This window comes from Saccostrea echinata, unplaced genomic scaffold (genome assembly GCF_033153115.1).
Source record: "Saccostrea echinata isolate AGI-Se365-2 ecotype Australia unplaced genomic scaffold, CSIRO_AGI_Sech_v1 ptg000047l, whole genome shotgun sequence".
Taxonomy (NCBI): Eukaryota; Metazoa; Mollusca; class Bivalvia; order Ostreida; family Ostreidae; genus Saccostrea; species Saccostrea echinata.
This window is the reverse complement of record NW_026889796.1, coordinates 13011210-13083298: the sequence shown is the minus strand read 5'-3', so window position 1 is coordinate 13083298 and position 72089 is coordinate 13011210. Positions and strand designations below refer to the sequence as shown.

General features: G+C 33.2%; 8 protein-coding genes and 1 long non-coding RNA gene across 10 annotated transcripts in view; all 9 read left to right on the top strand.

The window, feature by feature from the left end:
* LOC133202452 (uncharacterized) overlaps positions 1 to 1446 on the top strand; it is a 2099-nt gene extending 653 nt beyond the window's left edge. The window contains exons 3-4 of the mRNA XM_061338277.1: positions 695 to 796; positions 1281 to 1446. Of these exons, the coding sequence (XP_061194261.1) occupies positions 695 to 796; positions 1281 to 1375 (197 nt within the window). The 3' untranslated portion in view covers positions 1376 to 1446. The remainder of the gene's footprint in view (positions 1 to 694; positions 797 to 1280) is intronic.
* A 3740-nt stretch (positions 1447 to 5186) lies between these two features.
* Positions 5187 to 8085, top strand: LOC133202494 (XK-related protein 6-like). Its single transcript, XM_061338334.1, has 4 exons — positions 5187 to 5523; positions 5565 to 5883; positions 6702 to 6919; positions 7426 to 8085. Exons 1-4 carry the CDS (start codon positions 5187 to 5189, stop codon positions 7998 to 8000), a joined length of 1449 nt encoding a protein of 482 aa, XP_061194318.1. The 3' UTR covers positions 8001 to 8085.
* A 4784-nt stretch (positions 8086 to 12869) lies between these two features.
* LOC133202610 (XK-related protein 6-like) lies at positions 12870 to 15888 on the top strand. 2 transcript variants are annotated; one of them, XM_061338454.1, is made up of 3 exons: positions 12870 to 14033; positions 14788 to 15005; positions 15290 to 15888. In XM_061338454.1, the coding sequence occupies exons 1-3, from the start codon at positions 13105 to 13107 to the stop codon at positions 15862 to 15864; spliced, it is 1722 nt and encodes a 573-aa protein (XP_061194438.1). In that variant the 5' UTR covers positions 12870 to 13104; the 3' UTR covers positions 15865 to 15888. The 2 variants fall into 2 exon arrangements, with proteins under 2 accessions (XP_061194438.1, XP_061194439.1); XM_061338455.1 differs by lacking the exon at positions 14788 to 15005 and having other exon boundaries at positions 15290 to 15349.
* A 4094-nt stretch (positions 15889 to 19982) lies between these two features.
* On the top strand, positions 19983 to 27898 carry LOC133202304 (XK-related protein 6-like). The gene is made up of 3 exons (XM_061338097.1): positions 19983 to 20579; positions 22043 to 22239; positions 26953 to 27898. Exons 1-3 carry the CDS (start codon positions 20026 to 20028, stop codon positions 27576 to 27578), a joined length of 1377 nt encoding a protein of 458 aa, XP_061194081.1. The 5' UTR covers positions 19983 to 20025; the 3' UTR covers positions 27579 to 27898.
* Positions 27899 to 29044: 1146 nt separating this feature from the next.
* Positions 29045 to 45840, top strand: LOC133202309 (XK-related protein 4-like). Its single transcript, XM_061338104.1, is given in 4 exon segments — positions 29045 to 29358; positions 43938 to 43987; positions 43990 to 44133; positions 45063 to 45840. Coding segments are annotated over 4 exon segments (954 nt in total). The 5' UTR covers positions 29045 to 29197; the 3' UTR covers positions 45662 to 45840.
* Positions 30287 to 32494, top strand: LOC133202310 (uncharacterized). Its single transcript, XR_009723241.1, has 2 exons — positions 30287 to 30407; positions 32124 to 32494. It is a non-coding gene; the product is annotated as an uncharacterized LOC133202310 (long non-coding RNA).
* Positions 45841 to 51248: 5408 nt separating the features above from the next.
* Positions 51249 to 55796, top strand: LOC133202843 (uncharacterized). The gene is made up of 3 exons (XM_061338719.1): positions 51249 to 51802; positions 52228 to 52331; positions 55160 to 55796. Exons 1-3 carry the CDS (start codon positions 51249 to 51251, stop codon positions 55783 to 55785), a joined length of 1284 nt encoding a protein of 427 aa, XP_061194703.1. The 3' UTR covers positions 55786 to 55796.
* A 1756-nt stretch (positions 55797 to 57552) lies between these two features.
* Positions 57553 to 61277, top strand: LOC133202842 (XK-related protein 6-like). The gene is made up of 3 exons (XM_061338717.1): positions 57553 to 58139; positions 58388 to 58584; positions 60637 to 61277. Exons 1-3 carry the CDS (start codon positions 57553 to 57555, stop codon positions 61275 to 61277), a joined length of 1425 nt encoding a protein of 474 aa, XP_061194701.1.
* A 2364-nt stretch (positions 61278 to 63641) lies between these two features.
* Positions 63642 to 68028, top strand: LOC133202439 (uncharacterized; the record flags this gene model as incomplete). Its single annotated transcript, XM_061338256.1, has 3 exons — positions 63642 to 63976; positions 66181 to 66365; positions 66814 to 68028. Coding segments are annotated over 3 exons (765 nt in total), but the record flags the coding sequence as incomplete, so codon positions are not given.
* Positions 68029 to 72089: the final 4061 nt, after the last annotated feature.

Sequence of the window (72089 nt, the reverse complement as noted above, 5' to 3'; positions counted from 1 at the left end):
TTTTGCACATATGGATTTTGGCAGTTTGCTATGACAAATCGCCAATGTTCTATATTTGTGTTTTTTGCTAGTGTGCTCTTGGAAAGTTTTTTTTTACATATCTATTTAAAGCGATTAACATTGTACACATACATTTTTTCCAAAATAAAGTAAGTCTTTGTGCAGAATTTCAGAAAAGATGGAGCTTGTTGGAATAAAATTGAAACAATTAAACAAAATTTATTTATTTTACAATTTAAACATAGCTGAAGTTGTTATTTTCCTGTGTTCATTAATTACTTTCCTACGTAATTGACCCCATCCCTGGTAAGGTACACGTTTTCATCCATTCTGCAGGGAGTAAGAAAGGCTAATTTCTGCATATACATGTGCATAATTATCCCCAGTGCCAATATGTACCAATGGATAACAGTATGTGCAGTCAGGGTAGGTACAGGGCTGCAAACATACTGTCACAATCCTTCATAGTCATAGGATACAAACATCAGATATTTATTGTACTGCTCAAAAAGTTTCTTAATACATTTGATTGACATACCACTAGAAACAGTTTGATGCATGAGCACAGTACTTCTTAAGTGCATACACATGTACATGTATGCTAAAAATTCTTTTGAAAAAACATTACAGCTGAGCCTATTTCAGTTTCTTTGATATGAAACTACCTTCTAATGAATTTCTTACATTTTATCAGAGGAACTGCAAGCTTATGAAGAAGTTTTCCAGGAAGACCAGATGAGAATTAAGATGGCCATTAAGAGACTAGACAAAGATATTGGCTGGCTCAAATACTATGGTGAGATGTACTTGAGTAGATATTTCTCAGCTTTTTTAAAAAAACAAGTCTGAAAAAGACATCTCCCCATATCTGTACGTGTAATTAAGGAATCATAAAATTTGTTGGAGTCATAAAAATTTGTTGGAAATGTACAGGACCTTTCATGAAATGTGTAACATACAAGATAAGAAAAGTAATGTGTTTATAGCATAGAAAGATTTGTCAAAATGCTTACAATGGCATCACTTTTTTTTCAACTTATAAACTAGAAAATAATGAAGCATTAATCATTTAACAAAATATGAATGTAACAATACAATTCTAGCTGTTTATGATCTTACTACAATCAGATTTTACTGTATGTGACATATTTTGCTATAAGCAGGTCTAACTGCATGTGTGACAGACAGATTTAGAAAATCTTGATCACAAGCAATAGCATTTCTCTATTGTAAATCGTAGCCCATTTAAGTAATGGTTTATTTTATGCCTTCCTTTTCAGATGAAATGAATGACTTAGCCTATGATTTAGGAGTCCCTAACAGAGTTGTACATGCAGATCGACCTTTAACACCACAGTTTATGCAAGAAGATTAACAGCACATCATAGACTTATAATAATTTTTGTTTCTCTTTACATTTCAAGTAAAATATGTGATTCTTGTAAATTTGGCTGTTGTTTTCATTTATTGGTTTATTTGAAAGGAGTACATGTATTCATTTGAACATGCTTACATTTATTTAGACATGTTTGCAGATTTAGACTTAAAAGAGAGTTTAACAAATAAAAAAAAAAAAATTGTACAAAGTACATGTATTTACAGTATTAAAAATCAGATAGACATTTTTGGACACAAAACCATTCATTTATTTTTCTGTGCAATTTCATGATATTCTTTGAGGTTTCTCTGGTGATGAGAAAGGTCGATGAACAGGAAAGACTCAGTGTAGTTGATCAACTACTAGTACAGCCAAGAAAATAGTCCAGAAAACAGTTTATTTGATGAAAAATTTTTCAAGTCTAAGGGCAATAACTTTTGTGTCAATAGGTCAATCATGATGAAACTGAAAGTTGAGCCAGAGAACAAAGTGGATGTTATAGGGTTATTGAAGTTATATTGGTGAATATTGGCACGAGTTGACATCAAGATAAAGAGGCATACCAAATATCAGCTCATGCTTTAAAAATGACTGGAAATTGAATAATTAATAATTTTCACAGTTTAAGGGCAATATCTTTGAATTTGGTCAAGCAACATTAAACTTGAACTTGACCTCTAAGTCATCAATGAAAAGAAAAACTAGAAGTCTCTGATGAGACTAGCTTTCACAGAATTTTCTATTTTTAGTAACCATGGCAACACCTTTCATTGAAATCAAAAATTGATATACAGAATTACATATCTTAGTGTAGTCTACTTGTGTACCATGTTATATTGAAATCAGACCAAAACTGTAGGAAGAATAGCATTTTGAAACTTTTCCACATATTTTTCTATTTTTTTTGTACCCATGACAACACCGTTCATTGAAATAAAAAACCGATTGAAAGAATTATGTAACTTAGTGCAGTATATTTGTGTGCCATGTTATATTGAAATCAGACTAAAACTGTGAAAGTAATATTTTGGAAGTATTTCACAGAATTTTCTATTTTTAGTAGCCATGGCAACACCATTCATTGAAATCAGAAAATCAGAAAAAGACTAACAGAATTATGTAGCTTAGTGCAGTCTACTTGTGTGCTAAGTTATATTGAATTCATACCAAAACTGTAGGAGGTGAAAATTTTGAAAAAATTGAATGGACGACGGACACCTTACTACCGCATAACATAAGCTCTTCTGGTTAATGACTGGAGTTAAAAATCGACCTAATATTATCTGGGAGACAAAAAAGTCCAGAATTAAACAGCATTATGATAGATAGATATATTTGTATTTATTATTCCAAATCAGGGTCCATTTGAGCATATATACATTGTAAAACACATGATTCATATACATGTACTTCTTCACAGAAGTGATAGTTGTATACAGTATAGTGTATGCAATTGATTTTTTTTTTTAGGTCTAAGAACGATAACTTCTCTATAAACGGGTACATCAACAACTAATCTGCGAGTCATCAATATAGGAAAAATACCAGAAATCAGCTCAATTATCTACAAGCATCGCAAGAAAAATTCTGAAAACTGTAAATAATTAGAAAAATTCAAAGTTTACGAGCAATAACTTTCGAGAAAAAAAAAATCAAACGAAATGAAATTCGATCATCAACATACCAAAATTCTTCTCATTATATAACACCCCAAGCTTTTGTGCCTTTACGCTGACAGATAACGTAACTATTTGTTATGCCTTAGATCGATTCAATCGATGTGTATTATCTATTCCTGATTTTAATACTGGATGCCTGGTAAGATGTTCATTAATCTTGTAATTCATTTACTTGTTAAATATATGTAACGATCTTCTGGCAGTCGTATTAATATCTTAATTACCCTTACTTTTCGTTAACGTTTAAATGTCTTTATGTTTCGTGTTTGTCTTTGTCTATTGTTTTGTATGAGTGTTGTGAGTGTGTTTTTCTATTTTCTAGGGTTTTTTTCTGTATCCATAATTAAATAATTGAAGACCGAACCAGTTTTGTTTTCACTGAATAAAACAAGACCCTGACCCTGTGACATGTCCTATTGCATCAGATTCTATTCTTGTCTGCATGCATGTTTTGTATTAAGTGAATAATACATGTAGGTGGTCAAACTCAATTTTAGCCCACAAAAATGCATGTTTTGTATTATGTGAAACATATATATACATGTAGATGGTCAAACTCAATTTTAACGCACAAAAGCAATTTATTTATTTATTTTTTTGACAAATTGGATCATCTCTAGTCATATTGGTACATTAATGCAAATGGCGTCGACTTTCAGAATTTCTCATCAAAAGAGCAATTTTTTTTTTATATACAAATTTATATTTTTTCTCATAAATATTTTCAAAAAAAATTTCCTTTTCAGACTTTCATATACATATATTTATATATATTTTTCATTACTCGGAAAATATTACAACAATTTATTTTAAATTTATTCAGTTTAATAAAAAATAAAATGAAAGTGGCAGCCTGCACATAAATTAAATAGAACAATAAGGAATTTTAAATGATCAAGAATTAACAAACAAACAAAAACAAAAAATACAAACAACAAACAAAAAAAGGGGGAGGGGGTCCTTTCACAAATAATCTCAAAAGTTTTAAATTGTTCTGGTTTTGGCCTAATTTAGTCAAATATCTGGATTTTAAAATTATTCACGCAAGAATAATGTAAAAAGTGTAACTGCAAGCTTTTTGTTACGATGTTCTCCAATTTTTACGGATTTCACTCAATCCGATCTATCGAAATTAAGTGGCCCTGTGTTCAAGATTTATTGTTTTACGAGAAATTTGCACTTATTTTCCACGAGCTATTATAAATAAATGATTACAGAAAAAAATAAAAATGCCAATGTTTTATTTCTTAAATTCCTATTTATTTTTAATTTTTTTGTTTTGTCTGAACACATACAGGATTCCTCTTGAAATCTTTTAAACTACAATATTTTATAATTTAGCCTTTTTAATTTTTACTGCAGGTTGCAATACTAATAAAAAAAAAAAATTCTCTAGTTTCTCAATGAACACGTAAAACTTTGGACAGGGGGTATTTATTAATCGAAAACAAAAATTAGGTGGATGTGGGTGGTTCTTTTCGATCTCGTGGCCGAAAATTGGGAAACAGTTACTGTATATTAATGTGCATTAATATTTTGGTAAAATTTAGAGGAAAATGCTTCGTAGACTTTTGAATTTTGAAAATGTTTTGTAGAAGTACAATGTAAATTTTTAATGCTTTGAATTTTAAATGAACATTATAAAAATACTTAGCATCATATCTAATATCTCGCACTGAAACTTGAATTCAAACAATTAAATTTTAGGCCACGGGCGATTAAGTTTTCAGATGAATACACATATGTTATAATTCAAGATTACGTGAACATTTATACTTGCACATGTCTGATGGACCCAGCAGTAAATGATATTTACTCAGGTAGTTAGGTCGTCTATGTGTGTTTGGACAAGGCTGACAACGAGTGCGTTGACCAGTGAACTTGAAATATTTCCAGATAGTATACTATTATGTTTACATGCGTTGCGAGATATTTATAGAATCGAGGAATAGTAATGCGTCTCCGATCATGTTGCCTGTTATCGTGTACTATTGAGTATTTACGTTTATACATAGACATGATTGAACTAGAAACAGGACCTGTGTTCAGTTAGATTTTCCCTGGAACTAATGGAATTGTTTCGAGAATGTGAAACATGGGAGAGAATTCTTTAGATCAACCATAACGACATGGAAAACCATGAGAACCGGAAATGTAAAGTGATATTAACCAGACGATTAGCCGATCAACGTAAGGTGGATGTTGAAGGAGTGTGTCTCAGACCGATCAGGAATGGACAACATGTCGAATTTACAAACCAGAGAATCTACGACCGAGAATCCAGGTGCTTCCTATGTACGAGTTCTGCAGACGAAGTCGACCATCTCGTCGGTTTGCGCGTGGATCATTTAGAGACGGGCGACTCTTCAGTCGGTGTCGGTGTTGACGAATCAAAAAAGAAAAATGGACAACACGTCGAATTACAAACCAGAGATTCTACGACCGAGAATCCAGGTGCTTTCGAAAGTAAGAGTTCTGCAGACGAAGTCGACAATCTGGTCGGCCAGCGCGTGGATCAAACAGAGGCGGTGTCCGTGTTGACGAATCAAAAAAGAAAACAAATCAGTTTTATCCATTTTCTTGCATCGATTTTATTGGCATCAGTATTTCTCTGATATTTTTTTGCATTGATGTTTTTACGGACATTTTGTTGGCCAAAAGCTATTACGACGATGGAATGATGTTCGAGTGCGTTTTGACGTCATCCCTGGTAGCTGCTGCATTTTTAGTAACTGGAATCTTAAGTTCGATCTGGCATACTCAGGAACCATCCCGCCGAAATATCTGTTTATTGATTCTGATGTTTCCATTTGCTACTATAGAGAGGTAGACTTGATTATGTCATTTGACATGAGTAGGGATGGGGAGGGGTAATCATTTTATTTTCTCATAACGTTAACCTAGCTCCCCCGGCTTTACATTTCCCTCGGCCCCTTCTATCTTCTTCTATTCCCATCCTTTTACATCACCTCTTGTCGTACTTTCCTGTCTCATTTCTCTGAAAAAATGTTAAAGAATACACGGGTTTTTAAAAATGCAACAAACAGTGATACAATGGATTTCAAGTTATTTCATGGCTAAATCATGTAGACATTAATGCACTTTTCCTGTACGTAAGCATCTTCGCTAGCCAAGGGTTTCTGATATGCTATGAGGAGAGTAGCGTATCAGAAACCCTTGGCTAGCGAAGATATGTAAGGATTAAGACATGGTCAGGTTTGTGATCCCAGATAACCTTTAGCGTGTAAGAGTTCCAAACAACTCATAGATAATATTCTGTCAATGTGTTTCATACTTAAATGAAGTTAATGTGCAACAGTCCTTAGATCTAACATGAAATATTCTTCATAATCACATTTTTGAGTCATATATTAATGAATAGTCCTGTTGATTAGTGCGTAACAAGCAATTGGTTAGGCCTACTATTGATTAAAGAGAAATAACAATACAAAAAAAAAATGAAATGAAGAATGTTCAAGTCACACAAATCATTTTTAAATGTCATCAAAAACGAGCTGAGTTAACATTTTTTCTGGAAAAGTGGGTCACATATTATATACATGTACATAAAAGGATGTTATTACTTATAATATTATAATATAGTTTCTTATATTCTTTAAAAGTAACATTATTGTTTTTTACAGAAATATAACCTACGTATTTCACGGCTGCAAAAGCAAGCAGAAAGGCATTAACAAGCACTATCATTACATAGAGATGATCTACAATGATAGAGATGCCAGTCTACTAAGAATGTTTGACGCCTTTATTGAATCCGCTCCCCAACTGGTGCTACAGATCTACCTCATTCTGAAGGAACAGGAGAATCTCAAAGATTGTGAAGACATATCGATTCACAGTCGTAAGTTTCTTTTTTCCGGATTTTATCAAATTTATGGAAGCGCCACGAGTTGTCTTGAACCGGATATTGATATTTTTGAGTGCAATCTTAAGATAACATAATTATTTCAGAAGTCATTTAGTAAGCATCTAAAAGAAGTTATTTTCTTTCTGATACCATAGTAGTTATATGTATTTTACATCGATAAATCAAGGTAATGGATTACATGCATGAATTTACCACAGCAATCTGAAGCTCTGTTGTGTATTTCCTCAATATTTACGATTAGCTACTCAAAATTCTGCTATACTTTAAAATTGTATATTTCCGTAGACTATACATCTTGAGAAGCTGGTTACTAATTCAAAAAATATCAAGCTGTAAAAATTCAATTTACCCATATAGATTTTTAAGTTTGGCAATTAAATACATAATATACAGCCATTGGACGATTTTTAAATCACATACATATGAGCATTGTGTTATATTTCGCTGCAACACTTTACCATTTTTTGGTTAATTTTCAGATATCCTTAGACTGTTAACAGTTCTCTCCTCTTGGGCATCTGTCACGTGGTCTGTGACTGCTTACTATCGAGCACTCCGTGTGAGCAACGCTATGCACAAAACGAGACAAAAAACGATCTTTGCTGCAACAGGATACTTCCTCTGGAGAGCGTTTGAAATAGGACCAAGAGTATTGGCATTAGTTATGATTATTCTAATGAACGGCATCATTTTTGCAGTAACAGTAGTCTTTCATTGGATTGTTGTTATCACGTGGTCATTTGCGACGAAAATGAGGCCATACAAGAAAACCCACGAAAACATTATATTTATTTTATTCGTTGGATTTGTGCAGATTTTTTCTTTCATGAATGTCAGTCCCGGTAAATCTCGATACCATGCCCTTTTATATTATTTATTCTTTTACACTGAGAATATCACTATACTTATTTTATGGATTTTGGCTAAAAATATTTCCTTTTGTCCTTGGATTTATTACGGGTCAATTGGCATTGTTTCTGGTGGCCTTATGTTCAATTTAGTTTTTATTATATCATTTTATAAGCTGTGTCACCCCAATACAGCCATTTGTTAAATAAATCTTTTGTAGAATTCACAAGTTATTCTATAAGTATGGTTGTTCTTTGATTCATATTTCTGCAGAGGGATCATTTAAGGATTCTTGGTGATTGAGACAGGTTGAAAAATTTTTAATTTACTGGAAGGTGGTAAATGCAAAATTTACAACATGATATAAAATTTGCATTTACATTCACTTCGTAAATGTAAAACTCACAAGATGATATAATTAGCTAAATTCCTTGTTGTTGCTTCGCAAGATTGCCTTAATTTATTGAAGTGAATTAAAACTCTTATACGTAACTTGTTTATTTAATATCATTAAAGTATTAATAATATTAGTCAGCTGAAGTAAAAGGAGACATTTTGGGAGAGATTAAACACATTAAAAATCAGTAACATTTGACTTAGTACTAGGTCATAGTTATCAAAGATATATTCACTCTTAACGGGCTGTAAAAGCAATACTGCGTAAATATTGTCTGACTTAACACCGTGTAATGGTTGTTTGGAATATTTATGTGGTTTCTTTAATATGAAAGACTGGAATGACCTACACAATCGTAGACAAAACCATTGATAAAGTATAAAATTTACTGTGATATAAGACTGTTGAATATCGCATATACACTGTAATCTAGAAATCCATGTAAGTAAAGAAGAAAAAACAAGAGGCCCATGGGTCACATCGCTCTCCTGAGCACATTGGCTAGGAAAAAACACAAATAAGTTTAGTATTGAAAAGTTTAAAGGGGGGGGGGGGCTTGAATTTTAAACTACTTGAGGATGCTTCCATATCAATATAACAAATAGCTTTGTTGTTTTTGAGCAGAGGATTTTTTTTCTGTATATTCCTTTTAATATTCCTTTTTAAAAATTTGATCCCCATTTGTGGCCACTCCCTATCCCCGTGGGTCATGATTTGAACAAAAAAGAATATACACTACATGCGTATGCTTCCATACCAAAAGACTAAACATTGCTTTTCTGTTCTTGAGAATAAGATTTTTCCTGTATATTCCTATGTCTGATCCCCCACTGTGGCCCCACCCTACCCCCGGGGGTCATCATTGAACAAACTTGAATCTAGACTACCTGAGTATGCTTTCCTATCATTATGACTAAAAATGGCTTTTCTGTTCTTGAGAATAAGATTTTTTCCCCCATATATTCCTATGTAAAACTTTGATCTCCCATTGTGGCCCACCCTACCCCCAGGGGTCACAATTTGAACAAACGTGAATCTACCCTACCTGATGATACTTCCATACCAATATGACTGATCACAGCTTTGTTGATCTAAAGGATTTTCCTATGGAAAATTTTGATCCCCTTTTTAGGCCGGTCAACTAATTTTTCAAGTTTGAAAACCGATAAGTAGAAATATGTAAATTAGTGCAATAAACTTGTTTGCCAAGTTAAATTGAAATCAGACTAAAACTGTAGGAGGAGTAGCATTTTGAAAATATTTCACAGAATTTTCTATTTTTAGTAACCATGGCAACCAACAATCGATAAACAGAATTATTTATCGTAGTGTAGTCTACTTGACTTGTGTGCCAAGTTATATTGAAATCAGAGCAAAACTGTAGGAAGAGTAGCATTTTAAAACTATTCTACAGATTTTTCTATTTTTTGTAACCATGACAACACCGTTCATTGAAATAAAAGACTGATAAAAGAATTATGTATCTTAGTGCATTCTACTTGTGTGCCAATTTATATTGAAATCAGACTAAAACTGTAAGAGAAATAGCATTTTGAAAGTATTTCACAGATTTTTTTTTCTATTTTTAGTAACCATGGCAACACCGTTTTCATTGAAATCAAAAATAAACAAAATTATGTAGCTTACTTGTGTGCCAAGTTATATTGAATTCATACCAAAACTGTAGCATTTTGAAAAATTGAATGGACGACGGACACCTTACTACCGCATAAGCTCTTCTAGTCAATGACTGGAGTTAAAAATCAACTTATTATTTGGAAGACAAAATAAAAGTCCAGAATTAAACAGTATTATGATAGATAGATACATTTGTATTTATGATTCCAAATCAGGGCCCTTTTGAGCATATCTACATTGTAACATGCATGATTCATACAAATATAATTAATTACAGATGTGATAGTTGTATGTATTACAGTATTATGCAATTGATTTTTTTTAGGTCTAAGAGTGATAACTTCTCTATAAACGGATAAATCAACAAAAAAAATGAAATGAAATTCTATCATCAACATACCAAAAATCTTCTCATTATTAGACTAAGAAAAAATATGTGTTTACTATTATATGTTAATAAAAAAAAATAGAGCGGGTAGGTAGGATTTTGTTTTCATTTTTATTCTTTATTAATTTTTCACATAAAAACATGACTTTGAAATACGTCTACAATATTTAAAGACATACTTGAAGCTCTCTTAACTTTTTTTCTAGCCATAAAATCTTCTTGGTCACCTTTTAAAAAAATGTTTGCTTGTTTGACCTCTCCAGTTTCAGGATGAAAAAAAAATGGGTCGGTGGGTATAGGCAGTTAATATTTTTCTAGAAAGTTTTAACATCAGTGCACATGAAATTAGGGCAGACGGGAACTGTAAACAAATATGTTTTTTTTTTTTTTGTTTCGTAGTCCTTATCTATACAAGCACATAAAAAATTCAACGGGAAACAGTGAATTATTAAATATTTTGAAATTTAGGACAATAAACTTTCTCGTAAAAATTAGTCAACCTGAAACCCAAACTTGTTCTTTAAGCCGTCCAAAAGAGGGACATACCAAAAGTATCATTATCTTCACTCACACACACCCTCACATACACACTCATACACACAAACACACACACACACAAGTCTGGAAAAACCTGACGGAATGATCGGCGGAATAGTTATATTATTGCGATTGCTCATACTCCAGAGTCCAGACTGTGTCAGTTCTCTGTGACTACTTTCCCCATGAAATGTGAAGGGAATGTTCACACTGTCTTTCACGGTCCAATGGTTCTTAAAAATTAAGTTCTGAATGACGCCACCCTATCAGTTTTAATTTAATATCTTAACTTTCCCCCTTTAAAATGAGCATGGTCCAATTCTGAATTTCCTTCATCTAAAGAGGCTTTGTGCCAAATTTGGTTGAAATTGGCTATGTAGTTCTGGAGATGATGTCGAAAAGTTAACAAGACCACGGACTCCAGACAGACCGCGGACAAACTTTGAACTTAAGAGACAGGCGAACTAAGGTCTGACTCAATATGTTCGAAATAACGTGAACATTTTTTGTAAATCGATGACAGAAGACATTGATCACAGAGGCCGGACGCACTAATAAAGCGATATGTCCTTTTGCATCAGATTCTATTCTTGTCTGCATGTTTTGTATTAAGTGAATAATACATGTAGGTTGTCAAACTCAATTTTAACCCACAAAAATGCATGTTTTGTATTAAGTGAAACATACCTGTGGGTGGTCAAACTCAATTTTAACCCACAAAAATAATTCATTATTTTTGAGAAATTGGATAATCTCTAATCATATTGTTATATAAACGACTTTAATGAAAATGGCGTCTAATTTCAGAATGTCTGCATGATCAAAAGAGCAAATGTTTTACTATATACAAATTTATATTTTTTTTTCACAAATATTTTCAAAAAATACTCTTTTCAGACTTTCATATACATATATCTACATGTATACATTTTTTATCATTGTTCGGAAAATATTACAACAAAACATTTTTAATCTATTCGGTATAATACAATAAGGAATTATAAATGATCAAGAATAAACACCCCCCCCCCCCCCCCAAAAAAAAAAAAAATTAAAAATGCAAAAAAAACAAAAACAAAACAAAAACAAAAACAAAAACAAAAAAAAAAAAACAAACAAACAAACAAAAAATTAAGCAAACAAAGGGGGGGGGGGAGCTTTCACAAAGAATCTCATAAGTTTTAAATTGTTCTGGTTTTGGCCCTATTTAGTCAATTTTTTTGGATTTTAAAATCATTTACACAAGAATGATCTAAAAAGTGTAAGTGCAAGCTTTTTGTTAAGATGTTCTCCAATTTTCATAAATTTCACTCAATCCGATCTATCGAAAGTACTAGTAGCTCCATTGTGTATTCAATATTTATTGTTTTACGATAAATTTGCACTTATTTTCCATGCGCCATTATATATAAATGATTACAGAAAAAAAATAAAATGCCAATGTTTCATTTCTTAAATTCTTTTTTTTTTTATTTATTAATTTATGTTTTTTTTTTAATTTGAACACGTGTAGGATTACTCTTGAAATCTTTTAAAATACAATATTTTAGCCTAAATTTTAATTTTTACTGCAGGTTGCAATACTAATAAAATAAATTTGTTTCCTCCATTTTCTCAATGAACACGTAAAGCTTTGGACAGGGGGTATTTATAAATTGGAAAAAAAAATTAGGTGCATGTGGGTAGTTCTTTTCGATCTTGTACGTGGCCGAAAATTAGGACATGTATTAATGCATTAATTGGTAAAATTTAGAGGAGAATGATTCGTAGACTTTTGAATTTTGTAGAAGTATAATATAAATGCTTTGAATTTTAAATGACTATTATAAAAATACTTAACATCATATCTAATATCTCGCACTGAACCTTGAATTCAAAATTAAATTTTAGGCCACGGGCGACTAAATTTTCAGATAAACACACATGTTGTATATATAATTCTAGATAATGTGAACATTTATTTATACTTGCACATGTCTGATGGACCCAGCAGTAAATTATATTTACGCAGGTCCTCTGTGTGTTTGGACAAGACTGACAACGAGTGCGTTGACCAGTGAACTTGAAATATTTCCAGGTAGTATACTATTATGTTTACATGCGTTGCGAGATATTTATAGAATCGAGGAATAGACCTAGCCTAATGCGTTGCCTTTTATTGGGTACTATTGAGTATTTACGTTTATACATAGACATGATTGAACAAGAAACAGGATTTGTGTTCAGTTAGATTTTTCCTGGAACTAATGGAATTGTTCTGAGAATTTGAAAATGGAGTATAGACACTCAAATTGAGTACACTCCGCAAAGGGAAGTAGAAGAAGAATTCTTTAGATCAACCATAACGACATGGAAAACCATGAGAACCGGAAATATAAAGTGATATTGACCAGACGATTAGCCGATCAACGTAAGGTGGATGTTGAAGGAGTGTGCCTCAACCCGGACAGGAATGGACAAGATGTCGAATCTACAAACCAGAGAATCTACGACCGAGAATCCAGGTGCTTCCTATGTACGAGTTCTGCAGACAAAGTCGACCATCTGGTCGGTCTGGATCATTTAGAGGCGGGCGGCTCTTCAGTCGGTGTCGGTGTTGACGAATCAAAAAAGAAAAATGGACAACATGTCGAATTACAAACCAGAGATTCTACGACCGAGAATCCAGGTGCTTCCGAAGGTACAAGTTCTGCAGACGAAGTCGACAATCTGGTCGGCCAGCGCGTGGATCATACAGAGGCGGTCGAATGTACGAGTTCTGCAGATGAAGTCGACAATCTGGATCGTTTTGAGGCGGGCGACTCTTCAGTCGGTGTCGGTGTTGACGAATCAAAAAAGAAAAATGGACAACATGTCGAATTACAAACCAGAGATTCTACGACCGAGAATCCAGGTGCTTCCGAAGGTACAAGTTCTGCAGATGAAGTCGACAATCTGGTCGACCAGCGCGTGGATCATACAGAGGCGGTCGATTCTTCAGTCGGTGACCTTGTTAAAGAATCAAAGAAAACAAATCAGTTTTATCCATTTTCTTGCATCGATTTTATTGGCATCAGTATTTCTCTGATATTTTTTTGCATTGATGTTTTTACGGACATTTTGTTGGCCAAAAGCTATTACGACGATGGAATGATGTTTGAGTGCGTTTTGACGTCATCCCTGGTTGCTGCTGCATTTTTAGTAACTGGAATCTTAAGTTCGATCTGGCATACTCAGGAACCATCCCGCCGAAATATCTGTTTATTGATTCTGATGTTTCCATTTGCTACTATAGAGAGGTAAGACTTGATTATGTCATTTGACATGAGTAGGGATGGGGAGGGGTAATCATTTTATTTCCTCGTAACGTTAACCTCCCTTTAGACCTTACATATCCCTCCCCTTCTATCTCTTCTTCTATTCCCATCTATTTACACCACCTCTTGTCGTACTTTCCTGTCTCATTTCTCTGAAAAAATGTTAAAGAATACACGGGTTTTTAAAAGTACAACAAACAGTGATACAATGGATTTCAAGTTATTTAAATGTAATATTTGCTCATAAGTAAACTTCAAGGATAAATCATTTAGACACTAATGCACCTTTCTGTACATAAGAATTAAGGAATTTCTATCGACAGTGGTCAGGTTTGTGATCCCTGATAACCTTTAGCGTGTAAGAGTTCCAAACAACTCATAGATAATATTCTGTCAATGTGTTTCATACTTAAAACAAATTTAATGTGCAATAGTCCTTAGATCTAACCGGAAATACGCTTCATAATCACATTTTTGAGTCATAATGAATAGTCCTTTTGATTAGTGCGTAACAAGAACAGATAATGATTAGACTTAATAATTAAAAAGAAATAACAATGCCTGTAGAATGTACAAGTCACACAAAACATTTCAAATATCATCATCAAAATGAGTTGAGTAAAAAAAAACTACTTTTCTTTTTTGGAAAAGTAGGTCACATACATTAAACAATGTTATTACTTATCATAATATAGTTTGGTACATTCTTTAAAATTAACATTATTACTTTCTACAGAAATATAACCTACGTATTTCACGGCTACAAAAGCAAGCAGAAAGGCGTTGATAAGTACTATCATTACATAGAGATGATCTACTCTGATAGAGATGCCAGTCTACTTAGAATGTTTGACGCCTTTATTGAATCCGCTCCCCAGCTGGTAATACAGATCTACTTCATTCTGAAAGAACAGGAGAATCTCAAAGATTGTGAGGACATATCGATTAACAGTCGTAAGTTTCCCTTTTTTCCGGATTTTATCAAATTTATGTATTTCCTCGGTATTTACAATTAGCAAATCAAAATTCTGTTGTACTAAAAAATTGTATATTTCTGTGGACTATACATATAGAGAAGCTGGTTTTTAATTAAAAAAAATATTAAGCTGTAAAAATTCAATTTACTCAATGGCATTTAAATACATATACAGCCATTGGACGATTTTTAAATCACATACATATGAGCATTTTGTTATATTTTGCTGCACCACATTACCATTTATTGGGTTAATTTTCAGATATCCTTAGACTGTTAACAGTTCTCTCCTCTTGGGTATCTGTCACGTGGTCTGTGACTGCTTACTATCGAGCACTCCGTGTGAGCAACGCTATGGACAAAACGAGACAAAAAACGATCTTTGCTGCAACAGGATACTTCCTCTGGAGAGCGTTTGAAATAGGACCAAGAGTATTGGCATTAGTTATGATTATTCTAATGAATAGCATCATTTTTGCAGTAACAGTAGTCTTTCATTGGATTGTTGTTATCACGTGGTCATTTACGACGAAAATGAGGCCATACAAGAAAACCCACGAAAATATTATATTTATTTTTTTCGTTGGATTTGTGCAGATTTTTTCTTTTATGAATGTCAGACCCGGTAAATCTCGATACCATGCCCTTTTATACTATTTGTTCTTTTACACTGAGAATATTATTATACTTATTTTATGGATTTTGGCCAAAAATATTTCCTTTTGTCCTTGGATTTATTACGGGTCAATTGGCATTGTTTCTAGTGGCCTTATGTTCAATTTAGTTTTTATTGTATCGTTTTATAAGCTGTGTCACCCCAATACAGCCATTTGTTAAATAAATCTTTTGTAGAATTCACAAGTTATTCTGTAAGTATGGTTGTTTTTTGATTCATATTTCTACAGAGGGATCATTTAAGGCTTCTTGGTGATTGAAACACGTTGAAAATTTTTAATTTACTAGAAGGTGGTAAATGCAAAATTTACAACATGATATAAAATTTGCATTAACATCCACCTAGATGGATGAACAAGGCGTGCAGAATGCCTATAGCATCAGATATTAAAAATTCATATTCAATTAATTTGTGAATTAGTATTTAAAAGTAAAGTTCTCATTATTGAAATTTATGAAATTATGATCAACACAACTTTTTAGAGAAAAAAGATCTTGGGACAAAATATTCTTTTATTAAAAAATGAAATGGTATTCGTGGGATTCGAACCCTAGCAATAAAAATCCGGGGTATCATATCGATTTGAGACTAACACGCTAGCCACTGCGCTATTGCCATCAACCGTGAGTCTCCAACCCGCAAACCAAAAAAAAAGAAAAGAAAAGAAAAAAGAAGGAAAAAAGAGAAAAGAAAGGGAAAAAAGAAGAAAAAAGAAAAGGGGTACACCCATCGACTAATAAGCAGGATAGACTTACAAGATGACAGTAATTACAATGGTCACTTTAAACTTTAAATGCAGAAAACATAAAGCATCTATAAGGCTTCATTTTTAAAATAAATTGAAAAATTGAAGTTTGATCCAATTCTCTACCAAGTCGCAGCTTTTGCCAAGATTCGAACTTGGACCTCCTTTTGTCAAAAGAAAGTATTCTACCACTGAACTACAAAAGCTTTGTGCAACGTAAGTATTTCTTGATCAAACAATCCAATACGAATATTTTTTCTTAAAAATTTTCTTATTTTTTGGATGAAAAGTGTATTCTAAAAATTTTTCGTCTGCTTTTTCAAGGGCTTGGAACATTCTAATGTGGTCAACACATTAGGCAGCATTAAAAATTTTTAGTTGTTTGAAGTGAATGGCCAAATATGGGCACCCAATTTTATCTTCAACTTTTCACTAGGGTGAAAAGTCACCTATTTCAACATAAATGGGTCTTATTATAAAAATGTTTTTTTTTTTTTTTTTTTTTTTTGTTTGTTTGTTTTTTTTTTTAATAAAACTTACTCATTTATAAGAAAATATAATTGAGATGTATTATGTTAATTATTCCATTTTATCAAATGATGAAACAAGAAAACTTTTCTTTGATACCAATTTCACAATATAAATTTGTAAATAGTTCTTGTCCAAAAAAAATCATATTTGTGGTTCAAAATTTTTGTATTTACAATTGAATTTTAATAAATTCGTCTTCATTTTATCGAATAATAAAGTTGTATATGTTCGTAATTTTTTCCCTTTGAAATGTTCCTTTTGTATTAAAAAAAAAACAAAAACAAAAACGCTGCATTCAATATTTTACAGAGAACGACCGGTTTTTTTCAAACTGAATGGACGGCTACGAGTTACTCAAAAATTGTGTAGTACTACAGAAAGCTAGTTTTACAAAAAACTACAAAAGATTATACTATTTACTGAAGTTTTGAGTTCTGGTATTCGTGGAATTTATGGCGAACTTAAATAAGATGGGCGAACAAGGCGAGCAAAATGTTTATTGTGCAACAAATTTGAAAGTAAAAAATTACATCTCAAATATGACAAAATTTTCTTTATCTCATTTATATTAACATTAACGTATACTCTAATAGATGAAATCCCGCAAGCGCGGGAATTAGTATTCCACTACTAGTATCGACAGAAAAATCTCAATAAAATATATACTGTAGCTTCTACAGGCTTATAGCAGGAAGAAATACTTTGTTCAAATCCTGCATGGAGTAAATGTACGACTCAGCCTGCCTTTTTTTGTAAAAACTTGAAAATAACAATTCAATTAATGGACGTTTATTGTGAAACCTTTTATACTGTGTTATGGATATTGTACTTCAGATGCTCTTATTTCATTTCCGTCAAGGATAAAAGCAGCGAATATGCACATTTTACTGATAAATTGATTGGTGGCGGGGGGGGGGGGTAAAAATTCACAGGTACTTAGGTCTTGGTTTATAAATATGTATGTACCTTATTGATAAATTATGTAAAAAAAATACACTTTACTTTTTTCAAATAATGTATAAGGTACATACATATTTATAAACCAAGACCCAATTGCAAGTACCTGTGTAAAAATTAGCTTTTAACGCCCTATGAATAGGCCGAGTATTTGATACAAAAGTCATTATTCAGGGAAAAAAATCCTGAAATGTATTGATTAATGCACAAAATTTTACAGCGTTAATTGTATTTGAACAATGCCTTATTCGTTATTTTTCTCTTTTTCTGTAAGTAAGTTACGAACTACAAATTGTACTTCGGGATCGTTGCCACAATGCTCTCTGTGGGGAATATATACAAATTTACATGTACCGATAAATTATATGGAAAATCCTACTACGTATATGTAATAGTCTTTCGATATATACATATATTCATAACTTATAGTGTTTTCAATGATTTACCATTATTTCAATGACCATTCACACAAAAGCTTTTTTTGATATCCATGCAGCTATAATCGCCTAGCTCGTTTTTCTTTTTCTTTAACACCGGGCTCGATGCTATATGATGTTCTAGAAGTTTCCGTAAATATTAAGATCGCTGAATGACGAAAATAATTTGCACATTTCCCTTTTTAATCGACTATCACAACATTTCTTTTATATCATGTCAATCAAGTTTTGATTGAATAATTCAGTAATGACGTTTTATGAAATAAATAAACGATTGCATGTTGTCAGTTTCATTGAAAATTGCCAGTAACTTAGATCCGCCAACCGGAACCGCCACCGTACTCACGTTTTTGCTATTTAATGGCTGTTTATAGAAAATGAAAGTAGACTTTTAATTTAATGTACGATACTTACTATGCAAGTGAAATCTAAATATAGTTTACGGACATCATCTTGTATCTAGTGTATTCTTATAGGAGTAAGAACTCTGAAGCACCTGTTTCGGAGTTTATTTGCAAAATCTATTAATTCATAAGTAAAATCTCCACAAATCGCGACAATCTCACAAAGCTTGAAATTATTCGTCTAAGAAATAGCATACATACACCAAAGAGAGCAAAAATGATCAATTCTTTATACAAAAACACTTTTTCACATGAGTGGGCCCTCGCTCCATTTTTAAAGAGATAATATTCACAGAATGCATGAAAATATATACCTTATTCGGTTAACAAAAACATGGAGTAAAGACCCACTATACCTTAAAAATTTCCTTTTAAAGTATAACACAACATTCGTATTTTAAGAGAAATATTTGAAGTTCATCATGCCACAAATATGATTTAAATGCTGATGTTTGTTATGAGCTGTATAGCGTACTGGCCATGGTTAACATCAGGCGCGGATCCAGGTATTGAAGTTAGAGGGGGCGCCAAAAGTAGGCAGGGGGTCTGGGGGCCGCCTGGAAGCTCCTGGATTGTAGAGTTTTTGTAGGGTAAAAACGAGGTCTACCGAGTATACTCGACGAAACTATGATTTACGCTAACTTTGACAGTTTTAGGGGGGGGGGTGCGCCGGGTGCGCCCCTCTTAAGTCCGCCACTGAACATGTTAGTCTCGAAGAAAAATTGATATTCAGGATTTTTATTGCTTGAGTTTGAACTCCAAGAATATCACATTTTTTCAAAATCATAGAATAATTTTTGCTGACAGATTTTTCCGCAGAAATGGTTTGATTGTCATAATTTCATACATTTCAATGGTAAGAACTTCACTCTAAAGACTAAATTCACAAACTGAATATGACTTTTATACATTTAAAGCTATAGGCATTCTGTACTCCTTGTTCGCCCATCTCCTTGAGTAGAATGCAACACTAATTAATATAATAAACATTACACAGTGTCAAGTGCTGTACTCGTACATTATGTACACTCATTTAAGCGTTTTAACAGTTTCTAAATAGTGAAGTATTTAAACCTATTAATAGATGCAATCATATGAATGAGCTTTTTACATAAGAGCGGGTTTCGTAAAAGAATCGAAAACGAAAGTGGGCCGCACAGAATTTCCACTTTTACTTTGAAATTAATCAGGAGAGATAAAAAAAAAAGAGATGAATAAAAATTTGTATTTTCGACTAAAAATCAAACGATGAAGACGTCAAAGAAGAAGAAATTTGAGATGGGGGAAGATGAAGTGGACAATATGGTTGGTTTTCGTGGAAAACAGAAAATTCATGATGAGAACAACGAAACTGAGGACTGTGTCGATTCTGGCGGAACAACGACACAGAATGGAGTGGATAATCAAAGTAAAGGTGATAAGGTGCCTAGAGGAATGCTGAGAAATATGGTTGGAAAGAGAGATGAAAAAGCCACCCTTATCATTGATGAGAAAGACACCGCTGAAGATGACAAAACCGACATTCAACTGTATCCATTTAGCGTTTTGGACTTTCTTGGTGCTATAGTTTCTATAATAGTATTTGCAGTTGACGTTGTCACCGACATTCTACTTGCTCTGGAATATAAGGATCATGGTAGAACAGTAGAATGTGCACTCACGTCATCAGTGGTGGTTGCGTCATTTCTGGTGGCGGGAACATTGAGTTCTATTTGGTATGTACAAGACGGAAGTGGACCTAAAGGAAGAATAACGAAGACTCTCTTCATCATAGTAGCATTTCCATTTGCTACGGTTATTAGGTAAAACATATTAAAATATAATGATACCTGTTATCTCAAAAAGGTAGTTTTGCTATCATCAAAAATACCATTTTCTTGTCTTACATAATTATGTAGCTCATCTGAGCTACTTTTTTGTCCATCATCTGTGTATCTGTCATTTATTTTTTTCTTCCAATATTTGACTTCTTTTCCAAAATCGGACGAATTTTACCCCCCCCCCTCCCAAAAAAAGAAAAAAAGTCCTCTGGTGATAGGAATTCAAGAAATCTTTGTCCCGGGAATAACTGGACCATAAAAAGCTAACTTGAAAGTTGTCTTATATAATTTAGATAAAAATTTGTTAAAATGATTGTTTCAGGGGCTGTGATGGGACCATTGGAAAGTTTTACACTTATCTAGAAAATGTTGGGGAAAATATCTAAAAAAATCTTCTCAAGAATAGGAAATGTCACACTGATATACAAGCATGAACATGAAGTGAATATTCACTCTGGGCCAATAGTTTAGGGCCACAATGTGGGATCAGATTTTGACAAAGGGATATACTAAGAGAATTTTTTCAAGAAAAAAATTCTACGAACAAAAGGATTACAATCTTCATCAGCCATATACTGATGTGCATGTATTCCCTTCCCTTGTAGTGAAGAATCAATTTTGTTCAAATCATTGTCCAGGCTAAGTAAGTGCCAGGATCGGGGGGTCAAAATGTTACGCTGGAATATAAAAGGAAAATCTCTTTAAAACTTTTTTGTACGAAATATAAGATCATGTTTAAAGTCAACTACATGTAAATAGTAAGGCTTTAAGCATCTTGTTGCAAAAAATCCTTTAAAATGTTCCTCTCAAGAGTTCAAAGCCAAAATAATACTTGTATTGTTTATAATGTTATGTTAATACAGGTTTGTTAAAAAGATTAGTATTATTTTGGGGCCACATTGGGGGAGTCCAGATTTATACAGAAATTTATACAAAAAGGAATATTTTAGGTAGATACAAATGTATTTGTAAATGAAATCTCTAAAAAGATTGTATCAATAAAATATGAAGATTACGAACAGTAATAAAGCTCAAAAGTCCTACGAAACAAAACATAAAAACATCAGAGGTAGGATTGGATGTCATGGAGGAATAAACATTCCATGTCGACCGGTCACACCCGCCGTGTGCTCCTTGTCATGATCGAGCAAAGGGAAAAATCAGTAGACAATTCGGTGTGAGATTATTATGCCTTACAATTTGTATGAAAAACGTCAGTCAACATTCGACTTAATGATAGATTGTATTTGCTGACAAGGTCTTTGTATCAAATCACGGAATGTTAACTTATATACTGTATACATTTCGTATCTACAGAAAAATATTTTCAGGAAGAGAAAATTAAAGGGGAATCATGCCAGTAATGTAGCCATGAACCTTTTGTGCAGACATTTTCTTCTTGTCAAACTGAAAATTAAATAAATTCATATTCCAATTTCTTTCAGAAAAATCTCGTACATCAAACATGGCTGTCTAAGTCGCAAGTCTACTGATAAACAGAAGCATTACAACAGAATGATTAAGGACAAATTGGATGCCTGCTTATTAAGTATGTTTGATGCCTTTGTTGAATCCGCTCCTCAACTAATCATCCAGATTTACATTACGATCCACACCCCGCCTCAAGAAACTTTGCATTTAGGTAAGAAAATCATCAGGTAACGTTGAACTATCATCTGATAAAATTAGGGATGACAATCGAATACAGAATTGCCAATCGGTTACTCGCAACACGTTCCGACCAATTAACCGGTCAATCGTATCATAATACACATTTTCTTGACATTTTATTCACGAACCTCTATTCATATAAACACAAAAAGACTAAAAAGACTTAAGGACATACGCAACGTATAGTTTGAACTTTAATGCCTTTTTCCATGGAGTTGAAGAGTTTCAATACTTGAAGGAACTGTGTGCTATATTTTTATGTCTATATATGGTGTTTATGGTGGCATATTTCTGCCCCTTGTGTGCAAGTTATTTTTCTATCAAATATGTCGACATGCAAGATAAATATGTTGACATGTAAGATAGTTATGTCAACATGCAACATAACTATGTTGACATGCAAGAAAATAGCAATCAAATAAAAAATTATAAAAAAAAATCTTCAAAAATCTCAAATATTGCCCACATGTGACTTCCAACATGCTAGATGCTACTTATTTATGTCGACATGCAAGTTATTTATGTTAACATGCGAGATAAATATGTTGATATACAAGTTATTTATGTCAACATGCAACTTATTTATGTCGACATGCAACTTGGTTATGTTGACATGCGAGATAAATATGTTGACATAATTACTATAGGTCGCCCGCAAAGAGGGGCTCTAAAAACTATAGTGGCATATTTCTGCCACTTGTGTGCAAGTTATTTTTCTATCAAATATGTTGACATACAAGATAAATATGTTGACATGCAAGATAGTTATGTCAACATGCAACATAACTATGTTGACATGAAAGAAAATTGCAATCAAATAAAAATTATAAACAATCTTCAAAAATCTTAAATATCGCCCACATGTGACATCCAACATGCTAGATGCTACTTATTTATGTCAACATGCACATTATTTATGTTAACATGCGAGATAAATTTGTTGATATGCAACTTATTTATGTCAACATGCAACTTTGTTATGTTGACATGCGAGATAAATATGTTGATATACAACTTATTTATGTCGACATGCAACTTATTTATGTCGACATGCAACTTGGTTATGTTGACATGCGAGATAAATATGTTGAGATGCAACATTTATGTCAACATGCAACTTATTTATGTTAACATGCATTTTTCAGATACAGTTCTGCTATGACCTTAACCTTAGACATTGAAACATAGTTCAAGGTCACCGCACACCCTTTAAAGGAGACCTCGGACGAACAGAAGGACGGACGGACACACTAATTACTATAGGTAGCCCGCAGAGAGGGGCCATAAAAACGTTTTATAATCTACGGTCACGTTTCTGAATCGCCAGGACATTTTACCTAAGGAAATTCAATTTATACTTTGTTGTCCACCTCATATTATAGAAAATAATCAAAACTGCAACATCTGCTTGAATAAATTTTCGATTATTAAAATCAACTTCAATTTTACCGACAAAAAAAGCAGAATGTGCCTCAATGCACGTGTCTTGGGTAGTAACGAATCTGCACGCTCGCACAAATTTTCAAATTGTGTATCACATAATTTCTTTTGCATTTAAATTTAATCATTTAATTCAAAATCTTAATATTTTGAAAATCGATCATATCAAAAAAAAAAAAAAAAAAAAAAAAAAAAAAAAAAAGATATGTATCCAAAATGAAATCACAAATCGATCATATTCACTGTAAACTTTTTCGCCATTCCTGGGTCTTCAGACATTTATTTGTGATTTGATTTGTGATTTCATTTTTCGATATTTACGTTTTTAAAATTATATATATATCCGCTACTCAACATAACTAAGTTGCATGTCAACATAACTAAGTAGCATGTTGACATAAACAAATTGCATGTTGACATAACTAAGTTGCATGTTGATATAACTAAGTTGCATGTTGACATAAATGAGTAGCATGTTAACATACCTAAGTTGCATGTTGACATAAATAACTTGCATGCCAACATATTTATTTCGCATGTCAACATAAATAACTTGCATGTCGACATAAAAAAGTAGCATCTAGCATATTGGAAGTCACATGTGGGCAATATTTGAGATTTTTTAAAGATTTTTTATCATTCTTATTTGATTGCAATTTTCCTGCATGTCAACATAACTATCTTGCATGTCAACATAACTATCTTGCATGTTAACATATTTATCTTGCATGTCAACATATTTGACAGAAAAATAACTTGCACACATGGGGCAGAAATATGCCACCATAAAAAACGTTTCATAATCTACGGTCACGTTTCTGAATCGCCGGGACATTTTATCTAAGGAAATTCAATTTCTACTTTGTTGTCCACCTAATATTATAGAAAATAATTTAAATGCAACATTTGCTTGAATAAATTTTCGATCATTAAATCAACTTCAATTTTACCGTACGAATCTGCACGTTCGCACAAATGTTCAAATTGTGTATCACATAATTTCTTTTGCATTTAAATTTAATCATTTAATTCCAAATTTTATCATTTTGAAAATCGATCATATCTAAAAAAAAAAGTTTATATCCAATATGAAATCACAAATCGATCATATTCACTGTAAACTTTTTCGTCATTCCTGGGTCTTCAGACATTTACATCGATTTGTGATTTCATTTTTGGATATTTACTTTTTAAAAATTATATTTATATATGCTACTCAACATAACTAAGTTTCATGTCAACATATTTATCTCGCATGTCAACATAACTAAGTTGCATGTTGACATAAACAAATTGCATGTTGACATAACTAAGTTGCATGTTGACATAAATAAGTTGCATATTGACATAAATAAGTTGCATGTTAACATACGTAAGTTGCATGTTGACATAAATAAGTTGCATGCCAACATATTTATTTCGCATGTCAACATAAATAATTTGCATGTCGACATAAATAAGTAGCATCTTGCATATTGGAAGTCACATATGGGCAATATTTGAGATTTTTAAAAGATTTTTTATAATTCTTATTTGATTGCAATTTTCTTGCATGTCAACATAGTTATGTTGCATGTTGACATAACTATCTTGCATGTCATCATATTTATCTTGCATGTCGACATATCTAACAGAAAAATAACTTGCACACATGGCAGAAATATGCCACCATAGGTGTTGTACACATCTTCTAAAACAAGTTTTGGGTTAAAAAAAAATCTAGAATATATGTTTAGTAATTTTAATATATTTTTCTTTGAATCATTCAAGAATTTTCATCAGTTGATATCTTTCAAAATCCTTGGTAATGCATGCTGATTTTTTGTCTACGAACATCTGATGACATTATAATCTTAAATTTAGAATATCTTGAAAAATTATCAGTAGGTTAGGTACATTGCATATGTCCTTAAGAAGATAGAAACATTCTGTTACCTTTATCTGGAAACTACATGTTTTATAGACAAGAAAAAAATTAAGAAAACCCATGAAACATGCCTGAGAAATCAGACATTGATAATTTTCCAGAGCAGATGTCACACAAGTCCACAATGCATTGTTACCATAATCAAAACTAAGACGGAACTTTCACTTAATTTACAATGTTTGTCTAATAATATAATTTGATACATAACTGCAAAACATAGACATATACATGTACCAATTCACAATGCTCAACGGTGATTTATTTAATTATGATATCATTGAAAAATTACAGGACAGTCAGGGTAACGATGCGGTGTTTAAACAGGAATTTACACTAAACAAACTGACCAATTACTGTAAACCAACTATTATTCGCGTCATCTTTTATTCGCGAATCGTCAGTTTGAAATCAATCCGCGACAATTAATTTTCGCGACTCAGGAAACATTATCTACAAAGTAAATTAATTGGTTTGCGGCGATTTATAGTCGATATATAGTTAGGGTAGCTCGCGAAACTCGTGAATATTTCTCGCACGCGAATAAAAGTTGGTTTACAGTACCCTGTGATCTCAATAATTACCACCAAGTCAACTTAAATAGATAGATCTCTATACAAAAAAGCTACATTATAAACATGTATGCAGAGGTTTCATTATAAACGTGAATTTTATGAAAGTCGCGTTCTTTTAACTTTTTTCTGTGGACTTATAATTACTTTTAGCTCAAGCTGCATCCTTGACCTTCAATGAAGAAAATTTAAACTTTAAACGTTCTTAAATAGATCCTGTCAGGGTGATGATTTATAGGGTGTGGTTTCCGAAGATTTCTTGATTTTACTTTCTTGGGAATGAAAAATTCAGAACAACACTTTAATTTCTTTAATAAATATGGATTTACCTTTCCAATATTTACTCGACACTAATACTTTGTGGGTGAAAATTCTTCCAGTTGATTCTCTCAATTCTCTGCCCCTGATGTCTGTGTAACCTTTCCCCTTTCAAGAAATTCTTTCTACGTACATTATTTTTATTACAATTAAATGTTTAACAAATTGGCATTTTGACTGGTTTGCTACCGAAAGGTATATGCCAGTGGTTAACTATGATTGGGTTTTTTTTTTTTGCAAATGTCTTTTTCAACTCTCGAATTTTGTTTAAGCTCAAACTATTCTGGAGACTCCTGTTTTATGATATGTGTTCTGTTGAAATTGCTTTCTTCAGTCATTCATATGCAAGAGAGCGTATTCTTATTAATTTTATGTGTCAGATGAGTTGAATCAGAAACTTGAATAAAATAAAACAGTTTCCATATTACAGAAATACTGCGCTCCATCACCATAGCATCCTCTTTAGCGGGCGTGGCTTGGTCGATTACGGGATACAACAGAGCACTCCGTGTCTTAAATGCAACTTCCGGTTTGGCAGCCAATACGAAATGTGGAGCTGTGGGATACTTTCTCTGGCGAGTGTTCGAGATCGGGCCAAGAATCACAGCCATTGTGATGTTGATATCAATCGAAGGAAACGGTCCCTACTACATTATTTTTGGTGTTCTATTCCATTGGATGATCATGATAACTGTTGCTTTTTTCAAAAATTTGAGAGTTTATAGAAGAAAGCTACACAACATTTTATTTATTGTGTTCATTGGATTTGTGCAAATTGTATCTTTCATGAATTTGAGCCAAGGCAAATCCCGAGTTCTTGCCATAGCGTACTACTCTTTGTTCCACGTGGAAAATGCCGTGATAGTGGCGCTGTTCGTATTTTGGGGTGACGTAGATACGTCCAGTTTGGCATATTTAGCTACAATATCAGTGGCCTCATCTGGAATCGTTTTCTGTACTCTATTCATGCTGATGTACTACACACTTTGTCATCCTAAAGTAGTAGGTTCATGCAGAAGTGGCAAGGGAGACGTAGAATTAGCAGAGCAAGCGTAGTTGTGCATGAGTTCAAAGGCGGTGTAAATACAAACATGTATCGGTGATCCGAGGACTACTGTACTGGGGACTTTTCAGGACTAGGGCATTTCCTGTAATACTTAACATTTTATGCATTATAACCCAATGCTATCAACAGAAGTGTGATAATGGTTGATTTGAATCTTTTTAACAAATACTCAGCTCGTAATTCATAGAATTAAAAGCATTGAATTATCAAGTACATGTACGAGCTTATATTAAATTGTCGTCACTCAGTCGTTTGGAAGTTCTTCAAATCTATTACAGTGTATATCGTTTAAATTCGGTATATTTTCCATTAAGAATAGCTAAGAAAAAAAGGATTGATATATACTTTTAGGTAATTAATTTACTTATTTTGAATGGAAATGACATAATTAAAATAGTAATTTCTAAAACATGAATAAATCGTATCTTTTCTTTGGTATTTAAATACTACATGTATGCAACTTTGTACCATTTTCTATATAAATCTATACCAAATTTTGCTCATATTTTATGACTTTAATTTAAAACAATAATCTACAAAATTTTATATGAATATAAATTTAAAAGATATAGTGCTAATTTCTTTAAAAAAAAATTGTGTTATTTATCCTTAATTGTACCATATTTCTGTGGAAAGAATTATAATTATAATTTAAATAACCAATCAAAAGTAAACCTTTACAATGTCTCTATGTACAAGGATACGATTATTTAAAGGCATTTAAGTTATCTGGAAAAAAAAAAAAACTCTTTTGAACATTTTCTTATCACGTCATCCCGAACGAGGTCGGAGGACATAATTATTATTGTTCAACCTAATTTTGTTTGCAGGAGTTCTCGAGGATAGCTCAGGCAATTTAAATGAAACTTCACAATCAAAATAAACACCAAATGTAGTTGTGCAAGCAGCGCAGTTGCCACTGAAAGAACAAAATTATTCTGGTCCTATATAAATAAATAAGCTAGGCAAGATCAAAGTTTTTAAAACCTACAGATACATTGCACTAAATATATGAAGTGTGAAATCAATAATTATTGATATATCTAATATACCGGCATGTTTCCAGATGAGAATGTCTGTATTTAAAAATCTACCGCAAACCACACGAAATCTCAATTAAGACGTTGTCAACATTGAATACAGTGGGGGCGGTTCAGATAATACAATTCTAGGTATACAAATCTCTTTATAGGTTTCCCAAATCTTAAACAACTGATATTAGATTACAGTAGGAAATAAGTCTAAACCGAAACTAGATAAAAAATAACATGATATAAATTCTTTTCCCAAAACTAAATCTTAATTTTTGACAAATTGTGACACAATGCCGGAGTTAAAATTAAAAAATGAAGATGAAAAACCCGAAACAGAGAAGAACAAGGATGTGGCAGATAATCCGGTTGGTTCACGTGGAGATGAAATGAATGAAACCGTGGACTCCGTAGATTGTGTCGATGAGAACACTTCTATCACAAATGATAAAAACAACGTCCAACCCTATCCATTTACCATTTTGGACTTTCTTAGTGTTGTTGTTTCAATACTTCTCTTTGTCTTTGATGTTGTCACGGACATTCTTCTAGCCTTGGAATACAAAAATCACGGTAGAATGGTAGAGTGTGCACTTACGTCATCGGTTGTGATTGCGTCATTTCTGGTGACGGGGTCCTTAAGCACGATTTGGTACCTGCAAGACGAAAGAGGACCCATAGGCAGAGTGAGACAGTATTTGTTTCTTGTCGTGGCCTTCCCATTTTCTACCATTATCAGGTATGTATCACAGCATTTGAAATCAGATACTTGATAAAGAAGAAGGTACGGTTTTTAGCTTTATTGTGCCCTAAAAAATCAATGTTTTCAAAAAGTTTTGAAACTGGCTTAAATGTTAGTTGAGTATATGACTATGATAAATCTGAAAGGAATATGGTATGAAGGAGTACCATTCTGGAAATATGACGTCATTAATTTGATGCATTTCTCTATTTTAAACAGAAAAAGCCTCAAAATGGCCCATTTCTAGGGTTATTTTCCTTAAGAAAATAGTGTCAACAGCTGTCGCCCACTTTAATTTTCGGATATGCTGTGTAAAATCCTTTGAAAAATCATATATCTCAAAATCTTTGTGGGCGATGCCTGTGGACAATATTTTCTGAAAGAAAGTTCCATTGAAAATTGGTGTCTTCTGCAACTTTTCAAGAAAATACGGGAAAATGCACAGGTCTCTGACGTCACAATTAGAATTTAGAAGGACATGTGAGAAAAATGGTTTGTATGATCTTTCTGCATGGAATTTCAATGATTCAAAAAGCACAAGTTTTAATTTTTTATATCACTTTCATTTTTAAGAAAAACACAGGGCAAGATTTGTATTGAAACTGTACCTTGTTCTTTAGTGCCATGTTGGATCACAGAGAGACCCCAAAATAACTCTTATTCAAGAACTTTCGTCCATGACTTTAGGGTTGTACTTCTAAAGTATATACAGTTAGGTAAAATTCAAAGATACCTGGATCTAGATGCTTTATTCATTCGCAATTATTCGTTACACATGCATGCATTGCTTTATCGTATCCCAATTTGCTTTAAGTTAAGAACCGTGTTCTTATTTTTTTTTTTCAGAAACTTCTCTTACTTAAAACATGGGTTCTTAAGTCGCAGATCCAAATATAACAAGAAAACACATCACAATAGAATGATGAAGAATGATATAGATGCCAGTTTTCTACGGATGTTCGACGCCTTTTTTGAATCCGCTCCTCAGTTGATCATCCAGGTTTACATTGCTATCCATGACGCGCACCAAAAAGCACTACACTTAGGTAAGTAAAGGGGAAAATATGTTTATTTGTACCAGAGTGTGTAAGTCTCCTTCACAAAAGAAATATTTTCAAAATCAATCGTTTCTTCAAAGGATGAACAAAGCTTTATTTGATTAAAATTAGTCTATTTTGTCAGGGGAATGGGTATCTGACCACAAGAATACTACAACTCCAGGAAATAGATCTATTCTCTTTCTGTTATTTATTTATTTAAGTTTTCAGCATAATGTTGTGTAGTCGAAATTACTGTCAAACAGTAATTATTTACTTTTCATAAGTTAGATTTCGCTGGTAATTAGTTTCATTTCTTTATAAAATTAATTTACAATATGTACAACACTTCTTACATCCAACTATTTTGGTAAGAATTTAAGTGCTTTAATGCGTGAAAACTCTTCTTCTTTTTTTTTTTTAAAGAATACTCTAAATGCATTTTTAAATACAAATCGATATTTTCCATTCAAGCCAAATATTTTCTTTAATAGGATTGAAATATAAGTGTTTGTCATTTAAATCCTTAGGTGGTTCTTGGAAGTATTGATTAAATTTTTCAGTATTTTTTCCCGGAATCGAGAATTCGTAACTGAATAATGAATAAGAAAAAATTCACAGGGATTGTGACAGTACCTTAACAAGGTTATATCATTTCAATGTAGTTTTTCAGGGTCTTTCATGCTACATATATCTCTAGTAATCCATGTTACTCTGAATTTAAAAAGATACTCAATATTTATAAACCTATTATCACAATACTAAAAACTTATTATATACTGAACGGCAAAAGAAACGCAACAAGCAGTAATATACAAATATTTGAATTTTTTATCTAATGATTTTCAAAAATGAATACAGTATGATAGAACTCGATTTATACACATCAGAGATTTGATAAAAATGTTAAATTATTATCTTTTAACTTTAGAAAGTAACGCATGAATGTTAAAACACCCCCACCCCGACCATTCAATTACAGCGGTCAAGACTGCCATGTACAACAGTTGCAGCTTGATTTCTACGATGCAGTAGGTTCATCAACCTCGAGATCTGAGCGAAAGAAATATTCTTTGCCATTTTTAAAAGCCTGTTTTTCAAATGATAAGGTCGAATTTTCTCTAGCCAAGCGCAGTGTAGTAACCCTTGGACTTCCGGTCCAAGGACTGTCATTCATGCTAATGATACGTAAGAGCCTGTTGAGGCGCTTTGTGTTGCATATTTGCATCTGCAACTCTCCATAACCTTTATTTTGAGATTTTCCAGCTAAACCAATGGAAATGCGTACTTAAGTCATTTTTAGGAAGCCCTGGCATCGCTTACACAAAAGAAAGGGGAATTTATTTTTCGTAACATTGCTTCATTACTTATGATGAACAGATACAAATTCTTAAAACCTCATATTATTGCCAAATATTTTGTTAAACATGCAATTTTTGATTTCTGTGAAGCGGACTCAAACTTAACTTCCGGTAATGGTATGAAAATCATTCAACCGTTAAATTAACGATATTTACAAAGTTGAAGATGTCCTTACTTTTTAGATACAAAATTATATCCTATATATAATATTTCCCCCTAAAATAGGTGGTTGCGTTTCTTTTGCATTTCAATATAATAACCATATATGACTTAAAAGATGTTCCTTTTTACCTATTGTAACAAGACTGATTTCATAATAACTTGCAGATGATTTAAATTGATTAGATGTTTGTTTAATTACAGAAATTCTGCGAGCTGTCACCATTGCATCCTCTTTAGCAGGTTAAGCATGGTCTGTCACGGGATACTACAGGGCACTGCGTATCTTTTACGCAACTTCTGGTTTGAAAGCAAACACAAACTGTGGAGCTGTGGGGTACTTCCTCTGGCGAGTGTTCGAGATCGGACCAAGAATCACAGCCATTGTGATGTTGATTTCAATCGAAGGGAACGGTCCCTACTACGTAATATTTGGTGTTCTATTCCATTGGATGATCATGATAACTGTTGCATTTTTCAAAAATGTTAAAGCCTATAAAACAAAATTACACAACATTTTATTCATTGTGTTCATCGGCTTTGTGCAAATCATATCCTTCATGAACTTAAGTCGAGGCAAATCCCAAGTTCTTGCTATAGCGTACTACTCTTTGTTCCACGTGGAAAACGCTGTGATAGTGGCGCTGTTCGTATTTTGGGGTGACGTAGACAAGTCCAGCTGGGTATACATAGCCACAATATCGGTGGCTTCATCTGGAATCGTTTTATGTACTCTGTTCATGTTAATGTACTATACACTCTGTCACCCTAAAGTAGCACGTTCATGCAGACATGGCAGTGGAAACATGGAATAACAAGAGCAAGCGTAGTTGTGCACCAGTTCAAAAACCGTTAATGAACCGAATCTGGTGACATCATGTTGTTTTTAATTAGTTAAGTTACTTTTGACTCTGTAACTACAACTACAGCATAATTTGGCACAGTTCTTCATGAAGTTAAAGCGACCAGAATTTTGTGAATCTCATCATAAACATCTTTCTGATTGAATAGCTACCTCTTTAATTTTCTGGACCAATGACTTCTCTTCTGAGCAGAGTTCAAGAATAGGGCCCTTTTATATCAGGATTTTTATATTTTTATGCATTGATTCTCCATTGTTACAAACAGAATTGAATTCAGAGTTCAGGGTTCTCATTAGGATTTTGCTAATTCGAGTCCAAGGACTCAAGATTTCTGAGGAGGTTGAGTCCCAGCTAAATTTTACGCGTCCCAGAAAAATTTTATTGAGTACCAATTGAATTGAATTATTGCAGTATATTTCCACCCATTCCAACCATTGGTTGTTTTAAATCTTTTAATATTATGTATACATTTATCATTAATTTATTCTAATTCAAATAGCCCAAAAGTTACTCTATTTGTAAAAGTATAATGAAAAATTTTATCATTATACCTCTACTGATTTTTTCCTGTATAGAATTAGATTGTTTGATGTGAATAATTCCATAGAAATCGCTGTGAATGGACTAATTCCCCTTTTGCGTGCGTTAGTCAAGTGAACTAATACCTGCTTCGAATATGTATCAGTATAATAAATCAGTTAAAATGTATATTACTGAAGAAGTTAGCAAGATTCAAGTTCGATCAAGACTATTTCCCATGAGAAGCCAATGGAAATAGTCCTGGTCGAGGGGAACTGGAATCATGCTAACTCTCTCAATGATATACTATAACTGTATAATGTTTTATGCTTATTTGAAAAAAAGAATACTCGCTTAAGTGATTTCTTATTTAATGAATTATGAAGATAACGAACAGTAATCAAGCTCAGAAATCCCTTGGAACAATACAAAATGTGAGCAGAGTAAACACGAAACTCTAAAAACTAAGAGGTGGGATCAAATGCATGGAGGATCGGAACAAGCATTTCCTGTCTAACGGTCACATCCGCTCTGTGCTCCTTGTCATCATCAGACAAACGAAAAAAATCCGTAGACAGTTCAGTGTGAAAAAATGATCAAACTATTTTATGAAAAAAGTGAACATCTGACTCATCGATAGATTGTATTTGCAAACGAGGTCATTGGGTCGACTATAGAATTTTCGAAATGTTGACTTTAAACGGGACTGTGATATACTTGTATCATTAACTTATTTGTCAATAGTTTGTCTTGTTTTAGGAATAGAGCACGCTCTTATAAGTATCGAATCAGCTGGGAGACATAAACTCCATATGCTGGTGATAATGATATATTGTTACATAAATAAGACAGGTTGAAGTCATCACGTCTATCATAAAGATTTGTTGTAAAGTTGCCATTAATGTTTTTTTTAAATAAAATATTCAAATACAAAAAAATGTGTCTGACTATATAGTGTCTTTTATTTCGAGTTCAGGCTGATATTTCTTATCAACGTAGGAATGAAAATGAATATTGTTAATTGATAAAACATCGTTGAAATATCTAAATGTCCAATACTTGTTAAGTTAATGTTACAAAATTATCAATTTTGATATTATTCTTTATCCCTCACCAGTAACGGTAGCTAAGTGGTTGTGTGCTCGCTTAATGGAGGCCCAGGTCCGATTCTTGTTCCAGCCTAAGCCATTTAACATAGATAGTGACTGTTCCTTCGTCAAGCGCCTGTCATTATAAGCTAAAGTCGCGGCTTTATTTATTGCTGTAAATTTTATATCAATTCAGAATCAAGGAATCAAGTGAATGGACCCTATCCCCCAAAAGAGACAGTTTTGCTTGGGAATCTCTGCTTCTCTAAACTCATGATATAATCCCAGAGTTTATCTTGAAATCTGAGTACTACTCTACTCCATACTAATAGTTTGGATACTAGTTATACAAAAACTCCCAATTTAGTTGATGGTTATAAAGAGATTCTGACGTTAAACTGTGTTTCTCAAAGGTAAAACTATGTGTATTACAATTTTGTGAATTCGGTCCCTTAAATAAATATGTAAACTATAGTATACAACCATAAACTATAATTAACATTCGTTAACTGTAGTTTAGAGTAGTAAACCGTAGTCTACAAATCGCAAAACCGTATTTATCAGATAAACTTAGTCTATGTTTTGCATTTGCAAATATGATTGTTTTCTGTGTCAAGTAGAGTTTACACTTTTTAAACGAAGATTAAGGTGTTCACTTTGGTTTAGAGAGGTGAAATATAGATTAACATCGTTAACCATAGTTTAGGGTCCGTAAACTATGTTTATCAACTTTGAAACTAGGTATTTTTGTGAATTTGGCGTGTCATACCTATCTTATTGTACTGACACGCAAAAGAAACATTGATTATTTCTATTTCTAGAGAAAAAAAACAGTGCATAATTTTTTAACCTTTAATGGTTAGAAAAGTTTGAACTTTGCATAGTCGGTAATTTCACAGTTTCCAGACCAAAATCCGAGCCCGATTTAACGGAAATCTTAAATTGCGCGTTTAAAAAAATTACTAGAGTTTGGGTTTACAAAAGTTTGTTTCTGTTCAGAAGTATTGCAGTATTATTCCGTAAAAAAGTTCTGGTTTCTTCTTACGTGATGCCAAGGCTGTTAGCGTGCATAACAATTGCTTTTAGCAAGAAATTCTCAAAATAAAGTTGAAAGAGTGTTGCAGATGCAAAGATGTTTTGTATCACGCCTCTGCATGCACATACGTCTCACTAGCACGACTCAGAGTCCTTGGACCGGAAAACAAACTATGAAGGGTAAGACACTGCGCCAGAATCGAGAAATTCAACTTCAACATCTGAGAAACAGGCACCTCAAAAAGACTGGGAGAATATTTCTTCTCATCATAATCAGAAGGCTGATGAACTCATTGCGAAATAGAAGAGGAACTGCAAGTATTATGCATGGTTGACATACTCGCTATATTTCAATTGGGGAACTCGGGGGGGGGGGGGGGGGTAACTGCTACTTTCTAAAGTTTAAAGGTTATAAGTTTCAATCAAATCTCTATTTGTTTTTAATCAAATTTCTTTCTTACTATTAACATCTGTTAAATAATGGATATTATCAGAAGAATTTATTCCAAAAATTGTAACTGCTTGTTGCGTTTCTTTTGTGTGTCAGCATATCATAAAGTATAGAATAAATTAAAGTGTAACATATATTTCTATTCAATACTCTGTCTCGTAATTCAGCATAATGTGAATACCGGTATTATGTCCATGTATTATCAATTATGCATCATCATTTTGAGTCGCCGTTTAGTGATATTTGCAGAGACTTTAACAGTAAACGAACGTAGCAACATCGATCAAGATAGAAATATCTTTTTTGGTTTGAAATAGAATAATTTTTATTGTGATCCAATTTAAAAAGAAGAGGACAGAATGAAATTTTTGGTGAATATTAGAGAAATTAAACTGGAACACTTGCAAGGAAGGATCTGTTAATTTGACTTCTTATTGTAATGAAAGATCTTCCAATTCGACTTCTTATATGGTAACAAATATATTATTGTCATTTATTCATTTCAAATTAATATTATTTGATTTATAAAAAGAAATGCGCGTATCAATGAATAGGTCAACTCTGTTTAAATATTTTAACAAAAACATATCTTTTCCAACAAAGGTCCCATCAGGGAAAAGGCCAGCTCCAAGCATTTGCACAAAATCAAACAATTAACTGGTATATGTAGCACCAGACTTCAGAAATGGATTTTGTATGGGATAACTTGGCGGCAAATCAGTCTTCAACCTTTGGTCCTAAACGGTACAATGGGACGAATGAAACTTCCGCCATAGCTTCCAGGGAAAATTCTACAGAAAAATGGGTGTCGTACCAGATCCATTTTATCATTGCATCTGTTATTTGTGTCTTAGGAACTATAATAAATATAGTCACTATTTGTTTATTCATCTTTCGCAAAAAGGTAAAGATACCGACATTTACGGGAATAATTTGCTCTTCCGTTGCTGACATGTTGAGTCTGATTCTTAGATATTTAAGCACTTTTCAAGACATGTTTCCGTGGGTAACTTCATTTCCGTATTTCTATGGAATTACGGCATTAGCAACATTCTCATCGAATTTTCACCTTCTCATCATTGCGATCATCCGTTACATATATATCAGTAAGCCGTTCTACAGCCTAACCTTTACGTACACTAAAGTTGTCTACATGTCACTTGGGGTGTGGATCTCATCCGTTGTGGTGGCGATCTTGTACAGCGTGCATCTGTATTTGGTTATTGAAAATTACATGTCTATGTCACAAAGTATTGTTGTTGAAATATTAACTTTCTGTTTAACGTTTATCGGGTGTTTGATACCTATTGCAATACTTCATATCATAAATATTGTGAATATTCGAAAAGGTCTATCGAAATCCACAGTATCCTTTCACAAAACAATGTCTGCCATGCTGGCAGCCATTATCTTTATTTCAATTGTGACTTACATTCCGGCTGTCGTTGTTAATGTCCTCTATCTGAATAATATTTTTATCAATAGAGCAATTCTTAATTCTGTTTCAATTCTTATGATGGTAGGTTTTATTTCAAACCCTCTTGTGTATTTCTTATCTTTAAAGACAGTAAGGAAAAAACTCTTTATAATTCTTATGTGTAAGTGTATCCGAAATTGTCATTCAAATACGTTGGATTTTTAGTTTTCTTAATTAAGAAAAAAAGAACAGCCACCTTGCACATTATTCTTATTGTGATTTTAGCAAATGACTACAAACATTGAAAACTAATCTGTGTTTTTGCTTTTTGTAATTTTTAAATTTCTGTGAATAAATTCTTTCTCTAGATTTTGCAATGCTGTAATGTTGTTTGTTTTTAATTTTTTAAAGACAAAATGTAAAATCTGCATTCATTTAATATTTTGGATAAATTTTGACAATATAACAATAGTTAGCTTTTGAACCAATTTCATATTTGGATATTTTACTGACTATAGACGACAAGGGCCAATTAACAATTAAATTGTATGACAAACGAGTTGACTTCAGCTTTTCATCTTTCCTTATGTATTCAATTAGTAATATTCAGCTATCATCTGCGTATGGTGTTTTGGCTCCAAACTTATTCGATACTCAAGAGCATGCTCTGAGTATGATCAATTTTTAAACCGAGACAGGCTACTGACAGATAAGCTGATGTAACTGGGATTTCAATAACCTCGTTTAAAGTCAACATTTCGTAAATCCTATGGTCGATATAATGACCTTGTTATTAAATATAACCTATCATTGGGTCATATTTTGACTGACATACCAATTGTTAGGCCTCTGTTTTTATACTAAATTTAACTAATGAATGTTCTGTCTACCTGATCATTACAAAGGGCTCAAAGCGGTTGTGACTAGTCAATAGGGGATGCTTACTCCTCTTAGGCCCCTGATCCCACTCTGGAATTTCCGGGGGGTCTGTGTATTATACTCTGTTCACAAATGTGTATTGTTTGCATATATTTTTAAATCGATCACTGTTCGTTATCGTCACCTTTTTTTTTTATTGAATTAAGGAACAACATAAAGAATTGACAAAGATTTTGAATCTCATATGAGAACAAAGCGTATTAGACTATTTTGTGTCGCCTGCAGAGGTGAGTTACTCTGAAGATTCACTTTGCCTGGCATATGTCTGAGTATCCGTCTGTCTGTCTGTCACACCTGATATCTTGAAAACTGTTAGAGGTAGAAGTAGAGATTAGATATCTTAGTTACTCGTGATATGCTTGAAACAATGGCATTTTGTAAAATACCAGGGTGGCAACCTCGTGACCTTTGATCTTGACCTTTAACCTACATATACTTTTAGAAATAATTCAAAGTGCAAATATACATCATTGTCTTTGAGTTTTGAGAGGTAGGCATGTACACCGCTTGTCAAAAGAGTTTTTTTTTTTTTGAAAAATTCTAGCGTTACAGTCAGCTCTACCTTGACCTTTGATCTACTTTTCAAAAATATTCTGAACTTTCAATTTTACTTATCTTTTGAATTTTGAGAGATAAAGATATAACGAGCATATATATTACATGTTATGACCTCATGACATTTTATTCTTAAAATATGATATACATTTACCGCACCAACTGAAATTGTATGAAAATAAATCGGGATTGGTTCTTAATTCAATGATTGATTGATTGTATGTTGTTTTACGTCCCAATTCGAGAATTTTTCACCCATACAGAGACGTCACCATATACCGGTGAAGGGCTTCAAATTTAGACTTTACTCGGCACTCAGGGTCATTGAGCAGTGAGGGTTCTTTATCGTGCCAACGCCTACCGTGACACGGGGCTCAGTTTTTAAGTTCTCATCCGAAGGACCCGCAACTTTCACTTCAAAGTATCGAGCGCTTGGAGAAGGAACAGTTGCTACATATTTTTGATCGACTTAGGTCTATTGCGGCCGTGATTCGAACACACGACCTTCCAATCACGGGGCGAGTGCCGTAATTCAATGAAAGTTGTTGGCTGAGGAACTCGTTAAAATAATTTTTCTCATCTTAGTGTAACTTGGTTCTTTTCCAAATGCTTGTACACTCAATAATTGTTAAATCAAGCTACCGTCACATACATCCTATTTTTCAATACAAGTTTTTACTTACTAAAAACTCTAGCCTTTCTACATTAGAAAACGGCACCACTTTCGAATTTTAAACTTTTAGGTGTTCATTGGTTCCACAGATTTCTTAGAGTTGTTATATGTTCCATTTCAAAATGGAAATTAAAATAGTCAAAAAAGTAAAATTACAGTAACCACTGGATGTTTGCACAGTGTTGCAATTGCCTACGTGATGCACACTCGAATCGAATTTCGCCATGCACTAAAACAATGTTTACCTATCAATGATAAAATGTGAAATTGTCCCATTTTTGTAAAGCATTAAGTTTCGACAGAAAACAGTTGTTAAGTATTATACATAATGACTAAAAAATGCGAGTTCGCTTTTATCTTGATAAAATATAACTATGATTTTTTTCACAAAGCATGCGTTCATTCCCTAAGCAGTTGAAATATCTAAAAAAAAAATCAATTTTAAAAACCCTACAAGGAAAACGTGATATGATATTTGAGCCTCGTTTACTTTTTCATGTTTTTTCCATGCAACAGTGTGTTTTTATTAAATACAGTAACTGCTTCCCTAAGGCATAGCTGTGCGCATAATAAATAGGCCCTCTTCATGAAAATGTTGTTAAAATTTAATGTGTATGGAGGAATGATTGATTTAATTCATTGCATAGATTTGCGACTACATTTATGGACGACACAATTGTGTAAAAATGCCATGAGTATCAAGGGCACGAGCATCATCTTCGGATACCCACGGGTGATCTCGTCTTTTACTCATCATGGTGATGAGTAAAAGACGAGATCACCCGTGAGTACCGACGATGCGCGAGCATATGTCTTCAGTTAATCAAGCTAATCTTTCAGAAAACAGTCAACCCCCCCCCCCCCCCGATTTTAAATACACTTCAAAATTGCAATTTACCTCAGTAGTCCAATCAATTTAGTGAAAAATTTAGACCCATCTTCAAACTAATTAAAACAGAAATTATTCTGTAATAAATGAAATCCAACATGTACAATATATATGAAATGAAAAATCTATTGAAGGGAAACCACAATGTTTACTATAGAAAAGAAGCATAACTCTGTAAATCCATCCAATGTTTTGCTGAGGTACTCAGTAATAAAAAAAATCCTTTTTTTTACGATAACGTAATCTGATAACAACATTTATACAGTTTAACAGATCAATTACTTCACATAAATAATATAAATTTGAAATGGTTGTTTAAGTTGAACTTTTTTGGGGGGTTGTTTTGGAAATTTTTGCATTTTTAATTAATAGAGAGTGCATACTGAGTTTTAAAAAAGAATTAAGTACATAAATGTTCTTTAAATTGTATGGTGGCATATTTCTGCCCCCTACATGCAAGATAAATTAACATGCGAGAAAAATATTGCAACATGCAAGATAATTATGTCTATATGCATAATAATTATGTTGATATGCAAGTTACCAATCTTTATAGAGAATCTAATTTTAATGTTGGTAAACATACTTACTAACGCCGGTATACGACATCATACAAGCAAGATGCAACAGAATTATGTTAACATGCGACTTATTTACGTTAACATGCAAGATAATTACGTTAACATGCAAGATATTACTTATAGTAAGTTATAATGCGTAAGTTATAATTTCAATCGAAGGAACGAAGCAAGGATCATCCATTGGATATCATGGTACCTGGTGTATTTTTTTTAATGCAAAAAAAAAACTTTAAAGGAAACCTACACAAATTTTATTCATCGGCTTTGTGTATGTGAATCGTATCTTTCATGAATTTGAGCAAATCCCGAGTAGTGTATTCCTCTTTGGTCCATATGATAGTGTTTGTATTTTGGGTTGACGTACCGGTAGATATGCATAATCACAATATTTGTGGTTTCATCGATCCGGGGTTGTTATGTATACTCTGTTCATGCTGACGTATTATGTACTTTTTGTCACCCTAAAGTTTCACATATATGCAGAAAAAGCAGTAAAGACGTTGAATTACTTGTACAAGGGCAAGCGTAGTTGGACTTCGGATCAAAATTGGGCGAACATACTGAATCCTCAAAGAACATCATCTTGGTTGTTAATTACAATTCTATATTTGTCTATAATACAATAATTTCATAATTTGGAAAAGTTGCATTTATCATAAATTTAAGGCGGACATGTTTTTAGAAATCTCATCATGCACAGCTTATTATGCACTGAACTGTTATCTCATTTAGTACTTATTTTCTGTATCGTGGACTTTTTTTATGAAATGTGTCATTTCATATTATGCTCAATATGTTTATGCATTAATTGCCCATGCTATTTATATTTGGTTCTAATCTTCTCAACCCTACTCAGCTCCTAATCTGTACAATCAAATGGAATCCTAGAAGTGTATTCTATCTGATGGACCTCGCAAATCTTTTAGTATACATGTATGAAATCATTTGTATGAGCCTTAATTAAAGTGCCGTCACTTGGTAATTTCTAAGTTCTTTAAATTTGTATCGTTTAAAATTCTTTAAATATTTATCACTTATTATCCGGTGGTATGTTTGTAAAGAAAATCCCTGAGTTATTTTTAAATAAACCAAAAGTTAGTCTTCATTCATATCTTCGAATACTGTCTATTTGGGCAAAGATATACATGTATACATATTAAATAAAATAATTCACAGTAATTTGGAAAAGAAATTACTCCTACAGTGATTTCTCCTACAATTTTTCAATTTTGGTATTATTTCTTATCCCTTTCTAAATATTATCAAAAGGAATTAGAGCCATTAATACATATATTCTAGGCAGTCACTCTTTGAGTTACAAATTAATACATTTTATATACAACACGAAAAATCCACGGAATCCTGTGAGTGGAACCCCCCCCCCCCCCAAAAAAGGACAATTTTTTGCCTGGTTAGCTATATCTCACTTTCTCTTACCTCATGATATATTATGCCAGAGTTTATCTTAAAATTCGAATACGATATTACTCTATATTTTGGATAAAACCAAAACTCCCCTTTCCATTTATTGCATACATTCTTACATTGAATGACACGATCTGGGCCCGTATTACAAACGAACCACAAACTTTAGTTCATTGTAAAATTCTGCAAAAATGATTCTTCTTTTTAAAATTGCTAGCATAAAAATATCTTTCTAATTTTTTTTTTTAAAAAGATGAAAACCATTTTAAAATCAAAGTAATAAACAGAATTAAAAGTTTGCTTTTAGTCGTCAGTTCTTTTGTAAAACAGGATCCAGACAAGAACATTAATTTGGTCCTATAACTAATTCGGAAGCAAGGCGATAAGGTTTTGAAAACTTTCACAGACGTTGACTATACGGAGTACATTATCTATGTATATGTCAAATTATTTTATTAACATAATAATTATTTTTATATCATACAAGTTTCATGATGCCATTTCTTGTATTCTGAAATCTACCAGAAATCGAACGAATAAGTTAAAACCCAGCTTGTCGTAAACCTTAATGGTTTAGATAATGCGATAAATCAATCTATTCATAGGTTTCTCTAATCTTATTGAACACATGATATTAGATTACACTATGAAATAAGTATAAAAACGATACTAGATATTTCCTTATCAAGATTTCTCGGGAATCTTACGTTTTGTACTTCAAATTCTATTCCCAGAACAAGATTTTACTCTGCAGATTGTAGCACAATGAAGAAGTTGAAATTAAAAAAGAAGAAACACAGAACAGAAACGGACGAGTGTGAGGTAGATAATATGGTTGGTTTTCGTGAAAAACAAAATCAAGGTGAGAAGAACAACGTAATCGGACAACATAAAAGTTACCGGCTGTGTACCCTTTAGATTGTGTCGATGTCGGGGAGAAATCGAGAGCTAAATGGAGAAATTGATCAAAGTAGGAGAAAAATTATGCTCAGAAGTATGGTGGGGGTCCGAGATTAAAACGCCACGCTTATCATTGATGACTCGGATGAGAACACTTCTACCACAAATGATAAAAACAACGTCCAACCCTATCCATTTTCCATTTTGGACTTTCTTGGTGTTGTTGTTTCAATAGTACTCTTTGTCTTCGACGTTGTAACGGACATTCTTCTTGCCTTGGAATCCAAAAATCACGGTAGAGTGTGCACTTACGTCAACGGTTGTGATTGCGTCATTTCTGGTGGTGGGGTCCTTATATAAGCACGGTTTGGTACTTGCAAGACGGAAGTGGACCCGTAGGAAAATTGGGAAAGTATTTGTTTCTGATTGTGGCCTTCCCATTTTCTACCATTATCAGTTAGTGTATCGCAGCTTTGAAATCAGATACTTGATAACTTCACTACCATTTTGGATCACATGCAAGACCCTCAAATAACTTAAGTCGCTGATTTTTAATATATTGTACTTCTAAAGTATATAGAGTTAGATAAAATTCAAAAATACTTGGATCTACTTTATTCATTCGCAATTATTCCTTAAACATCTTATCCAAACTTGATATAAGCACTGTGTTCCTTTTTCAGAAATTTCTTTTACTTAAAACATGGGTGGTTAAGTCGCAGATCCAGTGTTAAAAGAAACATCACAATAGAATGATAAAGAATGATAAAGATGGCAGTTTTCTACGGATGTTCGACGCCTTCTTTGAATCCGCTCAACAGTTGATCATCCAGGTTTACATTGCTATCCATGACACGCCGCAAGAAGCATTACACTTACGTAAGTAAAGGGGAAAACATGTTTATTTGTGTCAGAGTGCGTATTTCTCTATCAAATTATAAATATTTTCAAAATCAACTGATCCATCAAAGAATGAACAATCCAATTTTTATTAAAATTGGTCTATTGTATCATGGGACGGGGAATGGGTAGATGGCTACTAGTGTATTAAAACTCCAGGGATATAGACCTATTCTCTTTCCGTTATTTATATATTTTATAGTTTCCAGCAAAATGTCATGTAGGTCTTTTTCAAATCACTGTCAAACAGCAATTATCAGCTGTTCATAAGTTATAATTTGCTATTTGTTTTTCATTTCTTCATAAAATCAGTCTATACAATATGTACTACACTTGTTGCATCCAACTATTTTAATAAAAACTAAAAGTTCTAGATACTGAAATGCAAGTGTTTTGAAGCATTGATTAAGTGCTTCAAAACACTTACATTTCAGTCCCATTAAATGTAAAAAGTATTAAAAAAATATTTTGCTAGAGTGAGTATTTTCGGTTTGTATGAAAAAACGCATTAATAGTATTTTCTTGGTATTTTCCCCCGGAATCTTGAATTCGCAATTTTCTTGTTGAATAGGAATAATTTTTCAGGAATTGTGACAGTTTCTTAAGATTATATATCATTTTCTTCAATGTAGCTTTAAAGGGTCTTTCATGATACATGCATCTATATATCATAGTTATCATGTAAGTTTGAATTTCAAAGAATATTTAATATTTATATAATTATTATCAAAATTTAAAAATGTAAATTTATTTTTATAGACATGTATGATTAAAAAGATGTTCGTTTATATCTATTGAATCAATAGACATGTATGATTAAAAAGATGTTCGTTTATATCTATTGAATCAAGACTGATTTCATAATAACTTAGAGATGATTTAATTGACTACATTTTGTTTAATTACAGAAATTCTGCGAGCTGTTACCATAGCATCGTCTTTAGCAGGTGTGCCATGGTCGGTGACGGGATACAACAGAGCACTGCGTATCTTTAACGCAACTTCCGGTTTGAAAGCAAACACAAACTGTGGAGCTGTGGGATACTTCCTCTGGCGAGTGTTCGAGATCGGACCAAGAATCACAGCCATTATGATGGTGATTTAAATCGAAGGAAACGGTCCCTACTACGTAATATTTGGTGTTATATTCCATTGGATGATCATGATAACTGTTGCTTTTTTCAAAAATGTGAAAGTTTATAGAAGAAAGCTACACAACATTTTATTCCTTGTGTTCATCGGATTTGTGCAAATTGTATCTTTCATGAATTTGAACCGAGGTAAATCTCGAGTTCTTGCCATAGCGTATTACTCTTTGTTCCATGTAGAAAACGCTGTGATAGTGGCGCTGTTCTTATTTTGGGGTGACGTAGATAAGTCTAGTTTGGTATATTTAGCCACAGGATCATCTGGAATCGTTTTATGCACTCTATTCATGCTGATGTACTACACACTTTGTCACCCTAAAGTAGCACGTTCATGCAGAAATGGCAATGGAGACGTATAAATAACAGAACAAACGTAGTTGTGCATCAGTTCACAGCTAAGGCGGTGTAAATACGAACATGTATCAGTGAACCGAGGACTACTGTACTGGGGACTTTTCAGGACTAGGGCATTTCCTGTAATACTTAACATTTTTATGCATTAATTCCCAATGCTACATGTATCAACAGAAATGTGCTATTGGTTGATTCGAATCTTCTTAACAAATACTCATCTCATGCATAATTCACAGATAAAAGGATTCAAAAAGTGTGTTTGCCATCGCCATAAAGTTTTGTGAAGTCATGTGTCAAAAAGATATGTTAAATCTTTGAAAAATTATGTACATTTAATACTTAAATGAATAGAATTGTCTGTTCTCCTTAGCTAGCTCAATTAATCTCACCTTTTGCCTGACCAACTATATTATATGTATTTATGTTTTTATATGTTTATGTACCTGATGTACCATTTACATGGTTTTTGAGAGAATAAATTGAATTCAAAAGAAGATTTTGAAAAGAATGCAACCAATTTTTTACTAATTCTTAATTATCTCCCCTTGGAAAAGAGCTTGGTCCTTCATTTGAAGAAATTTGAATCCCCTTCAAACAAGAAGTCGAAAATGAGAGAAGTTTACAGACGGACGAACAGGCAGCTAGACAGACGGAGGACGGACAGGTTAGCTAAAAAAGGTCATCAGACGTTATTACTGAGAGGGCACAAGCATAAAGTAACAATGTTTTCTATAGTATTGATTTGCAGATATATATCTGCAAAATTATTGGGGGTACGCGACACGGGACCTCGGTTTATACGGTCTATACGGTGGGATTCGAACCCGCGACGTAAGGATCAACTCCTTACTCCGCGACTCTAGAGCAGACGCTCTAACCACTGCGCCACGCGGGCGACTCCATGTTGTTTGACTTAAAAGTAAAAACGTGTAATAATATGATAAAGTATGGAATATATTTGCGATGTTTTATTTTTCATATTGAATAACTGGAATGACTAACCTAAAATTTACTGTAATATGAATAGAAAACTATATCGAATACCGGAAAAAAGAAATATCTTAGCCTCGTTTTCAAGAGCTTGACCTCAGGTCAATGAATATATGAATATTTGTGAGAACAGTCTCTTATAAGTAAAGAAACCAAAAACTGTCGATTCTGTTCGCACAAAAATCCCCAGTCGAGGGCTGTTGACTGAAAAAAAAAACCCATCAAATGAAGAACACATATCATAATCTTTCATTTGTTAGTCGTAAGTGAAACAAATGGAAAATGATAATGTAACGAACATTACATTTTTCATGTTGGTGTTGTGTGTGGAATTTATTGTGATGACAGAAAATCATGAGTACAAATCGTGTTCAATATGCAAAGTGGTATTCAATTTGTATGATTGTTTGATTGCATGTGTTTTACGTCCCAATTCGAGAATTTTTCACTCATATAGAGACGTCACCATATACCGGTGAAGGGCTTCAAATTTTGACCTTTACTCGGCACTCAGGGCCATTGAGCAGTGAGGGATCTTTATCGTGTCAACGCCTGCCGTGACACAGGGCCTCGGTTTTTAAGGTCTCATCCGAAGGACACGCAACTTTCACTTCAAAGTGCCGAGCGCATGGCGGAGGAACAGTTGCTACCCTTTTTTTATCGACTTAGGTCAGTTGCGGTCAATTTGTTTGAGAATGTTCTTTGTAAATTGTGTATATAATTTGCATGTTTTATTTTCTTTAACAAAAGCTGCATTCGATCTAACTGAGAATGGACAGTTTTTTTCAAACTTAATTGACAACTACAATTCATTTAACAAACTGTTTGTGTATTTAGAGAAACTAAAATTCAAGATTACATTGTGTTGTAAGCCAAAAATAAGATTGTGTATCTTTTTCAAAAGTTTATCAATTCAACGTGTTCTTACATATTTTTTGTGTGTAAATCCTGCATTTTCATCAGAATAAGGCAATACACTTTAAACATACAAAATTTTTTTTAGATTAATCCAAAAATTGCCAAAACATTTAAGAAGAGCTGAGAGCGAGAACAAAAAGAGGAAGAGAGATATTAGAATTTTAAGAAGGTGCGTTTTTCCCCCCCAACAAAGAGGGTATTTCATACTCAGAGGGTATTCATGGTAATTTTTTATCGTCTATCCTACAATTGCCTTGCCGCCTACATATAATGTGCTTTATCCTTAGTTCTGTCCGTTGACCAACGAAGCCCAACATGGCACTCCAACCTTTAGGGATAAACCCTTGATTGTAATATTAATTTATGGACTCAGTCCCAATCTCATCACCACAGGAGCTGTTGCCCTAAGCTAGTTTACTTATCAGTACTTCAAATACCTTCTTGTTAATTATTCTCTCGATGACGGGATCTGTGCTTCGAGATCACATGACGTAAATATTCCCGTCTTTTGACAGCACCATGTATGCCAAGGCTTTGTGAGGAGAGCAGCGGACACAGGTTTCTAGAGGGTTTTTTTTTCATCAATTTTCATCGTGTTTGTGTCGCCTGCGGAGCAGTGCGACACTTAGGGATCACTTTACCCGGCGTCTGTCTCTGTCTAGCTATTTGTCTGTCCGTCTATCACACCCTATATCTGAGAACTGTAAGAGGTATGGATTTGATATTTATATATTTCTTGGCACCATGGCTTTCGTTAATTACCATGGTTACCGATCTCGTGACCGTTGACCTTGATTTTTGTCCTACTTTTAAAATAGTTCATAGGGCCGATATACAGCATATTTTTTATATTAAAGAGGTAAGTCTGTAGTATTGAGCATGTGCACTATTTAACATAAAACATTTAAAAAAACACAGAGTTACAACTTGACCTTAACCTTTGACCTACTTTGCAAAAAAATACTCCAGCAGTTTAATTCAAAGTATAACTTTTGAATTTTGAGAGGCAGGGTTTTGGTAGTTAGCATTTATACATGTTTATGAGCTCAAAATACTGTACTTTGAAACTGTATGATATTCAGTTATCGCACAAACTTATACTTAAATACTATAAAATACATCGGGATTGATATTCCACAATGAATCGTGTAGACTGACTATTCTTAAATCTCTTTTGGAGGATTGTTGGAAACAGGTATTAATAAAATGATAAATAATTATTTCTAATAATAATCCTTTCAATTTAATTTTTCATTCGAGGGTTGAAGAACCATATTTTCTTTGATCGTCAGATTTTATCGCAGTCTAATACTATCCGTGGATGCTTTTTTTCTTTGCAGGCAATTACTAGTATTAAAAAAATAGTTGAAAATTATTTACATCTTTAATGAAGCTACAAAGCAGGCGACACATGCGTTCAAACTTGGAACACTGTAGTTATCTATAATATAGTTTTTGCCTGGCCGGTCTTGATGCTATTTAAAGGGATACTTCAGTCGTTACACGTAAGTATAAGATATTGGTCATGTTTTTTAAAATTTTGCAGTGTTACAAAGGTCAGCATTACGTTTTTTTTCTGCATTTTGTTTGTTTATGTGTATATTATTAAAGTAATGTAGCACATAAATAAATTACGGGCGTCCAGCTATCACGGCTGGCTGTCAGGCAATGTATGTTTGTGTTGTGTTGTATGTAAGGGATACAAAACAAGATGGTTAATATGTCAGATACATGTACGGGACTGGAACGAGGTTCGGAGCACCGTATCTGGCATAATAGACCATCTGAGTTTTGTATCTTACTTAAAAAATTCTTTCAATGTTCTTTTGTGTTGGTTATTGTCATAATACGATATTGGGTACGGCGACCAAACCAGATGGATGGGACGCTTATGGGTTTAAGACGGGATTAATAGCTTTTTTCATGAAAAACCCTCATTGAACCTCAATCATATTTATCGTTGAGGCACTCTACGGATACGTTGAAAAGAGCTGAGCAATTTCATAAAATTAAGCGATTCTGAGAGTATTGTGAAGGATCCTCTTCTTAACAGATAAAGTTTATGTTTAGTGATCATAGGCAAATATTCCAGGAAAGCGTCGTTTTGTCCCTTGGACATCGACAGCGCCACATCTTTAAGTAAATTAATTATGAAATATATATTGAAATTAAATTTTCTGTGAAAAATTCGAAGTTACATGGGCTATATTTTCAGGTCGCTTTTTCTTCCCCTGAATGCTAACACTTTTGAGTGAACCACTTTACGTGGATTTATTTGGATGTGATTTCGGAAATAACATAGATTTAATAATAAGTGATAACTCGATTATATTAAATGTGCTTCCATACCGGTAGTTCCACAATCAGTGACCCTAGTATAAAGGTATTTCTGGGATATTCCTACTTTGGAAGTTTCTTTACTTGAATTGGATTATGGGATGTTGATTTCTGTACAGCGTGAATTGGATTCTGTATTGCTTGAATTGTATTACAAGATCTTAATTTCTATATAGCGTGAATTGGATTCCATATAGCTTGAATTGTATTACAAGATCTTAATTTCTATATAGCGTGAATTGGATTCTATATAGCTTGAACTGGAATACGAGATGTTGATTTCTATATACATGTAGCGTGAATTGGATTACGAGATGTTGATTTTTATATAGCGTGAACTGGATTCTATATAGCTTGAATTGAATAACGAGATGTTAAATTGATTTCTGTATAGCTTGAATTGGATTACGAGATGTTGATTTCTATATATTAATATAAATACATGTATTTTTTGTCTCTTTGTGGCCTTATTCATTCGTTGTCTAAAAGCTAGGTGCGTCAACCTTTTCACACAGTCCAGTATTATTTTGGAGTACAATATTAGATATAATACTGTACTCCTGAAAATAATATTGTACTAGACCAGTAAATGCTTTGAAATATGAGACTTGAGTTTTACATTATATCATGTGTAAATATTATTTTTATTAGACCACGCTTTTTTTCATATTCTATAATATTTATTTGTTTCTGTACATACTCTTTCTGTCTGTTATAAACGTTTTCAGGACCACAATGTAAACTAGTTCTCCAAACTAATTGTGCTATCCTGTATAAATAAAGGACATTATTATTATTATATTATAGACTGTAGAAACAAAAGAATGACGTCACAAAAATGTTTTAATTGATAGTAGAGTTAATACTCTTTATTTTTCCAGTCATTGTATTTGGTACACCATTAATTTACATCCTGGTTTAACAAATTTGATTTTATTTTACTGTCACTGATCAGTTCAGTATTAATAACTAAAATAATTATGATATAAATACATATTCAAAGTTTTAACTGTTCAAATGAAATGTTCGTTCTAAACCCTATAGGTTTACAGTGTAAGCCCACATAACGTTAATTTGGGTATAATTGAATGTGCTCGAGTATGTTAAAACATATATACATTACATATACTGTGCTTATACGTTATGTACACTCATCTGAGAGTTTTTAACAGTTTAAAAAGTTGATGTACTTTAGCCTATAAATAGATGCAAGCATATGAAAGCGCCTTTGACTAGTTCAGGTTCAGTAAAAGAATTGAAAACAGAAGTATACTCTCGAAATTTCCACTTTTGTTTTAAAAAATTAAGCAGGAGGGATAAAATAATATTTTCAACTAAAAATCAAAAATGAAGACGTCAAAGAAGAAGACATTTGAGACGGAGGAAAATGAAGTGGACAATATGGTTGGTTTTCGTGGAAAACAAAAGGATCCTGATGAGAACAACGAAACTGAGGACTGTGTCGATTCTGGCGGAACAACGACACAGAATGGGCAGAGTGATCAATTTAAAGATTATAAGGCGCCGAGGAGAATGCTGGGAAGTATGGTGGGGAACAGAGATGAAAAAGCCACCCTAATCATTGATAAGAAAGACACTGCTGAAGGTGACAAAAACGACATTCAACTTTATCCATTTACCGTTTTGGACTTTCTTGGTGCTACAGTTTCTATAACAGTATTTGCAGTTGACGTTATCACCGACATTCTACTTGCTCTGGAATATAAGGATCATGGTAGAACTGTGGAGTGTGCACTTACGTCATCAGTGGTGGTTGCGTCATTTCTGGTGGCGGGAACACTGAGTTCGATTTGGTATGTACAAGACGGAAGTGGACCTAAAGGAAGAATAACGAAGACTCTCTTCATCATAGTAGCATTTACATTTGCTACGATTCTTAGGTAAACATATTGAAATATCCAGATGCCTGTAATCCCAAAACTGTACTTGGATGCTATCATCAAAAATACCCTCTTCTTGTTTTACGTAACTTGTAAAACTCATCTGGGATACTTTTTGTCCATAGTTGGACTGTCATTTTAATTTCCTTGAAACATGAATATTTTCAGGTAGATACATAATGTATATTTAAATAAAACCTCTAAAAAGTTGTTTCCAAAATTTATTTTATAAAATCACGGAATATTAACTTGGAAGCGACATTTAGAGGTTCCATTTATATACTGTATACATTTCGTTTATTTATTTTTCAAAAAGAGAGAATTAAAGGTGAATTATGCGAGTATTGTAACCGTGAACCTCTTGTTTGGTCATTTTCTTCTTGTCAAACTGAAAATCAAATAAATTATGTTCCAATTTCTTTCAGAAAAGTCTCGTACATCAGACATGGCTATCTAAGTCGTAAGTCTACTGATAAACAGAAGCACTACAACAGAATGATAAAGGACAGATCGGATGCCTGCTTATTAAGTATGTTTGATGCCTTTGTTGAATCCGCTCCACAACTAATTATCCAGATTTACATTACGATCCACACCCCGCCTTAAGAAACTTTGTATTTAGGTAAGAAAAACGTCAGTTAACGTTGAACTATATATAGTAGCTAAACTGACTTAATAGTTAATACGAATAAGTTGAAAATATCTCAGAATAGTTATTTTTTTAAAAACTTTTTTCTGTGGACTTACAATTACTTTTAGAGGAAAATTTAAAATTTCGGCCCGGTTCATAAATAGATCCTATCAGAGTGATGATTTATACTAGGGTTTGATTTCCGAAGATTTCTTGATTTTACTTTCTTTGGAATGAAAAATTTAGAACACCACTTTAATCTCTGTATTAAATATGGATTTACTTCTCCAATGTTTACCCGACACTAATATTCAGTGTGTGTAATGCTTCCAGTTGATTCTCTCTCTAATGTCTTTGCAATTTTTCCCATTTCAAAAAATTCTTACTACGCACATTGTTATACCCCCCGCTTGAAAAGTCTAGTCGTCCGTCCGTCTGTCTGAACGTCCTTTGTTACATAGTGCCATTGTGCACCTCCTATTTTACTTTTTGATCGGACGCATATTTCGAGTTTCCAATAGCAAAACATAGACAATGCCGTTTTTAGCTCACCTCGACGAAGTCGAGATGAGCTTATGCTATACCCCCGGCGTCGGCGTTAGCGTCGGCGTCCCGGTTAAAGTTTTAAGAGCAAGTCCATTCCCAAGTAATATAAGCCCATGGATGATGCATCTAGGGATGGACACTACCACACATGCTTCGGGTGCTGGATCTCATCTAGATTTTCCAGATGGGTGACCATGTGAAAGTTTTTGGAGCATGTCCATTCCCAAGTAACTATAAGCCTTACCTTGACCAAACTTGCATGGATGATGCATCTAGGGATGTATGCTAACCAACCTGCTTCGCATGCTGGATTCGACCTAGATTTTTCCACATGATTGAATTTAAGCCATATTTTAACCAAATTACCATGGATGATGTAGCTAGGATTGGTCACTTCCAGACTTGCTTTGGATTCTGAATCTGACCTACATTTTCCTGAGGAGTGACCAGGATAGTTTTTTTGGAGTAGCTATATATATAACATTATGGCCTGTTATGATTAAACTTGCATAGATGGTGCATCTAAGGATAAAAACTTCCAGACACACTTTGGATGTTGGAACTGACCAAAATTTTCTTGATAAGTAAACAGGATAAACGTTTTTTGATCAGGTCTATTTCCAAGTACTATAAGTCGTACATAAACCAAACTTGCATGGATATTGATCTTGGGATGTACACTAACTAAAAAAAGAATATGATATGAAATTTGCCTTACCTATGTTTTAATGATTTTGAGAGGAACCCATCTCTTATCCGCAACTCCTCCTAATTTAATGATACTTTCACATAATCTTTGTTACATAGTGCCGTTGTGACCTCCTATTTTACTTTTTGATCGGATACTCATTTCGTGTCTCTCGTTGAAAAACATGGACTTTGCCATTTTAAATATATGGGAGGCGGAGGTATAATTGTGTGAGCTCAGTGCTCACAGTTCCTCTAGATTTTATTACAGTTATATGTTTTGCAGATTGGCATTTTGAGTGGTTTGCTACCGAAAGGAATATGGCAGTGGTTAACTTTCAACCCGCGAATTTTTTTATGCTCAAACTATTCTGGAGACATCTGTATTATGATATGTATTTTGTAGGGATGTCAAAATATTTATTTTCCTTCGTCGATTATTCGATTGCATTGTTCGAACAATAGTCGAATATATTCGGAACATTTCCTGAAAATAAAATTGTATTTGAAACTTCACTGGTACATGATTTATTTATAATTCAGAAACCCTTTTACTTAAATCTATTTAAAAAGTAACATCAAAATTTATGCAACGTAACGCGTGGAGAGCATGATTATTTGAATTTCAAAACCTAATTTTCCAAAATGTATGATTTCCCCGTCAATAGAATTAATAATTGGGTTTGTACATGCAGCCAGGTTTTATTTAAGTAAGCAAAGAAAAAAAATTGCCAGGAGATATTTTTTAAAGATTATTATGAAATACATTGAGGGAGGGGGGTTAATCTCAAACTATCCACATGTCAAGTGCCTGTGAAATTGTTAAACAGTTAGATACTGCTTATTCGATTATTGTTTGCTCTGGCTATCAAAATGTCCTTATACAGTTTAAAATGTAAGCGAATTGTTTTGATAATTATCGAAGTGTCAAAACATGTCACAGTTATGGTTCTTCCTTGCGCTTGAGCAATCTTAAAATAACAAAAAATAATTGGTACATGGTATAAGATCCAGTCCAATTTATAATTTTACAAACAAAGCCTAGTAAATTGATGGGTAATTAATTACAAAAACAACACAGGCAGTTACTGATAAATAATTCCCGCAGTACGCGACAGTAGTGAAGCACTTATAATTACTGTACTTTCTATACGTACATGGAAAATCAACCGTTTTTTGTTGAGGAAAATTTTCTTATCGACTGTCTCTGAGGAAAGACGGTTTCTCAATTTTGTGATGAGAATTCCATCACGTTATCACTCTTTTATTGCATTTATTTAATTATGATAATATTCGAATGTCGTTTCATTATTCGATCGTCGGTCCATTCGACTGATAGTCGAAAAGTCGACTATTCGTCGACATCCCTAGTATTTTGTTGAAATTGTTTTCTCCTGTCATTCATATGCAAAAGAGAGTATTCCTATTAATTTTATGTGTCAGTTGACTTAAATCAGAAACTTGAATAAAATAAAATAGTTTCCATATTACAGAAATACTGCGCTCTATCACCATAGCATCCTCTTTAGCGGGCGTGGCTTGGTCGATTACGGGATACAACAGAGCACTCCGTGTCTTTAATGCAACTTCCGGTTTGGCAGCCAATACGAAATGTGGAGCTGTGGGATACTTCCTCTGGCGAGTGTTCGAGATCGGACCAAGAATCACAGCCATTGTGATGTTGATTTCAATCGAAGGAAACGGTCCGTACTACATAATTTTTGGTGTTCTATTCCATTGGATGATCATGATAACTGTTGCTTTTTTCAAAAATGTGAGAGTTTATAGAAGAAAGCTACACAACATTTTATTCATTGTGTTCATCGGATTTGTGCAAATTGTATCTTTTATGAATTTGAGCCTAGGAAAATCTCGAGTTCTTGCCATAGCATACTACTCTTTGTTCCACGTGGAAAACGCTGTGATAGTGGCGCTGTTCGTATTTTGGGGTGACGTAGATAAGTCCAGTTTTGTATATTTAGCCACAGTATCAGTGGCCTCATCTGGAATCGTTTTATGTACTCTGTTCATGCTGATGTACTACACACTTTGTCACCCCAAAGTAGCACGTTCATGCAGAAGTGGCAATGGAGACGTAGAATTAGCAGAGCAAGCGTAGCAGTGCATCAGTTCAAAGGCAGTGTAAATACGAACATGTATCGGTGAACTGAGGACTACTGTACTTTTCAGGACTAGGGCATTTCCTGTTATACTTCCCCATGTTATCAATATAAATGTGCTAATAGTAGATTTGAATCTTCTTAACAAATACTCAGCTCATAATTCATAGAATTAATAGGATTCAAGAAATGCGTTTGGCATTGCGAATCTTTTCATAGCAATGATATACATGATTGTTATTATAACCAGCTTATATTAAATTGTCATCACTCAGTCGCTTGGAAGTTCTTTAAACCTATAACAGTGTATTTTGTTTAGAATTCTGTATATTTTCAATTATGAATAGCTAAGAAAAAAAAAGGATTGATATAATTATGTAATTATTTTACTTATTTTGAATAGAAATGACATAATTAAAATAGTAATTTCTAAAATATGAAGAAATCGTATCTTTTCTTTGGTATTTAAATATGCGACTTTATACCATTTTCTATATAAATCTACACAAAATTTTGGTCACATTTTATGACATTAATTTATTACAAAATCCTACAAAATTTCCATACTTACTCTGACAAACTTTACTCAAGTCATCTATATGAATATAAATTTATTAGATATATTGCTGGTATATTTGAAAAAACAAGATGTGTTTGTGAAACACTGATGTTCCCGTATGACGAAGGTTAAAGTTTCTCAAATGCAAGTCAAACTCCAGGTCAAGAGATCAAAAATGTTGGCACCCAAAGAAAGGTCTTGTCTCGAGGAATATACCTGTGGAATTTGAAAGCCCTAGCTCCAACTGTTCAAAAGTTGTGGTGAAGGTAAAAGGTCAAATATGATGGTACCCAAAGAAAGGTCTTGAAACAAGGAATACACATGTGAAATATAAAAGTCATAGCTCCAAGCAATCAAATGTTATGGGCAAGGTTAAAGTTTTTGCGGAGAAACAGACAGATGGACGGACAGGGCAAAAACTATATACCCCCGAATCTTCGATACGGGGGCTTATAAAAACTTGTGTTATTTATCCTTAATTATACCATTTTTCTGTGGAAAGAATTATTATGAATTAAATAACCAATCAAAAGTAAACCTTTATAATGTCTCTATGTACATGTACAAAGGATATAATTAATGCTTTTAAACTATTTGGAAAAAAAAAACAACTCTTTTGAACTTCTTATCATATCATCCTGAACGAGGTCGGAGAACATATAATTATTATTGTTCAACCTAATTTTGTCTGCAGAAGTTCTCACAGATGGCTCAGACAATTTAAATGAAACTTCCCAATCAAAATAAACATCAAATACATGTATACTAGTAGTTGTGCAAGCAGCGCAGTTGCCACTGAAAGATTAAAACATTATTCTGGTCCTATATAAATAAACAAGCTAGGCGATATGAAAGTTTTTAAAACCTATAGAGACATTGCACTGTATATATGAAGTACGAAACTGATTATCATAGTAATTAATATATCTAATATATGTTTTTAGATAGGAGTGTCTGTAATTTAAAATCTAATGCAAACTACACGAAATCTAAATTTCGACATTAAATCCCAATCTTGTTGTCAACATTGAATTCAGTGGGGCAGTACAGATAATATAGGTATACAAATCTATTCATAGGTTCCCCTAATCTTAAACAACTGATTTATATAGATTACAGTAGGAAATAGTTCTAAAACGAAACTCGCTAAATATTTCCATGAGACTTTCCCCAAACTAAATTTTAATTACAGACAAATTGTGACACAATGAAGGAGTTAAAATCAAAAAAGAAACAAGAAACAGGGAACAAGGATGAAGTAGACAATATGGTTGGATTTCGTGCAAAACAAATGAATCAAGGTGAGAAGGACAACCTAATCGGACAACATAAAAGTTATCCGGCTGTGGACCCTGTAGATTGTGTCGATGTCGGCGAGAAATCGAGAGAAAATGGAGAGAGTGATCAAAGTAGGAGAGAAATTATGCTGAGAAATATGGTGGGGCTCCGAGATGAAAACATCACACTTATTGATAACTCGGGTGATAACACTGCCATAGATGATAAAAACAATATCCAAATCTATCCATTTACCATTTTGGACTTTCTTGGTGTCGTTGTTTCAATAGTACTCTTTGTCTTTGACGTTGTAACGGACATTCTTCTAGCTATGGAATACAAAAATCACGGTAGAATGGTAGAGTGTGCACTCACGTCATCGGTTGTGGTTGCGTCATTTCTGGTGGCAGGGTCCTTAAGCACGGTTTGGTACTTACAAGACGGAAGTGGACCTGTAGGAAAAGTTGGAAAGTTTTTGTTTCTTGTTGTGGCCTTCCCATTTTCTACCATTATCAGGTAGTGTATCGCAGCTTTAAAATCAGTGCCATTTTGGATCACAGGGAGACCCTTAAATAACTCACATTCAAGAACTTTAGTCAGTGACTTTAAAATGTTTTACTTCTAAAGTATATATACACTGTTATAGGTGAAATTCAAAGATACTAGGATCTAGATACGTTATTCATTCGCAATTATTCTTTACGCAGTCCTTGTCTCATCTTATCCAAATTCGATACGATTAAAGCACTGTGTTCTTTTTTCAGAAACTTCTCTTACTTAAAACATGGATTCTTAAGTCGCAGATCCACTGATAAAAAGAAACATTACAATAGAATGATAAAGAATGATATAGATGCCAGTTTTCTACGGATGTTCGACGCCTTTTTTGAATCCGCTCCTCAGCTGATCATCCAGGTTTACATTGCTATCCATGACACGCCGCAAGAAGAATTACACTTACGTAAGTAAAGGGGAAAAAATGTTTATTTGTGCCAGAGCGTGTATTTCTCCTTCAATTATAAATATTAATTTTTCGAAATCAACTGATCCATCAAAGAATGAACAAAGCTGAAATTTTATTAAAATTGGTCAATTTTATGATGGAACGGGGAATAGGTAGATGGCTACATGTACTAGTATACCAACAACTCCAGGGATATATATCTATTCTCTTTCCGTTATTTGTATATTTTTAGTGTTGTCAACGAGTACCCGGTTAACCGGTTAACCGTCGAACGATGCGAGTATCGGTTAGTAAAACTGCTACTCGGTTACTCGGATATATAAATTTTTACATTTTAACATGTTTAAATCAGCAGGGAAAAGTGTAATTTTGTTTTTAATTTTCCTTATTTTATTTACTGTCATTTAACAATAGACTATAGACCTAGCGTTTTACAAATATGAACAATGTGTTTTGATAAGTATTTCACAGTTTATCTAATAGGCGGCTTTCATTGCCAAGGGGTATACAAGTTTTGAAGGCTTGAGTTCATTATAATTACTCCACACAAATCTGAGCTAGTCCGCAGTACAAGATTAAAGAGGACGCCGCCATATGCATCAAAATAATTTTTAAAAATGATTGAATTTAAATCCGTAAGGTGTAACATATTTTGGGAATTAACATGCACGGGTCGGACACCGAATATGCTAAACCACCTAAAATTGAAAATTAACTCTGAAACAAGCGATATATTATATAAACGACATCCCGCAAAACAGCAAACTATTACGGGGTGTTCGAGGAAATATTATTCAGAAGATACTAGTATTTAATACTGTGGGTTTGTTATTAGTCCCCTACCGGTGAAACCGGAGGGGACTATAGGTTTCCTCTGAGACTGTCCGTCCGTCTGTCTGTCTAGCTGTCTGTCTGTCTGTCCCACTTGGTTTTCCGCACTTTTTTTCTAAACGCTTGCAGATATTGAGCTAATTTTTGGTATGTGACTTTACCTTGATGAGTTATAGTTTAAGTATACATTTCGTTCCGCTTCATTGATTTTTGATGGAATTATGGCATTTTCAATTTTTAACGGGAACCAGATTACACTTGCCGGTAGGGGACTAGTATTGCTAATGCAATACTCTCAGAATGCTTGTTAAGAATAAAGTTCATAAGCAGTGCATTTGTGTTTTATATATACCGGTATATACAAATGATGATTTATATAGAAATGGTAACGATGTTACATATATAAAATGTATTTCAGTTACCATTCAGTATATACACCGCGAAAAAGGATGTTTGAGGCCTAAAGAAAAACCACCCGAGTAACCGGTTACTCGATCGGAAAAGTAAGCGAGTAACCGGTTACTAAAAATCGTCCGATTTGACAACACTATATATTTTATAGTCTCCAGCAAAATGTTGTGTTGTCTTTTGAAATCATTGTCAAACAGCAGTTATCGGCTGTTCATAAGTAATATTTTGCTGGGTTTTTTTTTATTTCTACATAAAATGTACTACACTTGTTGCATCCAACTATTTTAATAAAATCTAAAAGTTCTAGATCTGTTTTTGAATACTTTAATGCGTGAAAACTTAAAAAAATACTCTTAATGTGTTTTTAAATACAAACTGAAAATATCAACTCTAGCAAAATATTTTTTTCATACTTTTACATTTAATAGGACTGAAATCTAGGTGTTTTGAAGTGTATAGGTATCTCCCACCCCCACCCCCCTGGAATCTTAAATTCGTAATTTTCTTTAAAGTTGAATAGGAATAATTTTCCAGGAATCGTGACAGTGTCTTAACAAGATTATATATCATTTCCTTCAATGTAGCTTTAAAGGGTCTTTCATTATACATGCATCTATCATAGTTATCATGTAAGTTCGAATTTGAAAGAATATTTAATAATATTTATAAAATTATTATCAAAAACTCGAAATTTATTTTGATAGACATGTATGATTAAAAAGGTGTTCTTTAATATCTATTGAAGCAAGACTGATTTCATAAAAACTTAGAGATTATTTAAATTAATCAAATTTTGTTTAATTACAGAAATTCTGCGAGCTGTTACCATAGCATCGTCTTTAGCAGGTCTGGCATGGTCTGTGACGGGATACAACAGAGCACTGCGTATCTTTAACGCAACTTCCGGTTTGAAAGCAAACACATACTGTGGAGCTGTAGGATACTTCCTTTGGCGAGTGTTCGAGATCGGACCGAGAATTACAGCCATTGTGATGTTGATATCAATCGAAGGAAACGGTCCGTACTACGTAATATTTGGTGTTCTATTCCATTGGATGGTTATGATAACTGTTGCATTTTTCAAAAATGTCAAGGCTTATAAAAGAACATTACACAACATTTTATTCATTGTGTTCATCGGCTTTGTGCAAATCATATCCTTCATGAATTTGAGTCGAGACAAATCTCGAGTGCTTGCCATAGCATATTACTCTTTGTTCCATGTAGAAAACGCTGTTATGGTGGCGCTGTTTGTATTTTGGGGTGACGTAGATAAGTCTAGCTGGGTATATATAGCCACAATATCTGTGGCTTCATCAGGGGTTGTGCTATGTACTCTGTTCATGATAATGTATTATACACTTTGTCATCCTAAAGTTTCGCGTACGTGTACATGCAATCACAATGAAGAGATGCAAAATGTGTACAAACCTAGTGATAATGTGTGATTTCAGAATCAAAATTTACTGCACGTGTAATACGCGAGTAATTTATTAAATTATCAAAACATGACCAAAAAACATTTCTCTGTAATAAATGTTTTCTTTGACATTGACATTTCTCTATACTGCTTTATATTAAATGTATTGGAAACGTTTTTATTGGTGAATTCATTATTTTTTCTTCTGAAAACACTAAAGATAAAGGAGACGAATCTTAAGGTATTCCATCCATACTAGGTCTATATTACATACAGTAAGTTACTCTGGCATTCAACAAAAACATTTTTACCAAGAGAATCGAAAATTTCAAAAATATACATCTTATTACCTAAGGAGTAATTAATCAACGAAGGTTGCATTGAGAACTATGAAGATAAGTTAACTTTTAAAATGATAATAATGAAAAAAAAATAAATACAAAGAATGCAAACAAAGTTCATGGTGAAAAATCTTATTATTAAGAATAACATTTCAGTTGGAAAAGATTTTTTTAATTGGATATTTGGATAGATTTTTTTAGAATAGAAAAACAAAGGGAGATAACTCTACAAGGACAGGCCAAAATCATAATTTAGGGCATATTCAATCTTTACAGCATGGCCGTACGAACTCATGGGAGGGGGGGGGGGGGGGCTCCAAATATTTTGCCTTTCAATAATAACGTCTGATTACTTTTTTTTCCTTTGCTTGTCAAGGAATTTTTGCTTGGTACATAGTGCCTCCCCCCACAACTGAAAATGTTTGGCTGTGTCCCCTAACTGAAATCTATTACATAGTATTTATAATTGTCTAAATATATTGAGTAATATAACATTACTTTATATTGTGCAACAAAATTCATTGAATGGGCAGAATACCTTAAGGTCAGACGAGACGTTCCGCCATAATATATAATTTTTCCCAAGATTTTGAGAGTGACATTAACATGTCTCCTCGCAAAAAAATTGAGATGCATTACCAGGCAATTTTGCTAAATACCAGAGGATTGTATTTCCTATATAATCCTATTTGATATTACTCAAATTTCTTGAATCACAATTTTTGGTGTTTGTATCTTTTAAAGCAATTTGAAAAAAGTTTATAAATCACAAGATAAAAAGAATTATAAATATTTTTGGCACGTTACAAAGAGATACAAAATAAGATATTCAAGGAAGGTCTCGTCTGTCCTTAAGCTTATATATAAGAATGTTCAAATAATCCCAGGACAGGGAAAATATGTAATATCATTTTAAAGAAGAGGTCGAAAAGATATGAAAAACAGTTTTTCCCGAGAGACTGTATAGGCAATAAAGATACATTTCCTTTTTCTGAGATGGAGAAAATTCTCATGTTTATACCTGATTTTTTTTTTAAATTTTTCAATGAAAAAGGCATATTAAAATTTTTTCATTGATTTTACCTTAAAACTATGTCCGGAATCCAGATACACCTTGATTTATTGAACTATAATTGTAATGGATTATTAAAGGCACTCTTTTCTCAAATTTGAGAAATCTTTCTAGGCATTTTTCATTTACTAGATCTTGACCTACAGCCTAAATATAGCAGAAATCGAGTAATTTTAAAATATACAATTATGGACTCTTTCGGTGGTGAATATGGTTTGTTATTCACCAGAAAAATATCAATATTGACCGAGGCGAAGCCGTATAATTTAATTTTATAAACATAAAAATCATTGGAAGTTTTACTACTTGTATTTTTTAGAAAGTAATTATAAAGCCATTAAAGAGTGACGGAATAAAATTTCTGAATCTGAGGAACTAGGATACATGAACATGATATGGGTGATTCCTAAAATATGATCGGTACTGATGAGATACACATGGGTAATACATTTTTAACGACTAAAATCTATATGTTTGAGGATCTATTTGCAAGTATAGGAACATGGACATGTAGGTAATTCATTTTTTTCCTGAGTGTACACTTACTCGAAAATGTGTGACCGTTTTTGTCGGGGTACAAACTTTATCATGTTTACACGAAGGCCAAAGGCACTTGTGTTACATATCTTTCTTAATAAAAAAATATATATCACCCCATTACCTAATAAAAGTATAACCCCAGACCTAATACATGTATTAAAATCACGTCAAGTTCCTGAGACTAAGGCCGTCGTTTCTGGAAAGGGGTACAGGTGGGTCTGGGTACAATTGTAAATTACCTCTTTTGAAAATTTGTTAAGATATAGGTTATCATTTAAATGGGTCAGACAAGTTTTTAGAATATTCTCATAGAGTAATCCGAATTGGTCGTTAGTCGGTTTATGCCTCAACTTTTATATTACTTTCTCAATATCCGGAGTAAACAATGTGAACCTAGAGATGCAGGAATTTTTTCTTTCCCTAATGATCGCGATGATAACAAGACTGTAGTTTCATTGAAAAAATAATGGACGTGGAGGAAAAACATGAACATGAGGAAGATACTTTCAATAATAACTGGCGATACGTTGCATCACTTGTCGCCATCATTTTATTCTTGGTGTCATTCGACTGTGACATTATTTTGGCCACTGAGTACCACAAGAGAGAAATGTACCACGAGTTCAATGTTACAGTGTCCGTTATGATAGCTGCCTGTTTAGTTACAGGATGCCTGAGCACATACTGGTTGATTCAGGACGGAAAATTATCCAGATCTCCTCCTGGGTACTTCCTTTGTCTTCTTGCCAGATTTCTGATCCCAGGATTGTCAAGGTAAGCATGCGTGTTCAGTGTTTTCCCTTTATTTCAAAGTAAAGGGTTAGACATCAATTGTAGCAGCCTGCAGGCTTATATATATCAGTTTATGAACAAACTGTGGACCTTCCAACAATAAAATTCTAAGCTGTATTTGTATTGATTGAAGTGGTCAATTTGACAGGTAGTCGGTTCTTGGGAGAAAATACTGCATAGTGTTTACATGTACATATGTACAGCACTTCATTAGTCATTGCAATTTTCTGTAGTTGTCAGTAGAAGCTATAGCTGTTAACAGGATTTTATCAAGTTGGTTGTTTAAAAAAAAACTTTTGGTAAAAATAGAAAGAGGTTTTGGATTCAGTGTACACTCTCTTTCGAAATCAATAGACCAGCATTGACTTGATGAACTTTATCCCAATTCAGTGACTTCTCAAAAGAAACCAGATGCAGAAGAGAGACTTTAAAAATTGATTATTGTTGAATGGGTATTTATCACTTCTTGAACCGTGTACCATTGAGAAAATTTTACAGTTGTAGCATTTCTCTACATTAATGTGATCAAAAGAAATGGGATAAGTCAGTTGAGTACATGTACATATCAGTTTTCCTATATAACAAAACTCAAAAAAAAAAAAGAAATCTGAAAGGTTAGGAGTGACGAGTCAGTTGTCCGAGCACTTTGACTGTTAAATTCCTCTCCAACTATGACAAGCTTATTGGCTAAGCCTTGATTAAGGTTTTAGTCAATTCATTATGTTCGTGGACTCTTCAGAAGTCTTAAGAGAGAATGATATTGACTGTTGATCTCTAACTGCCAATTAAGAGAAAGGGATTTAACATAAATGGACATAAAGGACAGTATCAATTTGCATTTTATGGCTCTTACTTCTTTAAAAATAAACTTTAATTGTTCAGATCAAAGTCACAGTGGAAATGACAGAGGACAACATGTTTTATCAATGATGTTTATTTCAGATAGTACATAGTAATTCATTAGTAACCACAAAAATTAAATGTTAAAAAGGGGGATGACTAATCAGGGCCTACATCAAAATCTGAATTGTTTCTCTTTCCATGTGCTTAGGTGCCTGTCTTATTACAATTTTATCACGTTTATGTGAAAAAATAACTCAAAGGTAAAAAAAAAACTGGCTTCCTAAATATTTGTGTCATTTACTAATCAAATGGACAATCAGGGATGACTTCTCAATTATTTATCTTCCTACTGTTTGTCACACTCTCTGCATCTTTTTAGCTGCAGATCTGTAGCTCACTGGTTTGAAAAAATTGGCATGGACGGCTAGAGAACTACAGTCCAACCCATTGAAAAAAAGTTTATGCATGTATTTATTGCGCATAAAAAATGTATGCTGTTGTGAGATTTTTTTCTATATAGTTAAACTGCCATCTCGAAATATTATTAACTGTGCGTTCCTAACATATTTTTTTACTACTGTATACGGGGAAAGTTTTGACACCATTTTATTTTCGCCCCTTTTGCCCTACTCACAGGTGGGCGAATTTAAAACGGGGCGCATTCAAAGAACACATTATAATTCTTTAAGTAGAACTGTGATTGGGTGAATTTAAAATGGGGCAAAATTGCTTGCAAGTGTAAGAGGGTGAATAGCATGGGGCGAAAATAACCCTGTATACAGTATTTCCATATCAAATCATTCCCCTGTCCATTGTTAAAAGCCCTTTTGGGGCTGAAATTGAGACCATCAAAAATGCCCCTAAATATGCTGCTATTTTTGGTCGCAAGACCCAAATGTAAACTACAAGAGAAGTCGATAAAGATATAAGGAATTTTTTTTAAATCAAGCTTTTGTGCAGTTGAGGTAACAATTAGGTGAAACTAATCCAGAACCAAGCACAGCTTTTTGTGAGCAATAGATATTCCCTTTTTTCTATGGGTGGCACTGTAGCTCTATGGTCTATTCTTTTTTTCAGAGAGCTACAGTGTTCTGTAACTTTTGAACTGCTAGGAATGGAAAAATGATATTTACAACATGTTAAATGGTCTTAAATATGTTTAAGAAGGGTGGTGAGAGTTTAGTTTTATATATATATATAAATATATATATATAATTTGTCTTAATAGTGACTCTTGATAATTAATACTTTTTTCCCTTTCTCTTCGGTACATGTAGTAACTCAAAGCATAAAATAAAAATAATTTTCAGAAAAATGTTAATGTGTACTTTTATTTATTCTAGGGATGTGGACATTGTGAGTAAATGGTTTAGCAAGAAAATTCACACAAACCAAGACATTTTTTTACAAGCCTTCATTGATGCAAGGAGGTTAAGGTTGTATGATGCACTTATTGGGACCTCTACACAGTTTCTTCTGCAGGGGTCTTACTACATTGCCACTAGATCTGAAAGCGATATATATCTTTGTAAGTTGTATATATATTGTAGTCAAATATATGTATTACAGTGATCACTATTCCCTTTCAGTGCCTTTTGATTGTGATGCTTTAATAAGGCTGGTGGGGTGAGGGGATTTTGAGAATCTTTTAATAAAGAAAACTTTTCGCCCTGCCAGATTTTTACTGTATGTGTAGACCAACAGTATATGTTAACATTTCTAGATAGATGTTATTATATATAGTGTAATTTGTCATCAAAGGAGTCACAATTAAATGAATCATTACATTTTGTCCAAACGAGTGAAACTTTTTAACTTACAACATGCACAAAGAAAGACAACTCTGAAATATTAGACCTATTAAATATATGTTGCTGCTAAAATGTTGTGTTCTTTTGTTCTACTGGCTATGTTAATGTAACATACAGTAGGGAAAAAAATTACATTTAATAATGTTTTTTTTTAATATTTTTCAGCTTCCCTACGTCGAATGTCAATAATGTGGTCCTATGGCGTCATCATGTGGTCCTTAATGACATACATATTATCATCTGCTCCTGAAAAAGCAAGTGAAGAGAGGAGGGCAAGCATAATTGCCATACTTATTGACTTCTTTGGAAGAAAAACTACTGTGGCAGTTATAATCTGTTGCCATCTTGTTTTTGCACTGAATTATTTCTTTTTAAGTGGTTTATCAAATTACCATTCCACAAGTGTATAACTGTTTTTATATATGTATAATGTTGAGACTGTCAGACATACATTTTTTAATTTATTGATATAAATGAGGGTACTAGTGTAAATGCAGAAATTTATGATGTTGTTAAATTTATGTTAAATTTGTAATGCTATCTTTCATCTAGATATCCCCTGTGAATCAAAACGTTTGGATATACTACATTCAGAATTAATAATACACAATAATTATTACAGTATCCTGGTACAGTGGAAGTTATTCCCACTGATATGGTTTTTTGCTACTAAGTCATGTTATATAAGTTCCTTATTAGCTTGTTTTTAAAAAAATGAAATCAAAGTTTCGATTATAGCCCTTTACAACTTTAGCAAACAAAAATTTTGAAATGAAATACAGCTGAACTTCTGTATCTTGAATATAGATATCTCAAATACCATGGATATGTCAAAGTGATTTGGAAGTCCCAAGCACTTTTTCTTTAAGGTTTTTACACCCTCAATATCTTGAATCCTTGGATATCTCAAAAAAAAAATTTCGGACGAATTGAGTTCGAGATAACAAGGATTGACTGTGTTGTGATCCTTATTCAGGTTACACATGTACATGCATGTATACTGTACTTTAGGTACTTTGTTGGTCTTATTTTAAATTTTTTTTATGATCCACCATCTGTCTGTTCACTGATATGAATTTTTTTCCTTTAATAATGAGAATGATTTTCACATTATACTGCAAACCAACTTTAATTGGGGGCAACTTCTATTTTTTCTATTTGCCTACTTTGTTCATGTGTGGTGCCATATTTTTTTTGTTAGATATTAATCTAAGGGAAAATATTTTTTGAATGGTTGTTATTAGCAAGTGTTTTGAATCATTTGCTTATGTTGTTTTAAAACGCATTCTTACCTTAGATTATTTTCACAATTTTTACGACCTTAAATATTTGAAAAATGCATTCCAAATATTTTTCTTTTAATTTTATTTTTTGTATTTTATAGTTTATGGATCTTATTATTACTTATAGGTAATTATCACTTAAAAATATATGTAGTCATTATTACTTTAAAGGCTTTATTATTTTTTTACATGTGCATGTGTATACATGTAATCATCAGTAAATGAATACTAAATGAATTGACTACACTGCTTTCACTTTGCGTTTGAAGCATTGAATTGGGAAACTTAGTATCCACTGTTTAGTGGTTCAGACTTTATATGGGAATTCCCTGGTCAAATTACTGAAATTAATGTATATTCCTTCCAAGAAGAGGAAATTCAAGTTAGTTCAACTCATATATCTTTTTATATATCCCCCTCTCCCCCTAGAGCTAATACAGTTCTGCAGCTAGAGAATATTCAAAGGGACAAAGCAAGAAAGAATCATTTGATTATTGTTTGTAATTAAAGTACTTAAAATGATGCATGGTTCAAAACCAAAACCGATGTTGATTGGTCACAAAAAAGCACCACATAAAGGTGAAATTCAACGTAAATTCTTTAACCCCTACCCATTCCTGCATTTTTAGTGCACCTGAGCTGAAAGCTTGAGCTTTTCTGGTCACCCATTGTCTGGCATCCATCTATCTGTAAACTTTTCACATTTTCGACTTCTCAAGAACCACTGAGCCAATTTCAACCAATGTTGGCACAAAGTATCATTGGGTCAAGGGGATTCTGAATTATTTAAATGAAGGGCCAAGTCCCCTTCAAAGGGGAGATTATCAAACAAAGGCAAAAAAAAGGGTGGTCATTGAAAAAAATCTTCTCAAGAACACTGGGCCAGAAAGTTTGAAACCATATAATTGAGGCTTCCTGAGGTAGTGCAGATTGTAAAAAGCTCAAATCATGGCTCCTGGGGGTAGGGTGGGGCACAATAGGGAATCAAAAGTTTACATTGAAATATATTGGAAAAATCTTTAAAAATCTTCTAAAGAACCACTGGACAAGAGAGATGTAACAGATGTGAAAGCTTCCTGAGGTACATGTACATGTAGTGTTGATTGTAAATTGTTCAAATGGGCCCAGGGGTAAGTTTTACATAGTAATTTATAGGAAAAGATTTTAAAAATCTTCTCAAGAATAGCAAAGTCATGATTAGTCATATTTATATGGAAGCATCCTCTGGTATTGTAGAATCAGTTTTGTTCAAATCACGGCCCCTGGGTGTAGGGTGGGGGCCACTAAATGCTATTGTACAAAGGAAAACGTATGTTGGGGAAAATGCTGATGGAGAACAGCTAGACCAAGTGACTCAGATGAGCGTTGTGGCCCATGGGCCTCTTGTTAAAAGCATGGTAATCATTTCAGATAAATTTCGTTTTTGGAAAGCTTAGTGCAAAATTTGTTTTCCAGTCAAGCGTACGATTGTTATACAGAAGATACATAAACTTGACAAATAAGCTAATCTGAAGCAAACCATACTTTAAAATTGATCAAAAATTTATTTAGAGCTCCATAGGAAACAAATTTGGAAATTTTGACAATTTTGTGATATTCTTGCGACATTAACGTATGTCATCAATTTCAATCAATTACTATTATAACTTCAAAGGAGGTGTTATCAATTGTATTCGATCGCATTGTTCTGAATGTGTAACAATGTCATTACTTAGGCTGCTGTTAGACAGAGGGATAGCGCTTCTGGGCGACAATAAAATATGGATTTGCCCCAGGGATTGGCTCACCACGAGAATTAAAAAACACATCCCACTCCATACCCCAAAAGACATCGATATTTGATCATTCTTTTGATCTGATCCACATTCACTCATATAGTTTTTTTTCTTTAACTTTAAGGATAATTCAAAAGGAGAACAATTTTGGCCATTGAAATACTAACCCTTGTTGTAACTCGGAACCCCCCCCCCCCCCCCCGAATATTTCATTGATGTACATATGTACCATGTTGTCAATTTAGAACTTACTAGATGGAGGTTAACACAAACTTTACAACAAGTCAAAAGTTATCATAATGTAAATTCTGCATTTACCTCCATCTAGTAAATTCAAAATTTACAACATGATACATATCACAGAACGTGTACACCTAATACATTTAGTTAAATTTGTTAAAACACAAGAGGTATAACTATCGTACTTTATAGTTTCTTTGGTTCTTATTTTGCATCAACTAGTTGAAGGTTTATTTAATACAGCCCGGTATAGTGCAATAAGTAATAAACTTAATAAAACGTGAAATAACTATTGATGATTACAGGCAAGTATATCGTTTATTAAAGGGGGGGGGGGGGCAGAAAAATGCTTGACAACTAAACTGAAAAAAAAATGACAAGAAAAAATTTTTTTTTCCCTAATTCTCAAATCCTATTTCCTGTTTGTGTATGTATGTGTGTGTGGGGGGGGGGGGGACTTTTTTTTCTTCAACCAAATTTTATTTCACTATACATTTCTATGATTTAACTATACAGCAAGTAAAAGGAGGCAGCCTTTCAATCAAGAACACCAAGATCATGTTCAACAGTAAAAAGTTATGTTTGCGAAAAGTCCCCCCCCCCCGGACCCCCTAATACTACATGCCTGGATTATGTTCGAAACTTGTTTCAAGTAGATAAACATCCTGGTATAAGTATCTTTCAATGTGTACCACGTTTCGAAAAATGCATTTTTTTAAAAAAAAAAATACTTATGCAGTTTTGCGATTTATTTCAAAACCCAATGTAAAAAAGCATGTGAAAATCGGTGCTAATCGGTGCCATTGGAGTATATTAATGTATATATACATACTTTAAAAAAAAACTAAGTGCCCCCGGAACCCCTAATATGTTTCAAACATCCTGTTATTTAAATACACTGTGTACTACGATTCGGAAAAGTTATACCTTTTGTGCCCTGGTTGGAATACTTGAACATATGTTCCATGATGAATACAGTGTACATACTTTGTTATCATTTTTTTTTTTTTGGATCAAAATATATTTTTTAAAACCTTACAGATTTACAGGAAATCATGCAATCAAAATAAGTTTCTATGTACAGTCATTATACACAAGGAAGTTAAAAAAGATAGACAACCTCACTTTTACATATATGAGACGGAACAGAAGCAGGATTTTTAAGAGTGAGGAGGATAACCTTTTGTTTTGCTTTGTTTTCGCTTGTCAAGACCCCCCCCCCAACTGAAATTGCTTCCCACTGTCCTGAGATAATCTATATGGATGTTAACAAGGGAAGTGACCTGCATTATAATTTTTTATTGGTACTTGGCTACAGGAAGCGTTCAGTATTCACCCCTTTCCTCCAAAGATTTTTCGGTATCTGTGTGTATTTTATTTGCACGTTTATCGATATTTAGAGGGGAAAACATAGATTGTTCATTTTTAATTCTATAAAATAGTTATTACAAAATAGAGTTTTAAACAAAATGAATTTTTACAAGCTTTTACTCAGTTGGAATAATACTGCAACAGTATGAATGATGAATCCTTCGATCAGTTAATCAAAGACAAACACAACCTCTTTGGGAAAAGATAATAAATTATCATAATGATGAAATTGAATTCATTTAGACTCTAAATTTGTTGTATCCTAAATTTATTGAGATAATACTAGTAATACATGGCTTAGGGTGGGTAAAAGCAACTATAACTTGATGAGGTTTTATTAAATGCAAGTGAGATCCCTCTCAGTCAGCAGGAAGTAGACACGCAGTGGGATTAACAACATTCAAGGCTATTTATACAGCCCGCTGCACCCCTCTCTACAGATTTGCAATAGGTGCATTATGCACTGGGCTATTCTTATGCACTTTCAATTCCGCACTACGTGCAAGTATGCGAAGTTGACCTACTGTATTTTGCAGTACAAAGGTTATTAATTCGGTCATTTAGCCATGTATGGTACTTAGTGCACGTAACTCTCTCCTCTCTCTCTTTCGTATCGTATCCTTTAATAAGTATTAAAATTAGTTTTAACGAACTAATTTTTAACATTAATATATTCATTTATTCATATATATACATGTAGACATTCGAAGCAGAAGGGGCAAAAGGGATTGTTTCAATACTGCATTTTTGCACGAATCGTCTCATGTCACGA

Bases quoted from the DNA above. Each gene is read 5' to 3' on its own strand.
- LOC133202842 (XM_061338717.1), top strand. From the start codon at position 57,553: ATGAAGGAGTTAAAATCAAAAAAGAAACAAGAAACAGGGAACAAGGAT. The intron at 58,140-58,387 runs GTAGTGTATCGC...TTCTTTTTTCAG, and splicing joins CCATTTTCTACCATTATCAG to AAACTTCTCTTACTTAAAAC. The intron at 58,585-60,636 runs GTAAGTAAAGGG...GTTTAATTACAG, and splicing joins GCAAGAAGAATTACACTTAC to AAATTCTGCGAGCTGTTACC.
- LOC133202610 (XM_061338454.1), top strand. From the start codon at position 13,105: ATGGAAAACCATGAGAACCGGAAATATAAAGTGATATTGACCAGACGA. The intron at 14,034-14,787 runs GTAAGACTTGAT...TACTTTCTACAG, and splicing joins CCATTTGCTACTATAGAGAG to AAATATAACCTACGTATTTC. The intron at 15,006-15,289 runs GTAAGTTTCCCT...GTTAATTTTCAG, and splicing joins GGACATATCGATTAACAGTC to ATATCCTTAGACTGTTAACA.
- LOC133202494 (XM_061338334.1), top strand. From the start codon at position 5,187: ATGGAAAACCATGAGAACCGGAAATGTAAAGTGATATTAACCAGACGA. The intron at 5,524-5,564 runs GTAAGAGTTCTG...CTGGTCGGCCAG, and splicing joins GAATCCAGGTGCTTTCGAAA to CGCGTGGATCAAACAGAGGC. The intron at 6,920-7,425 runs GTAAGTTTCTTT...GTTAATTTTCAG, and splicing joins AGACATATCGATTCACAGTC to ATATCCTTAGACTGTTAACA.
- LOC133202843 (XM_061338719.1), top strand. From the start codon at position 51,249: ATGAAGACGTCAAAGAAGAAGACATTTGAGACGGAGGAAAATGAAGTG. The intron at 51,803-52,227 runs GTAAACATATTG...AATTTCTTTCAG, and splicing joins ACATTTGCTACGATTCTTAG to AAAAGTCTCGTACATCAGAC. The intron at 52,332-55,159 runs GTATGTTTGATG...TCCATATTACAG, and splicing joins ATCGGATGCCTGCTTATTAA to AAATACTGCGCTCTATCACC.
- LOC133202304 (XM_061338097.1), top strand. From the start codon at position 20,026: ATGAAGACGTCAAAGAAGAAGAAATTTGAGATGGGGGAAGATGAAGTG. The intron at 20,580-22,042 runs GTAAAACATATT...AATTTCTTTCAG, and splicing joins CCATTTGCTACGGTTATTAG to AAAAATCTCGTACATCAAAC. The intron at 22,240-26,952 runs GTAAGAAAATCA...TCCATATTACAG, and splicing joins TCAAGAAACTTTGCATTTAG to AAATACTGCGCTCCATCACC.